Here is a 69577-nt window from a genome sequence, read left to right on the forward strand (position 1 = left end):
CACATTCTGGACATTCATGATCGCAGACTAGCTTTAGTGGTGGGATGCGTGTGAGAGAGACAGAGAGATGGTTAAGGTCTTACCTCCAGGATTGTCCACATGCATAAATATCATGTCCTCATCGCCATCCAATACAGAGTAGAACTGCAAACACACACACAAACACACACAAATACACAGATAAGAAAATGAAGCATTAAGACACAAGTCTGACAGTTTCAGATCTCTCGCTGCCATGTGTGTGAGTGTGTGTTACATTTCATGCTTCAGTTCGTCTACTCATTGTCAGTGTGTTTCTGCTCTGTCGGCAGAGTGATGGGCTGTGTTGAGATGGTGTGACAAATAACCAAGTAAAGGTTAGTGTGTGTGTGTGTGTGTGTGTGTTGGCTAGGCCCAACAATCTTCTCTTGAAGATCTTGTCTTGGGCCACAGATTGCTGTGAAAACCTCTATTTCACAGCAACTTTCTGTTCCTCTTCAAACAGACATGCAAGCTTTCAGCTGTTAGTCAACAAGACTGTTTAACTGACCCAGGGATGAGAGAGGAGTCTTAAAGGGAAGTTAAACTACATAACACAGTAAAAATGAGAAGCTAGATTAGAAAAGGGAAACTGGACCAGGTCGGACCCCTGTCCTGAAGGAGAAGAGGAGGGGGAGACAGGAAATGAAGAAGAAACAGGAAGTCAGAGGTGATGGAACCCCCTTGTTCAGGACGTTGACGTTATCATCTGGTCACAGATGTCATCTGCCAAGATACTGGACCTGCAGCTATTAACCATACGTTTTCTGTGTGTGACTTGTTTGTGTGTTGATCGGTGTTTTTCTGATGGCTTTGTTCATTGCTGGCTGTGCAACAAAATGCCCCTTTTGAGATTGTACAGATGTTACTGACATGGTGGAGGGCCCTAAGAATGGTGTTTCTGCTCAGGAGCAGATCAAATGGGCAGCGCAGCATCGGCACTCACCTGCTCGGGGGAGGCCGAGGGCAGCTGCGCTCGGTTGAAGCGCTCTCCCTGGTCGGACGACACATAAATGACACGGGGAGAGTTCTGGAAAAGAGTTACATTACTGAAGCGTGACTTCTTTAAACTGAAGATGTGTGTGTGCGTGTGTGTGTCTCTCACCAGTGTCTCAATAACTGAAGTGAAGAGGAAGCCTCCTACATAGCCAAAGGAGAAGATGTTGTGAGCGATGGTTGTGAAAGTCTTCCCAAGGTCTTCTGTTCTCATCAGGAACAGCTCTCCTCTCCTATCCGCCTCGACTGACAACACAACACAGCGCTTTAGGTAACTTAACAGTTTCCCGTACAATTAAACTATATCTAAAACCAACATGAAATTGCAGGCAGAAACTCATTTAAAACTTAATCTGTAAACATACAACTAACCACATTAACATAGATTACTCAGCGAGCCATCCTTTAATGCAATGTGCCGCTTTAACAACATAAAAGTATATCCAGCGCCGCACAATGTGCAGCTAGCTAGCTAGGCTAGTCACGTTCGTTTGGGATGAGAGCTGCTCCATGAATCCCCTCGCTCTACTGGTATTTGTTAACCCTTGTGTTCTCCTCGGGTCACCCATCAGTCATTGTGACCCACCTTTGTTTGCGACAACTTTACCGCATACAAAAACAAAGTGAAGCATTTTCTTTTAACTGTTGGGTTGTCTAAGACCCCCCACATTGCGAAGGTTAAAAGAAAATAATTTGTATTTGCTTTTGTATTGGGTAAAATTGGGTAAACACAACGATGGTTCGTTATGAACTTTTTGGTCATGTGACCCGAAGGCAGCACAAGGGTTAAGCAAGTCAAGTTATCGGTTTGAGATGTTGTCAGGCTTTTTTTACCTGTTCCTTTGGGACTGAAGCTGAAGAACAGAGTGGTCCCTGCGCCCCTACATGGACAGACAGACAGTCAGAGACCCCCTCATTAACCACGGAGGCACTGAGCCTACAGTTGACACCTTAGATCTTGGCTGACTCAGAATGGAAACACTTACTCAATCCTGATAATAAGAATCACGCCTATAACAGAAACAGGTCAGACTTTGCTGTTATTTTTCATTGTTCATTTAACAGTTTTAGCTTTTTAACCACTCATGAGATGGACCTGGAAAAACACTTGTGGTGTAAAATTGACACCTTGAAAATAGCCGTTATTGTAAGATGCGATGTTGGTTGGGTGTGATGGGTGTCTCACCACATCAAAGACTGCACTCCGTCGTGAAGTTTAGTCCAAGCTGCCCCAAAGTTCTGAGAAAGCCAAAGGCCACCCTGCAAGGGAGGGACGCAGCACAGGGAGCTGGTCAAGGGTGATGAAGCACAATAAACGTGTTTGTGTGTGCGTGATGGGGAGAGAGAGAGAGAAAGTGGGAGAGAGAGATAGATAATGGAAAGAGAGAGAAAGAAAGAGAGAGAGAAAGAGAGAGTCAAAGTCACAGGCCTAAACAAAAGCCTTCTCCTCACGTCAATGCTGATAGCCACCAGGTATTCTGGATTCTGGAAGTGGAAGGTGATTGGCTTGTCAGGGTGGAAAGGCAGCTGGACAGCCTTGAAGGACAGGCCAGCATCCGTGGAGGTGAAGATCACTCCTCCAGGACTGTCCAGTGCAGATGGGTCTGCTGTCAGAATCACCTGTCAATCAACATCAGCGCTGACAGCTTCAGTGTGTCTGTTTGAAATGACAAATCAATCATGGGGGAAAAAAACATCCTTTTCTGCTGCGACCAGCAGCGCTATCGCTCGCTCTGTCGGTCGGTCCACTAAAGTGTCACGCTTGTTATTTTTTGGGTAGTTCATGTGAAAACAGAAATGACCAGTCAACAGTCAAGACTGTGAAGCTTTAGTTTCTAGATGAATCCTCTTAAACCCACACTTTTCTATGTATTTCTGAGTAGACCACAGTTGGGTGTGTGTGCAAATGTGTGTGTAAAAAACAGAACTGTGATGGCTGAAGTTAATTTGTCAGGACAAAGGCTGTTACGGTTAGTCACCTCAGCTTGCAACCATAAACCACAAACCACAGCACAAGACACAACAGGCCAACGTGAGCAGATATGCCTGCATTCACTCTGCAGTATAGCTCATCTGAAGATTCCTGTTCACCTGTTTAGAGTTCCCAGGGCCCGCACTGATGCCAAACTCCGTCCGGATGAAAGTGTTGTTGATCAGATGAGTGATGTCATGGAAGGTCTTGCCATAATCCGCACTAAGGGGGCCGACAACACTCCAGTGTCAGTTTACATAGTGGTAGTGTCAGTCTACATAGAGGTAATGTCAGTCTACACAGTGGTAGTGTCAGTCTACATAGTGGTAATGTCGGTCTACACAGTGGTAATGTCAGTCTACATAGACGTAATGTCGGTCTACATAGTGGTAGTGTCGGTCTACATAGTGGTAATGTCGGTCTACATAGTGGTAATGTCAGTCTACATAGAGGTAAGGTCGGTCGACATAGAGGTAGTGTCAGTCTACATAGTGGTAATGTCGGTCTACACAGTGGTAATGTCAGTCTACATAGTGGTAATGTCGGTCTACACAGTGGTAATGTCAGTCTACATAGTGGTAATGTCGGTCTACACAGTGGTAATGTCAGTCTACATAGACGTAATGTCGGTCTACATAGTGGTAGTGTCGGTCTACATAGTGGTAATGTCGGTCTACATAGTGGTAATGTCAGTCTACATAGAGGTAATGTCGGTCTACATAGTGGTAATGTCGGTCTACACAGTGGTAATGTCAGTCTACATAGTGGTAATGTCAGTCTACATAGAGGTAATGTTGGTCTACATAGAGGTAATGTTGGTCTACATAGTGGTAATGTTGGTCTACACAGTGGTAATGTCAGTGTACATAGTGGTAATGTCAGTCTACATAGCAGTGCCAGGCTCTCACCTCCGGTAGAGCCGTGAGGAGCCTCCTGCATAGATGGTGTCTAAAGGAGAACTTATAGTGGACAACACCAGGATCACCTGGGAAACAAAGGAGGTGAGGTCTTATATGCGCGCAGTGATGCGCTTGGCATGTTAACAGAAAAGCAGACGAGTGAAAAGTTTGAAGACTTGAAATAAAACAAAAGCAGGAAAGTCAGAAAGATCCTGTTTAGGTATTCTGCATTAAAGTATTTGGCAGGGACAGAAAGAAGGTAAAGTTGGGTTGACAAAAGGCAGATGCATCTTGGTATTGTGTCTAAACAATGGAGCCAGAAAGTTTGATCACACATGATGAGGATGATGATTCTGTGAGTCGTACTTACCCCTGTTCCATCACCCACCCATGTGAGTGTAAAGCTAGAACCATCATCCCCATGAAACTGAGTCTAACGAGAAAGAGAGAGCGAGAGATGAGGTGTGAGCCCTTCATAAGCAAACAGTTACTTTTGAATTCAGTGTGTCTCAAAACATAAGTTGAACATATATAAGTTATAACGTGTGTATATAGCACTACAGCTGTGGTTGGATAAGATGGTTGTGTAGCTTACTGTATGTCATTGCGCACAAACTAACTAACTAACAAATACACAAAGCTCACCTCATGTGTAGTTTTATCCAACAGTTGATGCTCTGAGAGGGTCAGAGGATGTTTGCAAGATGTAAAAGTTGGACTTTTAAAAGTATCTCTTTTAGGTCGTGAGTAGACTTGGCGCGCCTTGACATCTTGCTGAGCCCGATGGAAAGTCACCGTTCTATGGTTTCGTTGTTCGGTACCCTGACCCCCCGTTGCCAGGAAAAGGACGGATGCCCCTACAAGGACCAAAAGTCTCCCGGTCATACTGGATATGGTAGGGGAGATGGAACGGTGGGGTTTCTCAAATCCAGGACAAACAGACAAAGTTGATAGAGTGAGTGAGGGCACAGCGTTGCTCCTCGCGCGAAGGTACAAGTGTCGCACTTGATAGACAAGGGGGCGGGATGTCGGTTTGACCGGCTCATTAACATACCGGAATTGACATGTGCTCATCCAACTGATAATGTCCATGTGATGCTCAAATAATAAGTGTCATCATCAGTGAGACGATTTAAAAGTCAGCCATCCACTTGCGTCTGATAACCGGTCCGTTAAAATTATAAATCAGCCGTTGTAAAAGTTGTGTTTAACGATCGCATGTTTTTGTTTGAGCTGTATGAATGGGCATACAAGTGTAACCATAGCCTTTAGTAGACTGCCATCATTTGGACTGGTGAAGTAGATGATGGGTGGGTTCGAACCAATTATTCATTTATAACAACGAAAGGACGAGGCCTTATCGACTCATGAGGTCGCTGTGACCTATATATTAAGTTAATATATAGCCTAACTTTGCTATGTTCTTGCAAATAGCACGTTAAGCGAAGGTGCATTAACGTTAGTCGTAATATATTTAGTTTATCTACTAACACGCTGCAATTTTACCAAAATCTTATGGGAGTTAAAGCACCAACCACATTTTACATTGTAGGAGATCATCGTGGTTCATAATTCAGACATGCATTGCACTTGAACGTCAGCAAATGGTAGTCCATGGGTAGGCATGATAGGAATAGTGGGCCTGGTAGCCTACAAAAGGAAATAATTGCAATAGGACAGAAGTTTCATACATTTATTGCAAGAATTGGAAAGGGTATTAACTTCTGATGTTAAACACCACCATCAATCACAGTTGTAGTTTATCACTGCAGCAATTCCCAACCAAAAAGTAGCCTATGAAAAAATGAATTAATATCCAAATATTGATATAGGCCTACTGTTGGTTAATGATTATTAACATTCTTATTAATTTTTTAATTACAGTCAGATGGCTGAGCGGAATTAGGTGTCACGGTGTGTGGAGGGGTAGGACCAAACGCAGGACAGTTGGCAGGAGTTGCAAACAAAAAGGGTTTAATTCTCAAAAACAGACAGGGTACACACAGGAACAAAGGGTAATGCCAAGACGAAGACTGGACAAAAACAGGAACCTAAATACACTGAAACAAACAAGACACAGGTGGACACAATGAAACTAACGAGAACTGAACGAGACACAGGTGACGACAATGAGACAGGGAACACTAGGACAGGGCAAAACCAAAAACAATAGGGGGGCACAGCTGTGGCCGTGACATCAGGCTACTAATCAGAAGATGCCGGTTCGATTTCCGGCCGTGCCGGAATGATGTTGATGTTGTGTCCTAGGGCAAGGTACTTCATCCTACTTGCCTTGGGGGAATGTCCCTGTACCTACTGTAAGTCGTTCTGGATAAGAGCTTCTGCTAAATGACTAAATGTAATGTAAATGTATAGCCTATACATATAGGCTATTTACATTATTAGAAACCCCTAGTTCTTCCATTCCATATGGTATAAACTGTTCAGGTGTATGATTTAATATGAAAAATGCAAACAAATATGAATATGCATGTTAATATCATGTTCTAACACCTGCATTTGCACAAGCCATGTCAACAACTTCCGGTAGAGCTATGCCTACTTCGTTTTCAAACACAATGCCATTTTGTAGAGGAGTTCGGATGGCCAACCATGATATAGGTTCCATGTGTCCCAAAATGACAATTAACGATGTACATAGGAGTATATGTTGCTGTCCTTCAAATTACGTTTCGAGCTACATTGACAATTACAAAGGTAGGCCTAAGGTATAGGTTAACTCACACATCCTAAAAGTAGCTAGGCTAGCTCTAGAGCTAGCTATCTAGCCTTGTTTGCTACATAATGTCAGCTTGCTTGCTAGTCGTTAATGTTAACTCACATAAATAGTCTAATTGGCCTGTCATATTTGTTCCCTATGGATAGTGCAATGTAACATGACTTTCTCAGTTTCTAACAAAAATCTGGAAACGGGAGAGATCTCAGTGAGGGCGCCCTGTTATCGGTTGATGAAAAAAAGCGAGAAGTTACACAATCTGAGAGTAGGGTTAAGAGAGTAATAGCTAAGGGTGACCTGTTCTGATTATTAAAAGTCAAGTTTCTAACTTCACCGGAAGTTCTAGACCTGGTCTGGCCGTGGTAGTTATATGGTTATAACCTGTAAGCCACATTGTAAACCTCTTTACAATGTGTTACTGTGGCGCTGATGGACACGGTCTTCTTCGGTCGCTTCAATAGCCTACATTTAGCTGTGAAAGCAAACTGTTTGGCTCCCGTGGTGTTGTTAAACGTGTGATAAGCGCGAATTAAGTGAACGGATGTATTGGGCCGCCGCAAAAATATTTGAACTATATGCAAGTACACTATGAAGTAGCCTACACATCTTACTTTCTAAATAAGGAAACCGCGTAGAAACAAATTGTTTATCATACGTCAATTTATGAAACAGGAGTAGCCTGCGATCCCAATTGCCTCAATGTACAAAACATGTGATCTACTATGAATGGTCCAAAACAGACGTATGGAGAACAAACCCCCATCTAAGAACACGTCAAAAAAAATCAACAAGGTCAACAACAAATATTCGAGCTAAACACAAGATAGTTATGATAGTTCATGGCAGCATAGTGGGTCCTCTCGACACTCTGCAGTTGTCACATTGACACGAGGAGGATAACTTCCCGTCAGTCGACAGTCTTCGTAGATGTAACCATGGTGATCTTGGACATACATGAGACCCCCAAACGAGTCCACCGCTCGAACGAACACAACGATGGCGGTCAACGCCGCGCAGACAGTCCTCAGGATTTCACTCGTCATGTTTTCGCTTTACAACACTGAACCACCTGGGAAAACAAAACCATTCTTTAATTCGCTGTTTGGCACTGCCCACTGGCAACATTGTCGTTGTTGATCACTTTACGATCCGCTTAAAAAGAACACAGTAGTCAACGCAAAAAAATAATAATAGGCAATACTTACAGTATTTGCTCCGTCAGTAGGCTAGTTCTGCGACATATAATGCCCAACCGATTATTACGAATTCCTTTCTATCGATTTTGTCTCTTAAGGATTGGGATATATCAACGTTTGAACAAATTGAACGCTTTCAGACATGTGGTTGTTACTTTGTAGTTGGTCTAGTTGTTCAAACAAGTCGGTTAATCCTTCCCCGTGGGAGACTTGATTCCTACTGGACAACTGATACAGCGACTTCTAATGACGACGCAGCTTATGACTCATCGAATCGTGGGAATTTCCACAACTACCCTGTCAAGGGCAGCCTATTGTAGCAGGATTTCACCCATAATTTTCTGCCTGTTTTCAATTTGTTTTTATCTAAAAGCACATAATGGATAGCCTACACCATTTATAATCAGTTTAAAAAGGGTATTTCATAGAACAGCTTGTAGGGTGAATTGGGTAATGTGGGACACCAAAACTACAAAACGTTTTCTTCCCTGCTATGACAATGTTTAGTCCACATAACTTTGATTCTAAGATTAGCATGGATGTTATGTGACTGAAATCACCAAACGTGATTGGTGTGGTGTCACAAAAAGGGTCAGGGCACTAGTTACAGTTTTCTCTATTGCTGAAACACTAAACCCATTGGCTGAACCAAGTTCTCAGTTGTCTGAACTCATGTAGCTAATTGTGCCTGTCTGTTGTCAATACTGTAAACCATGTCACATGGTAAAACACCATTAGCAGATCTCAACTGTGAGCTGTGAGTGCAGGGTGCAGTACTGTAGCCTGTAGGGGTACAAGGACAAGAAACAAAACAATTGAGCTACTATTATAGAACATGTTTTTGTTCATCAAAAGACAATGACGGATAAATATGTTTTTTTTTTATTTTTTTTTTAGATTTTGTAAAAATGTATATTTCATATTTTCATATTCATGTATATAATTTAGATCACTTTGTTTAGTATTTGATTAGTATTTGATTTTGAGCACAAGTAAATCTGTTTTGAGGCGAAAGTTTCATTTTGTAAGAGGATTCAGAGGTTTTGCAAATAGTGCTTGAAGATGAGGTTTTGTGTTTATAGTTTTGAGAAAGTGGGTGACTGTTTCAAGAAATGTGTTTTAGCAATTGTGAAAAACTGTAGGAAGCTCAGATGAGAATGCATACCAAAATGTCCATGACCGAATTCACCCCTATCAAGATAACATCTTAAATCCTCAACCAAGCTAAAACATTTGAGGCTTGAATAGGCTCCACCAAGGGCATAGGTTTGGTTTGAACATTGGTGGGGACAGTTTTACAAAATCCTTAACAAATCCTTTCACAAGTTTGCAGTTACAAGCATAGCTTCGACCGCTACTGCGAAATTTTCATTCAATTCCGTAGTTGTGTTCCAAAGTTAGCAAAGGCTCGTTAACGTTAGAAATACTATACATTTTCAACAATAATATACAGGAGTGTAATATAATTGTTATAATTGTTTATTATTCACTCAATGTTAAGGTATACCTTACAGGAGTAGCCTGCCAAAAAGCCAATCATAAAATCTCACAGTCCCGCTTCGACGCTCACCTGACCACTGTTAGCTGACAGGCTGGTTCACATTGTAATCAGCGCTCTCCTGCCAATCTCACACAGTTGTGTTAAAACATTTTCTTTTTCAGAAGATCTTTGTTTGATAAATGGTTATGATCTAATTTCAGACAGGAAATACAAATGATACACCCTCTATCGGTTACTACCACAGCCGTGACAATAGGACGCCCTACCCTGGTGACGTGTCATTCCAGCCAAATTAAGACTTGATGTTCCTGACATGTTGCTTCCTCACTAAGGAGCGGTCAGAGGGTCAAGTGAGATCAGTGTCATGACATTGTGTTTCTACATTTTACTGACATGAAGTGAAACATCTGGCCTGAAGAGATTGGGAAAGCAGCAAGTTGGAATGTTATGGGAAGGACGTCCTTCTCAACTGTTTTGGCGTCTTTCCATTCAGATGAGTGATAACTGAAAACACATGGAAATGTTTGTATTAGGCCAGATGTACTACTGTGATGCTTCCATGGTGTTTCTTTCTGGTTCTCAGACCTTTGAGAGTAAGACTTAGCCAGTCTATCATTACCACAAAAAAGCTGTGTTGCCTCAGCATGCCAGTTCTTTGAAAGGCACATTTCCCTTTCTGAAAATGCTTTAGGCCAGAGGTTTTACTTTATGGAGAGAGAAAGGAGGAAGAGCTACTCATTACTCAGACTGCTCATAAAACTCTCTCTCTCTCTCTCTCTCTCTCTCTCTCTCTCTCTCTCACACACACACACACACACACACACACAGTTAATGGATAATCAAACCTGCCTTTACATGCTCTCGTTCTTCAAAAGGACAATCACAGTATGATTCACTGGAGGATCCTTGAGGGGAGAACCAGTGAACCAGCAGCTGTTGGTTGAGTGCATCTCTGTATCACTTCCTCTTTAAGGACTTGGCAGCAGGTGGGCTGAGGAGAGTGACTAAGAGATTATTGCATATCATGGGATACTCACATCATTAATCATAACCAATCTGACAAGATGTCGGGCCCAAATTCTCTGGTTGGAACAAAGAGAGAACACTGAATGTATGACCTCACAATCCAGGGGTGTTCCTACGGTACCTAAGTATAAAAAAGGTGTATTGTGTATGAAAAAGGTTGATCTAAAACCACCTTAAAGAGAGCAGTGAAGACACGAGAGCCAGTTAGCTCAATCCGTCCTCCTGTGCTGTGTATTTTTGTAATTCGGAAAAATGTGGTACTTTCTCCCTGAAGACATACAATGAAGTTGTTCTCATCGATGTTGTCACCGCGCTTGTTTATATTCTCTCAGAAAAAAAAAAACGGAAACCACAGAGGTTTTGGCAGTAACAACTTGTGTCCACTTGTTACGCACGATGTTAAAGGTAACAATGTTTGACTGACAGTACTGGACCAGCGGAGGGTGTCAAGGGTGTAGCCGGGCACAAACGATGCAGCGGGGTCATGCGGATTATGTACATTTATTAATACAGCTGCAAAAAGGTATCGGCAAGCCGCAACAAGTGAACAAATAACAAGGACCAATAGACAAGGGACGTACCAGTACATAAAGACACGGAGAAGGGACTATGAGCGATTCCCGATGAGACAAAGTGCACCACGCTAAGGACCGGAACGGCCCTGTTGGAAAACCACTAACTAACCTAGTACTTCCTAACCTAACTACACTAAACTCTAAGTTACGAAAGGTGCAGGTGGAACCGCTCCTAAACTACTGTGCATAACATCGGTTATCTACGTGTTGAGGAGTACACCCATGGGTCTCTACACTAATTCCCTTCTCCTCTTACACATCTGGACAAAAAAAACAGCCGCTCAGCGCGACTCGCCCCTCTCCGTCATACGCAAACCAGGACACGCTTTATCGGTGACGACGGTGTCTAATTAGGCCCGATTAGACACAGCCGCCTCAGGTCCGGATCTTGACGTCGGGGCGCGCACTCCGACGTCATCATCAGCACCGTCACAGGAACACCTACAGACAGGACACAAACAAAACACACACACCCTACAGGCAGGAGTGGGAGCTGTAACACCACTAGATGGCGATAACCTTCAGATAATATCATGGATATTAGAAGTCAACTGTCATTCGAAGTCAACAGGGATCATGAGTTGAAAGCATCATAGTAACGTGGTGGTTCTCAAACTGTTGCTGTGACCCCTGGGATCAGTGGTCGGTGTTGTAGAGACTCACAATGTGGTCTCCGTGGACTTCTGGCAGGGACGTCGTTAGACCCTTTTTACTGGGGCGTGTGCCCCAATATAAATCTGCTGTGCCCCAGTATAAATCTGCTGTGCCCCAGTATACATCTAAAGTTTGAGTTTTAACAATTTACTAATTAGTCAATGCATTCATTTAGATAGATAATCCCGGAAAAAATAAACGCAGTATCCCAATGAACGATTGTAAAAGTGTTTAACCGGAAACACAAACCGATGCAAGCAGAATTCCATGTCAGGCCGCTCTTCTGAGCTTGTCAAACAGCCACCGCAGCACGCACACAGATGTCCAGGTGTCGGACTCTGCACACAAGTCAGAATTGAGGTAAGAAAACATTACAAAACTAAAGATAGTTTGAAAATGATAGGTCTACCGATCATCTTATTTTGACTAAAACATAAAAACAAGATTACATGGAGCTAAAAAAAAACAGTATTTGCTCTCAAATGAATGCCAAAAGAATGTGCGCACTCGCATGAACTGATTGGTGTCCCTGCAGTTGATATCAAACTTGCGTCCCTGAATTGTTTTGTGGGTTACGCAAGGGGAGTTTCTGTAGCTGTGCATTGTGGGCAGCAAGCTTGAAAAAAAGGGATATGAATAAGGGCCTGTGCCCCAGTTGAGTTTTATGTCTAACAACGCCTCTGACTTCTGGCCCTTACAGCACATATACAATAGTACACACTCACAGATACACACACACATACAAGCACAGTAGCACACACACACACACACACACACAAGGCTGTGACTGTAAGAAGGACATCCTGGTAGGAGTCTTGTGTGTCATGTTTGTGTCAATGAGTATCCACACTCTGCACATGAGAAACATTATCGTCATGGTAATCAAGTGAGAGGACGGAAGACATGCACACACACACACACACACTGTGACCTCAAGTGGTATAACAAGTGAAGGATTACAACAGGATGCTCCATGTTGCTGTGTGTGTGTGTGTGTTTCATTAATGTTAATGTCAAGGACTGCTTCCACTTGAACTCTTTGCAATTCCAACTTTTCAGCAGTCACCATGTGACTTTCCTACACAGATCTCCTCTAAATTAAAGTCACACTCATGTCACGTTTGAAATCCTCAAATTACGATTTGTTCTCCACGTTGGATACGGCTACTGACTCAAGACAGCGCTCAGGGGCTGAGAGGGGGGAGAGGGAAGGAGGGGGAGAGGGGGAAGAGGGGGAGAGGGAAGGAGGGGAAGAGGGGGGAGAGGGAAGAGGGGAAGAGGGGGAGAGGGAAGGAGGGGAAGAGGGGGGAGAGGGAAGGAGGGGGTGAGGGGGGAGAGGGAAGGAGGGGAAGAGGGGGGAGAGGGAAGGAGGGGGTGAGGGGGGAGAGGGAAGGAGGGGAAGAGGGGGAGAGGGAAGGAGGGGGTGAGGGGGGAGAGGGAAGGAGGGGGAGAGGGGGAAGAGGGGGGAGAGGGAAGGAGGGGGACAGGGGAAGAGGGGGAGAGGGAAGGAGGGGGTGAGGGGAGAGAGGGGGGAGAGGGAAGGAGGGGGAGAAGGCTAAGAGGGACGGAGGGGGAGAGAAGAGGGAGAAGGAGAGGAGTTTCCATGACCTCCATTGACTGCATAAGAGGATTTTTTGTCTGCAACTCTGTCACAAACATCATCTGCAGGTGATCCTTCTCAAGAGGGGGAAACTCCCCTGCGCACGCACACACTCATTCACACACACACACACACTTTGCACACAAGTGAGTCTATTTCCACCCTTCAAGGATGCAGGACTGAATGCCAAACCCAGCCCACATGTATTCTTAGTATGTGTTGCCAATGTGGGACTTGAACTCACAACCTTCTAGATGAAAAGCTTGTAAGCTCGCTGCAGTCAGGGGAATCAACCTTGACCTGAGACCGTGTTGGTATGTTTGCACATAGAACACCGTATAGGTGTTCTGGGAGAGGGCCTCAAAATGGCTTCTACTAATATCTGGTCACACGTCAGTCCGCGTGGGAACATCGATCCGAGGCCTGTTCAAGAAGGGTCGCAGGAGAAACCAGTTTAACAGCCTCTCTCTGTGTGCCAGGGTGTAGTTCCTGTGTGTTCTCCCTTGGCCTCTCGATGGTTAGACAAACATTCCTCTTAAGCACACCATGGCCTGCTGTCTTCAGGCGTCTGGGAGACACATACTTTACTTTGGTTTGTCTTATCCCACAGCCTTGAACCCCACTCTCCTGCTCACACACACACACACACACACACACCTTCACGCACACACACACACCTTCACACACACACCTTCACACACGCACACACACCTTCACACACACCTTCACACACACCTTCACACACACACACACACTAGTGACAGTGATAGTGTTGTGATGTGTTTAACTGTCCAGTGGCTCCATGGTCATCCCACTCCATCTAATTCTCCAATCCTTTAAGCCTTCAGGGTTAAGCCGTGCAACGATGGATACTGAGAGTGGAGAGAGAGAGAGAACGGCTGAGAGAGAGACATTCATAGAGCACTCAACTAGACAAAACCCCATCCCTCCACACATCCTGTTCATCCTCTCCACCAGCCTCTGGCTCGTGTCTGACCCATTATCTGTCCCTCTCCCTCCTTTCATCTGGACCTCTTTACTCCTTCCACGCAGCTTCCCGTTGCACCATGAACTCCCTCTGGGCCAGTTGCAACTGGTTCTCTTGAGAGGCGAGCGAAACAAGCGCCTCTACGCCGCGACAAGCATCTCTCTCCTGCTGGCATCATCTCCACAGCGACGCGGACCATCGCTAAGGCGACGCCCTCTTGTGACACGCCTCAAGCAGCTCTTGTGGTTTGTGGCCAGCAGGTGCGCCCTGGGGAGGGAGTCCCGGCGCTCCCTCCTCTCTGCCCTCTGCTGCTCACAGTGGGACTTCAGTCAACTCTGAAGACGAACCTGTGGGACCCCAGATAACAATGTGCTGACACGGTAGAAAGCTTCTGGTTGTGTTTGTCTGCGGCAGGGCTGCCTCTCGGCTCATTTGACTATTTGGTTCTCCGTGTACCAACACTGATCCAGGCTGTGACTGATCCAGGCTGTGACTGAGACAGGCTGTGACTGAGACAGGCTGTGCTCTACTTCAGAGGAACCAGCGTTCAGTCCAGGAGTGTACAGGGTCAGCCTTGACAGCAGGGGAGGACAGGCAGGTGTCTGAGGACGACCGTGTGTGACCACCAGTTGTTAACCAAGCTGAGCCGAGCACCCGGTCCGAGATGGAGGGTTATGGACACGAGCACTTCGGGGGGGACAGGGGCGGCAGCCATCTGGACTCCCAGAGGACCATGAGAAGCGAGGAGCCCCGCTCCACATGCACGTCTCCCTGGACAGGGGACCAGCGCGTCCGGCTGAGCCCCCACGGACAGGGCCACGAGACGGCCGCCCAGCGCTACAGCGCCACGCGCATCCAGGCCGGCCTTGGGCCTGAGAGGTGAGTTTGGCCCTGGGAGACCCGGGCCACTAAAGGCATCGAGCGGAACTGACATAGAAACTGTGAAGAGTCTTAGGCACAAACAAAAACTGTTCATTTAAAAAGTAAAGCAAAAATGCTTTGAAAAAATATTCAATGAAAAGACCCCCCCCCCCCAAAATCTTGACATTGCACTTCTACACTGCCGTACAAATATAGAAGATACAAAATTATATTTAAGACAATGTTCATGTAAAAACTCTTCATCTAAGACTTAAACACAGTACTGTATACATTTCGATATTTTTCCTGTTATCAATCGTGAGACAGAGGCCTAGTTAAAGTGAAATATGAAGGTTATTTACTAATGCATGCTACTGCTAAATGTAGGTGAATTGTTGGTGAAGTTGAATGACTGTTGCTGTACTTGGCATCTTCCTGACAGTATGTCAGTGTTTTGAGGATACAAGAAGCGTAGTCTCTCGCTGCAACATTGTGTGATTTTCATGGCTCTGCCTTCACAAGCACAAACATGTAAATAAAACTGGTGCAGAAGGATCAGCTTTCACTTTCCTCCCGGCTGTGTTTACACACACTGTGACTCACCCTTGAAGGTAAATCTCTCCTTGTTATACCTTAACCAACTGACAGATATATTTAACTTGTAAACATGCTTAGAAGAGGCCCCACTTAGAGAGAGGAAGATGAATCTCAAAGGCTCAAGTCTGGTTCAGCTGTGGATCAGGGTTGCTCTACCCTGTTCCTGGAGAGCTGGCACCCTAAAGGCTGTCATCACAACCCTAATCCAGGACACCTGATTTTAACAATTACCTGTTTGATAAGATGAATCATATTCGTTGCAGCTGGGGTTGTAGGGTAAACCTGCAGGAGGGTATCTCTCCAGGAGCAGGGTTGTAGGGTAAACCTACAGGAGGGTATCTCTCAAAGAGCAGGGTTGGACAGCATAAAACAGCTTCTCTCTTAAATCCTGCAGCTATTTTGAGAATTATATAACACCCTCTTCTGTAATGCTAGATCAGACAGAGAGAGTGTTTGTAGAGGGGGGTTCGGGATGAATTTGGTGCTCAAAATAGCCACAGAACACTTTGTGGAGGAATCTGTGACCCATATTTGCAATGACCCACATTTAATCTGACACTAACACACACACACACACACACACACACACACGCACACACTCTGTCACCCCGGAAGTACTAGGGAACCCTCACAGTAGCAGGAATAGGTTCTGAATTTAAATCAAGTAAGTCCATATAGCTCATGCACTACACAGGGGTTTCTTCATCAACACATCATTTCTCAGCTCTCCATTGTGATTTACAACCAAGAACAGAACAAACCCATCCTCTCAGGACAGCTCAACTGCAAACACATTTTTTTTTTTTACCTTTCTTGTCAACAGACTATAAGCCGACTATCCATTTTTGCTGCATTAGGAATAAATGACGACTTCTAAGTGGTACCATGATAGCTGTTATGTAAGCATGCTTGGAAATAACCAACATACAGTTCCAGCTGGAAGCTTTAAAAGCTCTTAGAAGGCACCAGCAACTCAGCTCCAGGGGATACTGTCTACTGACAGAGAGAGAGAGGATACTGTCTACTGACAGAGAGAGAGAGGATACTGTCTACTGACAGAGAGAGAGAGGATACTGTCTACTGACAGAGAGGGGGGATACTGTCTACTTCCAGAGAGAGAGAGGATACTGTCTACTGACAGAGAGAGAGGGGATACTGTCTACTGACAGAGAGAGAGAGGGGATACTGTCTACTTACAGAGAGAGAGGGGGGGGGAGGGGGGGGGAGGGAGAGAGAGAGGGGGGGAGGGAGAGAGAGGGGGGGGAGGAGAGAGGGAGGGGGGAGGGAGAGAGAGAGGGGAGGGAGAGAGAGGGAGGGAGAGAGGGAGGGGGAGGGAGAGAGAGGGGGGGGGGAGGGAGAGGGGGGGGGGAGGGAGAGAGAGGGAGGGGGGGGGAGGGAGAGAGAGAGAGGGGGGGGGAGGGAGAGAGAGGGGGGGGGAGGGAGAGAGAGAGGGGGGAGGGAGAGAGAGAGGGGGGGGAGGGAGAGAGATGACCAGAGAAGAAGTATGTTTCTATGTTTATCTGAGGTGAGGGATAAGACCGCACACACTTCTGCTTTAAACTATTCAGTGTGGCTTAGAACACTGACTACGTTACTGCCGTCAAATACACTGGGGAATTGCTTTTTTAACTGTACCTTCAAACTTAGGGGTGTGCTAAATGAAAAAGTTACCTTTGGTTTAGCGGGTTACCGAAAGTGAAAATTTAGCCTGTCGCAGAATGTGGTCTGAATTTGAGTGGCTCCTGTAGCAGCACATCCGGTGGAATTGAAAGGTTCGTGTCATGTGATGCTTAAATCAGATAGTGGTGCTGTCCAATTTCAGACCAAAATCCCCATATAATTGATCAACTGGACTTTTGAAACACAATATGCAATCAGATGTATTACTATCACTGACGGTGGAAGTTTATTGATTAACCAAACTCATAGGGTTAAGCACGCGCCTTGGTCCCACGTGCTGTTTCAGGAGAGAGGAGACCGGGGGGAGATGAGATGACTAGACTGACTGACACAAGATACATAACCAGCATAGTTTGCCAGCTAGGCAATCACTTTGGACTAGCTATTCAGCAGCATCACTTGTGATCTCAATTCCGACGGAAGCCTACATCTTATTGGAAGTCAGTTTGGGTTTGATTGTAATTTGCAAGCTATAGTCTTGCGTTTTCACTAATTTTCTCAACACGTTCCTGAGACTAGACTGAGCCAGTAAGCTAAGAGTTAGCTAGCATAGTACACAGCTGTGAAGTTCTTATCAGCTAGCAACTGAAAACGACCAACGTGTATTTCCAGAGAGTAGGAGAAGGTTTGGAATTTTATATGTACTAAATGTCTTATTTTTCTAGACATATGCTACCTAAATAGCAAACAATACGAGCATAACGCATCGCTAGCTAGCTGACACATGCGTTGTGAATTGCACACGTATGTTTTACCTCATGCGTGGCATGAAACTAGGTAGCAGGATATGATTATTCTCTTATTACTCCGCGTTTACAATGTAAGCTAGTTAGTTAACGGCGTATACTGGTGACACTATTGTTTTAACGTAACGTGCACTGTATGGTTCATAATTTCCTACCAACATGTTTGATAAGCTACAAGCTAACAAGCTAACGGTGTGCAAGCGTTGATACAGTAATTCTAGCATCGGAGTAATCTTGGTTTCAGATGTTGATAGATTAGCCATGGCTACCATCGTAAATTCCTTGTTTATTGCATGGGAGATTCATATAGCCCTGTATGCAAACGCTGCTGTGTGACCATGGCTAGTTGTAAAAAATGAATGACGAATGGACTGAAATTTGAGGTTTTGTAGCCGGTTGGTTGTTTTGTTTTCATGTCATGGGTGTGACAGTCTCATTGCTAGCTACAATCGATTGTGTGCTTTCCGTGGATGCGTCATTGTTTAACCTATGTAGGTCCGTAAGGTGAACAATGTTGTGCTAAAACGTGTCAAAGTGAACGTGAGTAATATCAACGTCCGTGTGGCCGTTTTAGATGTTTGTTTAGACGCGGATATTTTATTCATGCTCGAGTTATGTTTACACACTCCTGCACCGTCTACAAAAAATGTCTGCTAAATGTTAGTGGGTCACCCACTTCCCGATGCGTCGTCATGTCAGGCGCAGGGCATCCATGTGCCAGCAGCTAACTGTTTCTGTACATGTTGCCAGCCGTGAAATAATTATTTTAATCACTGTTACAGACATTGCGACACAGGCTAGAATTGGCTATGTCCCTAACGCTGAGCTAGTTCTGGTTTTGTTTATTTAAAGAGTGCATTGTCAGACCTGAACGTTATTCATCAAACAACTAATTATTTTGTTCCCTGACAGCATGGCAGATTACTTGATCAGCGGAGGAACTGGCTACGTCCCAGAAGATGGTCTTTCGGCTCAGCAGTTATTCTCTATCGGAGACGGTCTCACGTACAAGTAAGTTGGTCTACGACACCACCAGTGAAGTTAGTCATTGAGTTGTTAGGTAGATTTTCTGAGTAAGGTCAGGATCTGTCTGAAAGCCACTCGCGATGTTGGGCGGGATGCGGGCGGCGTAATGTAACGGGAAACGCATTTTGAACCGGCAGATCTGACCAACAGTGTGTTGACGCCGACGGTCTAACGGCAGAAGAGCTTTGCTCTAAAGGGGACGGGGTGACTTACAAGTGAGTAGAACGGTTAACTTCTAACCATTTTACACTGTCACAAAAAAAAAAAAAAAAAAAATTCAAGTCAGATGATGCGTTCATACAGGGGAAGCAAATCATGGTCCTTCGAACGCTAAACTGATGATCCACAATTTTGGTTCAAAGAAATGCCTTCTGACATCCTACTACTCCTAGTACCCTAGTTTCTTCTAAGCTTATTTAACTAAATTCACCGTTGGGAGTTGAGGGGAAGGGTATTATTGCTACGCTAACAATGCCACAGGGCGGCTATTTGCTTCCAGTGTTGATATGACTGCATCCATATCTGCCACTAAGAATCTGCATGAGCTGCTATCTGATTCTTTGTGACACTGAATTCCTCGTTGTCTTTCAATGCGGAGGTCTTGTTCGTCACTCCTTTTCTCCAGGCTCCTCTTCATCCACCCTCTGTCACCTTAAGCACTGTCTCTTAGGATTTTAATACTAATTTCACTTTCACTAATACTGCATCCTCAGTGATAATCCTTCTTGAACTCACTTGATTTCCAGATGCTGTGTTTGATCCCCAGACATGGTACCTTGACCTGAGGTCATCGGTGTAATCAGTATCTGTAGGTCTTCTATCATCTAACATCAAAGACTGTTTCCCAAACCTTTTGGAAATGTTTTGCTTCTCGAACGTAACTCTGGGTAAAGGTTGTGGTAGTCCAGGGTGTGGAGCTCCATTCTGTGAAGTAGTGATGCGGTTCAGGAAGGCCGTGAACGTGGGTCTGTGTGTACTTACATAGGATGGACTGCCTGGACTAGGGAGAGTGTACTGTTTCATGTTGACACACCTGAAATATTTGATAGGACAGGAACTTTGCATGCACAAGATGTGACCGTGACAGCCCAAGTCTGCTGGGTTAATTGGGTTGTGTGTGTGTGTTTGTGTGTGGGTGTGTGTGCAGATGGTCCCCCTGCACAGTAATGAAGTGTGTTGTGCTGAAAGGGAAGGCTGTGCACATGACCACCCTGAGGTACTGTCATGTGAGTCGTTCAAGAGGAGAAGGAGGGGAAGGGTTATGTCGGGAGAGGAGGGGGTTAGGCTATCCCAGGGTGCCTCTCTTGTTGGGGCTGGTCTCTGCTTCTAAAGCGGTAGCTCTGGGCGGGGTACTGAGGCCTGTTTTGGCTGGAGGTTAGGTGGTTAAGTGCTGGCAGATGTTTCGGTGGTCTGTTCCTGTTTGTGTCTGGAGTGAAGCACACACTCCTCCCTCTAGTCCCACGTGAGAAAGAGTGTGTGTGTGTGTGTGTGTGTGTGTGCGCGCTCTCACTGTCCTATCGTGTTCTGTGTTCCACTACCTCACGCTCAACTCCTACTCCATCCGTTGTGCCGCTCTTTCCAGCTCCGGGAGACGCTTGTGGTCTCTCTCCTTCTGTCTCTCTCCTCCTCCTCCTGTCTCTCTCCTCCCTTCCCTCTGGTCACAGACAAAGCCCTCCTTCTCCTCCTGCTGTCTGTGTTTTCACACCCTCTCGCCAAACCACCAAATATACACCCGTCTGCGAAAAACACTCCTCGCTGTTCCCTTTCTCTCTCCCTCCCTCTTCCCTTCTCAGTCCTGCTGTCTGGGTTGTGTTTGTGCAGTGGGAGTCAGTCCCAATCTGTTCCCTGCAACCCCCCCCAAAAGTTAATATTTTAAACCATATATTACTATATGAATGGATTGAGATATACAGATGCGCTGCAACAATATCCAGTGAGGTCATGTCAGAGGTTTAAAAATGTTGATAGATAAGCTTTTGTTAAACTGTGTGTCTGTTCTATTTACGTCACATGCTTACTAGAACTTAAATCAAATCGTCCTCCACACAGCCCCTGACTGGCCGAGCAGAGGTACCTTCACAGCTGTGTGTGTGTGTGTGTGTGTGTGTGTGTGTGTGTGTGTGTGTGTGTGTGTGTGTGTGTGTGTGTGTGTGTGTGTGTGTGTGTGTGTGTGTGTGTGTGTGTGTGTGTGTGTGTGTGTGTGTGTGTGTGTGGTGTCAGGGCCTGCTGGTTTCCTGCTGGTTCTCCCTGTTCAGCCTCCTGACCAGATGGGACAAATGTAAAAGTTTCCTGGTGTGTGCCAACTTCTCAACACCTCTGGGTTTGAAGCCTTTCAATAAGTCAGGCGGAGGAAGCCAGAGTTCTTAATTCAGCAGGAGAGAGCGTTAAACCTGACGCATGGGTCTGTTTGCCAAACAGCGTTGGGTACTGAGACTTCAGGGGGTGAGCAAGTGTGGTCAGCAGGCGTGGCTGGGCTCTGCAGGACTCTCAGTCTGAGTCAGCTGTGCCAGGTTGGCCTAGCGACCCGCCAGCACCTCGTCAACATCCAGACCCCCCTCCTCCATCTCTAACCCTAGAACTGGTCTGAACCGGCCGGATGGATGGTGGTGATGATCACAGGTCTTGGTGTGTCTGGACCGCCTGTCCTCGGTGCGGTGCTGAACATGACGGTGCGTTCTACACCTGACCCCTGACCTTTCATTCTGCCTCTTGTCTTTCAGTGATTTTCTGATCCTGCCTGGCTTCATCGACTTCAGCTCAGACGAAGTGGTGAGTCTCTCCTTTCATCTCCACACGCTCAGGAATAGGCACTGGAGCGGATGTGAGCAGTATGGTCTAGTCCCTGAAGTCTGTACCAACCAATCAAACAATCGATCAATCAATGTCCATTCTCCATTTCTCTTTAACTCATGTTTAAGAAGAAGTGAGCAGGGTTTACTAGGTGAGCGATACAATCAAGATTCGTCAATGTCAGTAGCAGTATGGCTGACTCTGTGAACAATCAACACTCATTCTCCATTTCTCCTGAACTCGCGTACACAGATTTAGGGAGACATGTTTGAGCAGTAGGGTGAAGATGTAGGACTGTATTCCAGGCAGCTGGAGGCAGACGGCCCCTCCCATCTGTGTTTGAGGTTTGTGACTGGGGGAAGGTTTTTACTAGGCCACAAGCCCAGTATTTAACTTGTAGTCAACAGACACTCCTACGATGACTCTTTCTAGACCGTGAATGTTATTACAGCACAGAGTTAGACACACGAACGTAAACCACATCTTTCTGTTAAGTGCATGTTTTTCTGAAGATGTTTGGGTGTTTCCCAGCCTCCGAGTCACTCCAACCCTGCTGTTCTATTTGAGCCAAAATGGCTGCTGGTCTGTGTTTATGGTTGTACCTTGAAGGCTTCTCTCTCTCGCTCTCTCGCGCTCTCTCTCTCTTTCTGTGTGTGTGTCTTTGTCCCGTCCCGTCCCCCCCCCCCACCTGTCGGGGGGGATGATGGGAGTGTTAATCTCAGGCTTTAGGTGAAATCCCTCATCTCTCTGCTGTCCATCTTTGGGCATTTTAGTCTAATTGATATCTAAACCCCCCCTCCTTTATTTGATTCAGTGTAGAGCAGAAGTGGAGTCTGTGCTGGATGCCGGCGTGGTTGAGGGTTGTCTAGTTTCCCTGCTCAGGAAGCAGACACACGCCTGAGTAACTTCCACTCCCCTGCGTTTGTCCTCCAACCCGAGGATGCAGGCCAGGTGACGAAACGCCCAAACAGTCGGACGTGCTTCCGTCCGCCTCGCACACAGGTGCTAAAACTCTGAAGCGTCTTTCTGTGGAAATGTACCACCTCTCGTCCAACCTGTGGCTAAGTCCTTCGCCCCTCGCAGGTTAGGGGCTTGTGGAATCTAGCGCTTGGGTGGAAGATGAGCGTTCAAAATGGCATCCTGAACCTTAGGACCCCTGCAGATGAACTCTCTACGTTCGGAAGGGCTGCAGTCTTTAGTGTATGTCTGGACATGGGAGGCCAGCTGGGGTGTCGTAAAACACATTCTGGTTTCCCAGGAACGAGGAATGCCTGCAGCATCTCTCTCAGCCGGGAAAAGTGAGGTGCTGTGTGGGGGAGCTGGGAAATAACAACCATGTCAAGGTAGCTGTCGCCTTATCAGAGAGACGACGTTCCCAGGCCTGTCCACATAGTTAAGAGTGAAGGTCACAGGCTGATTTCGGTTTCCCCTGATTCGGTTAGGGTTAACCATATCTTGCCCCAACCACTGCAGTTCCCACTGTCATGTGCACCTCATGAGACCCAGCCATGTTTTCGGGTCAGTATGTTCAACAGGCAGTTAAATCATTTGATGGTTTCTCTGAAGTCTGGTCACAGCTGGATGACCATGCTCTCTGGATGTACGCCCCCTAGTGGACTCACAGCTGGATGACCATGCTCTCTGGATGTACGCCCCCTAGTGGACTCACAGCTGGATGACCATGCTCTCTGCATGTACGCCCCCTAGTGGACTCACAGCTGGATGACCATGCTCTCTGGATGTACGCCCCCTAGTGGACACAGACATTCTGGTTGTCCTCTGCTCTTGCTGCCTCTGCTAAGTGGAACATGAGCTGTTCCAAACAATATTGTTCTGCTTTAGTTTTGTTGTTGTTATAATGACCAGGGGGAGAGTGGGGAAGCCATGCAGGAAATGTCCCGGGCTGGAATCCAACCCAAGCCGTTGAGTTAAGGTCTTAGCCTATGTGGTATGTGCTCTTACCTGTTGAGCCCTTGGACATCCATCCCAGGGTGTTTATGATGCGGAGAAACCTGTTGATGCTCTGCAGGGCTGGGATGTTAACAGTTGTCTCGTTCCCCCAGGACCTGACCTCTGCCCTGACCAGGAAGATCACCATCAAGACCCCCCTCATCTCCTCCCCCATGGACACGGTCACAGAGTCTGCCATGGCCATCGCCATGGCGGTAAGCTCCTGGGTTCACTGAGTGGGAGGGTGGTGGGGGGGGTTGGGTTTCTGATGTGGGAGGGTGTGGTTAGGTTGGTGTGTACGCCCAGGGGCCTGACTGACTGACTGACTGTTCTGTGTTGTAGCTGACCGACTGACTGACTGTTCTGTGTTGTAGCTGACTGACTGACTGACTGACTGACTGACTGACTGACTGACTGACTGTTCTGTGTTGTAGCTGACTGACTGACTGACTGACTGACTGTTCTGTGTTGTAGCTGACCGACCGACTGTCTGACTGACTGACTGTTCTGTGTTGTAGCTGACTGACTGACTGTTCTGTGTTGTAGCTGACTGACTGACTGTTCTGTGTTGTAGCTGACTGACTGACTGACTGACTGACTGTTCTATGTTGTAGCTGACTGACTGACTGACTGACTGACTGACTGTTCTATGTTGTAGCTGACTGACTGACTGACTGACTGACTGTTCTATGTTGTAGCTGACTGACTGACTGTTCTGTGTTGTAGCTGACTGACTGACTGACTGTTCTGTGTTGTAGCTGACTGACTGACTGACTGACTGACTGACTGACTGTTCTATGTTGTAGCTGACTGACTGACTGTTCTGTGTTGTAGCTGACTGACTGACTGTTCTATGTTGTAGCTGACTGACTGACTGACTGACTGACTGTTCTATGTTGTAGCTGACTGACTGACTGTTCTGTGTTGTAGCTGACTGACTGACTGACTGTTCTGTGTTGTAGCTGACTGTCTGACTGACTGACTGTTCTATGTTGTAGCTGACTGACTGACTGTTCTGTGTTGTAGCTGACTGACTGACTGACTGTTCTGTGTTGTAGCTGACTGACTGACTGACTGACTGACTGTTCTATGTTGTAGCTGACTGACTGACTGACTGACTGACTGACTGTTCTGTGTTGTAGCTGACTGACTGACTGACTGACTGACTGTTCTATGTTGTAGCTGACTGACTGACTGTTCTGTGTTGTAGCTGACTGACTGACTGACTGTTCTGTGTTGTAGCTGACTGACTGACTGACTGACTGACTGTTCTATGTTGTAGCTGACTGACTGACTGTTCTGTGTTGTAGCTGACTGACTGACTGACTGTTCTGTGTTGTAGCTGACTGACTGACTGACTGACTGACTGTTCTGTGTTGTAGCTGACTGACTGACTGACTGACTGACTGTTCTATGTTGTAGCTGACTGACTGACTGACTGTTCTGTGTTGTAGCTGACTGACTGACTGACTGACTGTTCTGTGTTGTAGCTGACTGACTGACTGACTGACTGTTCTGTGTTGTAGCTGACTGACTGACTGACTGACTGTTCTGTGTTGTAGCTGACTGTCTGACTGACTGTTCTGTGTTGTAGCTGACTGACTGACTGTTCTGTGTTGTAGCTGACTGTCTGACTGACTGTTCTGTGTTGTAGCTGACTGACTGACTGACTGACTGTTCTGTGTTGTAGCTGACTGACTGACTGACTGACTGTTCTGTGTTGTAGCTGACTGACTGACTGACTGACTGTTCTGTGTTGTAGCTGACTGACTGACTGTTCTGTGTTGTAGCTGACTGACTGACTGTTCTGTGTTGTAGCTGACTGACTGACTGTTCTGTGTTGTAGCTGACTGACTGACTGTTCTGTGTTGTAGCTGACTGACTGACTGACTGACTGTTCTGTGTTGTAGCTGACTGACTGACTGACTGACTGACTGTTCTGTGTTGTAGCTGACTGACTGACTGACTGTTCTGTGTTGTAGCTGACTGTCTGACTGACTGTTCTGTGTTGTAGCTGACTGACTGACTGACTGACTGTTCTGTGTTGTAGCTGACTGACTGACTGACTGACTGACTGTTCTGTGTTGTAGCTGACTGACTGACTGACTGTTCTGTGTTGTAGCTGACTGACTGACTGACTGACTGACTGTTCTGTGTTGTAGCTGACTGACTGACTGACTGACTGTTCTGTGTTGTAGCTGACTGACTGACTGTTCTGTGTTGTAGCTGACTGACTGACTGTTCTGTGTTGTAGCTGACTGACTGACTGACTGACTGTTCTGTGTTGTAGCTGACTGACTGACTGTTCTGTGTTGTAGCTGACTGACTGACTGTTCTGTGTTGTAGCTGACTGACTGACTGACTGACTGTTCTGTGTTGTAGCTGACTGACTGACTGTTCTGTGTTGTAGCTGACTGACTGACTGACTGACTGACTGTTCTGTGTTGTAGCTGACTGACTGACTGACTGTTCTGTGTTGTAGCTGACTGACTGACTGACTGTTCTGTGTTGTAGCTGACTGACTGACTGACTGTTCTGTGTTGTAGCTGACTGACTGACTGACTGTTCTGTGTTGTAGCTGACTGACTGACTGACTGACTGTTCTGTGTTGTAGCTGACTGACTGACTGTTCTGTGTTGTAGCTGACTGACTGACTGACTGACTGACTGTTCTGTGTTGTAGCTGACTGACTGACTGACTGACTGTTCTATGTTGTAGCTGACTGACTGACTGTTCTGTGTTGTAGCTGACTGACTGACTGACTGACTGACTGTTCTGTGTTGTAGCTGACTGACTGACTGACTGTTCTGTGTTGTAGCTGACTGACTGACTGACTGCTCTGTGTTGTAGCTGATGGGAGGCATAGGGATGATCCATCACAACTGCACCCCAGAGTTCCAGGCCAACGAAGTCCGCAAAGTCAAGGTAAGAAGTTTAACAAGTTTAAGTCCAATTCTTACTGCACTGGCAGCTACATTTACTTGTTTTAAGCATAAACACGTTCCTAAACAATATTTTTGTCCTTAAATGTAACGTGGCATTTTTTCAGTCAAACATGGCTTTCTCAATGAAAAGCGGGTCGGACAGATTTGCCGTTTTCAAAAAGTGATGACATACAATGTTATATCTATAACATCATGTTTAATATCATACACCCCTGGACTGGATCACTTGGTGGACCCTGTGGTTGTTGTGGTCGTAAGCGCGTGTGTGTGTGTGTGTGTTGTTCCTGCAGCGGTTTGAGCAGGGTTTCATCACAGACCCCCTGGTGTTGAGCCCGCGCCACACGGTGGGAGACGTGATCGAGGCCAAGCAGCGACACGGCTTCTCTGGGATCCCCGTGACCGAGACGGGCAAGATGGGCGGGAAGCTGGTGGGCATCGTCACCTCCAGAGACATCGACTTCCTGTCAGAGAAGGACCACAGCCGGCCGCTGGAGGAGGTGTGTGGTGTTCAAGTTTGAAGTTTGTTTTCCATTTGTAACACGTTCAGGTACATTGGTTTTCTTTGATCCTGCTCTTGACGATCCCTAGCGTACAATCTAAACCTCTAAGAAGTCATATAAACCTGTAGTAAGAATTCCTATTGTGTGTTTGCACTCATGTTGGAGAATGAGATGAAATCTTGAACTTTTCTCTGACTGGTTCTGGTTTCCCAGGCAATGACCAAGAGGGAGGAGCTAGTGGTGGCTCCTGCTGGGGTCACCTTGAAGGAGGCCAACGACATCCTGCAGAGGAGCAAAAAAGGTCAGCCATTTTGATCTCAAGTCTTGTCAGTTTATTCGCACGATGAAAGAATGTTGTATTTGTGTCGATGGTTGTGTTACCTTCTACGTAGTAGACAGTCCTGTCATCTGTAGATCTGTTTCAACGTAATACAAAACATTCTACAAACTTAAAACGTTTTCATCAAGACGTGACCTGCGGTCTTTAGTAGGCCACAAACATGGCTGCTGTTTCTTGATGTGTGTGTGTGTGTGTGTGTGTGTGTGTGTGTGTGCAGGGAAGCTCCCCATCGTGAACGACAGTGACGAGCTGGTGGCCATCATCGCCCGGACTGACTTGAAGAAGAACCGGGACTACCCCCTGGCCTCCAAGGACTCTCGCAAGCAGCTGCTCTGCGGCGCTGCCATCGGCACGCGGGAGGACGACAAGTACCGACTGGACGTGCTGGTGCAGGCAGGAGTGGACGTGGTGGTGCTGGTGGGTACAGGGGAAGCCCCTTCACCTTCACAAGCCACTTCTCAAGCAGCATTGTGGGTAATGCTTGTGTCTCTCTGCAGGACTCGTCCCAGGGGAACTCTGTGTATCAGATCAACATGATCAACTACATCAAGCAGAAACACCCGGAACTGCAGGTGGTGGGAGGCAACGGTCAGTCACATGACATGTTTCGGCATCCAATCATGAAGCCCCAAGCGTATGTCACATGGCAGAGTGTGTGTGTGGTCTCTTGTGTAGCTTCCCTTGTATGAAACACATGACCGTGTGTGTGTTGCAGTGGTGACTGCAGCCCAGGCTAAGAACCTGATCGACGCGGGTGTGGACGCGCTCAGGGTGGGCATGGGGTGTGGCTCCATCTGCATCACCCAGGAAGGTAAGAACCTCTGTGATCTCTGTGCTCTGTGATTTCTGTGCTCTCTTTGGTCTCTGTGCTCATTAGTCAGTCAGTATTTGAAGATGCAGTTAAACTGACACCCAGTCAGTTACGAAAGAAAGCACATAAATAGGCAGATGGTGTTGTCATGGTGATCTGGGTTGCCATGGGGACATGCCTCTTGTTCAAACAAGGTCATGTTGAAAGATAACAGAAAAGAAGGACACAAAAAATACAGTATCAATAAAAATATATTTAAGTAATGAAAATACATGAAAATAAAAGATGTGGTTGTGATGACAGCATGTTCCTGTTAGAGGGCACTGAGGGCAGGACTTCTGATTCAGCGTTTTTATAGGGCCACATCTACACATCAGTTGTATTCAGAAAAGGCTTCAAGGCATTTGAACACACTAATCACCATCCCCCGCGATGCGTTGCCATGGTGACATCTCCTGATGCGCTTCCTGTTTCCTGTGTTGCAGTCATGGCGTGTGGGCGACCTCAGGGCACCTCCGTCTACAAGGTGGCTGAGTACGCCAGGCGGTTCGGGGTGCCAGTGATCGCGGACGGGGGGATTCAGACCGTGGGCCACGTGGTGAAGGCCCTGTCTCTGGGGGCATCCACAGGTAGGCCCCTCACACACGCACACACGACTGTCTTAATGACCTGGTTATCTCCCTGGCTATCTGCCTTAATGACCTGGTTATCTCCCTGGCTATCTGCCTTAATGACCTGGTTATCGACCCGGTTCTCTCCATCCCCCCCCCCCCCCCCCCCCCCCCCCCAGTTATGATGGGCTCGTTGCTAGCGGCGACCACAGAGGCTCCTGGAGAGTACTTCTTCTCTGACGGCGTGCGACTGAAGAAGTACCGCGGTATGGGCTCCCTGGACGCCATGGAGACCAGCACCAGCAGCCAGAAACGCTACTTCAGGTACCAGGAGGGGTTGCCATGGAGACGAGATCACACTAGATACTGGTTACCAAAGATCACACTGTAGATACCAGAGTGACTTGGGTACCTGTCCTCTGGTCCACAGTGAGGGGGACAACGTGAAGGTGGCCCAGGGGGTGTCCGGCTCGGTGCAGGACAAGGGATCCATCCACAAGTTTGTCCCCTACCTGATCGCAGGGATCCAGCATGGCTGCCAGGACATCGGAGCCAAGAGCCTGTCTGTGCTGCGGTGAGTGGACCAGCTGCAGCTCCCGCACAACACAGCACAACACACAGCACAACACACAGCACAACACACAGCACAACACACAGCACAACACACAGCACAACACACAGCACAACACACAGCACAACACACAGCACAACACACAGCACAGCACAACACAGCACAACACACAGCACAACACACAGCACAACACACAGCACAACACACAGCACAACGCACAGCACAACGCACTGCACAACGCACTGCACAGCGCACAGCGCACAGCACAACACACTGCACAGCACACAGCACACAGCACACAGTACACAGCACACAGCACACTGCACAGCACAGCGCACAGCACAGCACAACACACAGCACAACACACAGCACAACACACAGCACAACACACAGCACAACACACAGCACAACACAGCACAACGCACAGCACAACACAGCACACAGCACAGCGCAACACACAGCACAGCACAGCACAACACACAGCACAACACACAGCACAACACACAGCACAGCACAACACACAGCACAGCACACTGCACAGCACAACACACAGCACAGCACACTGCACAACACACAACACACAGCACAGCACACTGCACAACACACAGCACAGCACACTGCACAGCACACTGCACAGCACACTGCACAGCACACTGCACAGCACACTGCACAACACACAGCACACTGCACAGCACAGCACACTGCACAACACACAGCACAGCACAGCACACTGCACAACACACAGCACAGCACACTGCACAGCACAACACACAACACAGCACACTGCACAGCACAACACACAGCACAGCACACTGCACAGCACACAGCACAACACACAGCACAACACACAGCACAGCACTGCACACAACACAGCACACTGCACACAACACAGCACACTGCACACAACACAGCACAGCACAGCACAGCACAACACACAGCACAAAACGCACAGCACACAGCACAACACAGCACAGCACAGCACAACACACAGCACAAAACGCACAGCACACAGCACAACACAGCACAGCACAGCACAACACACAGCACAGCACAAAACGCACAGCACACAGCACAACACGCACAGCACAGCGCACAGCACAACACGCAGCACAGAGCACAGCACAGCACAAAGCAGTTCAGTCTTTGTTGTTTAAACACACAACTGTGCTTGAGAGGAAGTACATGTGCATTGTGGGTGAAGGTTACGCGACCTCTTGACCCTGTGGGTGTGTGTGTGTCGACCTCCTGACCCTGAGGGTGTGTGTGTGTGTGTGTGTGTGTCCTTCAGCTCCATGATGTACTCTGGAGAGCTCAAGTTTGAGAAGAGGACCATGTCTGCTCAGGTGGAAGGAGGAGTCCACGGGCTGCACTCGTAAGTACACACACTCACACACACTCACACACACACACACACACTCACACACACACTCACTCACTCACACACACACACACACACACACACACACCGTAGTTTACAGTAAAACTGGCACGTGGAATCTCCAGAAGACATCAAAAGTGTCCCTTTGTTTCTCTCTCTTGCACCATAGATATGCTTTTGTCCCATGTAAGTGTGCACATGGAGGAGTTTTTAAATATGCAGATGTTTTAATACACAGAACCAGAAGTTGGGTACACATAGCAGGCTGTGCTTGATGTTCCCCGTCTGGTTCTTCTGGTTCTCCTCTCCCAGTCCTGCAGAACCCAGCTGTCTTCTCCCTTGTGGGCCCAGATGCGTAGATTCACAGTTGTGGGGAACACACACAATAGACAGACACTTGTAGGACAACACAAACTTCTTTGTACAATACGTTTTTCAAGTGTTTAATTAAGCAATAAGGTACGAGAGGCAGTACTTTATCGTCAATAAAGTAACGTGTTCCAGGGTTTACCGGCCGTCCGCTGCTTGTTGGGCTTAAAAACACCCTGGAAGTTCCAGTGTTCCAGTGGAACACGTACTTTATTGACGCTTCGCGTCGTGCCTAACAACTCCCCTTACCTGTTCTAAAATCAGCGTAAACCACGGCCTCTTGGGGCTTATTGCTTAATAAAGTACTGCCTCTTGTAACTTATTGCTTTTATAACACGGTTACCAGAGAATAGTAGCCAAGAGAAAATAGTCCCGTACGTGTGGCTGTTGCTATGCAAAGGACAAACAGCATTGTGCACTGCACGTTTGTTAGCCTAGCTAGATCTCGCACCATCTCATTCATTCACATTGCTCATTTTATAAAAGTTGCCTTTTAAAATAACAACAATGACAATGGGACACTTTCAATGAAATAATATGTAATTTAAACATTAGGCCTAAACATTCTAAATCAATCATAAATGTTTCGAAGGCACTGGGTATATGCTAGCTAGCTACATATGCTGTAAACTAGTTACGAGGGACTTGGGACTCGATAGACTAACATTAGGCTGTTGTTAAGGTTAGCTTATGTTGATTTGGATATATATATATATATATATATATATATCCATTAATTCCGCATCTGTGGAAAACGTCATTTTAAGAAGCCAAGACCAGGTCATGTAATTGTCTGGCTACGAAGCTAAAATTAAATAAGTGGATAGCTATCTAATCAGCAAAATGGCTACGAGTAGCAGATGTGAACTCGTAACTTGCTAGGTAACTTGACCTTAGCTTCCATGCAACGTTTCAGTAGCTAGACCAGCTAGTTAGCACTGATAGCACGGGACAGTGCAATATTATTGCTCATAAATTAACCGAATGTTGCTAGTCAATAAACTGCTGAACACAAGTACTTGTAGACAGTCTTTTTCTTTGGCAAGCTTTTAGTTATTTTGAGTGCACACTAACATGGAACTCTCCCCTTTAAGGTAAATGTAAAAAGACGTACAGTACTTCATCGCTCAATACTGCACACCCCGGAACTCGTATTATAATTACTCTTAAACTGGATTTTTAAAAATGTTCTTCCAAGATATTGACAGTTTTACTGGAGTAATCTGTTTAATGTTAGTGTGGGGGTGTAGGTACTTCCTGGTTGCAGTGTGGGTGGTGTAGATGCCTGGTTGCTGTGCGGTGCTGGTGACGTTTTCCTACGCTCTGTCCACAGTTATGAGAAGCGGCTCTACTAGAAGACGAGGCAGGACCAGGAGTACCCCCGACGTCCCCTCCCCCGCCGTGACCAAACGCAGCCGCCACATCTGATCACACACACACCTCACACACACCTCACACACAGCTCCTTGGACAGCCCCTCCTCCCCCCTCTCCACCCAGGGTGTCTGGGGAGGGAGGGAGGGAGGATGGGAGGGAGGGAGGATGGGAGGGAGGAAGGATGGGAGTGAGGGAGGATAGTCACATAGGGTTCTGCTCTCCAGAAGAGGAGAACCAGGGTTCTGATTAGACTGCATGTGGGTCTGTTGTGTGTGTGTGTGGAGGCCAAAATGTGATGAGCCAGGCTTTTCTGAAGAAGGCCTGTCATGATGGAAGTGTAGCCATGCTGGTCTCCTCCACGTCCTGGTGCACTCCCTCACCAGCAAGCTGCCCCTGCGGCCCCCCTGTGTCCCCCCTCCCTCGCTCACGCAGACCACAAGTCCCTCGTCTTGCCATGTGCATCGTGGCAGATCCTTCCTTATCTATGTCCTCAGCTTACACACTCTGAGCGTTCCAGATGTTATTATTGTTTTGGCAAACATTTTTCCGTGAGACTCCTTGCTTGAGGTACGACGAGTCTTGGGCCATTATGAAGGTGTCTTGGTAGTTTGGTACTGTGGTGGAACCAGCCCCCGACTAGCGCGTCTGGGACCCAGAGCTTGAATATTGTGTGTGTGTTTTCCTCCCTGTGACCTTCCCCCTCTCCCCTCCCCCTCCCTGCATTAGATGATGTGAACCAAATAAACCCAGGGGGTTAAGCTGAGAGCTATCTGGGGACCTTGAGTGTTTTAGACCAAGAGCTAGACTCATCTGTAGATCAGGGATGTTTTTAAACCGCAGGTGGTTAATTCGAGGACCGCAAGTGCATCAAGAACCTCCTCTGCTGAGAAGCGTTTTAGAGAAACGAACGTGACAGAATGTGAGCATGAAGGTTTTTTGTTTTATACGCATGCTTTTTTTTTCTCCGTTCTTTTCGACAGGCCTCGATGTAGGGATGTTTCTACTCTTCCTTTTTATACTCAGTTATGTACTGCCAAGTGTGACATGGTCTGACACGCTCTTTTTGTTATATCAAAGCCAAACTCAGCACCCTCTTCCTCTGATCCACCCGTCCTGGGAAAGATGTGGCACCGCTTGTCTGATTGTTGTAGAGTTGAAACCTGCTCTCACCAGAGAGATGCCTTGAGACAGGGGCAGGATTATGGCTGCACACGACCCAGGAACAGATTTCCATCTGAAGGCGTTGATGTGCATGACACTACACGCCCTCGCTCCTCCTTTTGTGTCATTTTTGAAATATTGTAAAGTATTCCTGTAAGTCGGCAGATGTAGGAAAATGCGTTTTCTAATGTCGTGATCAGTGTCCTTTCGCCAGATCTTTTCTAGGATGTGTTAGCGGCCGCTGTGCTGATGTACGTTTTCCTCTCACAGGTCAGAAGGACCAATGAGGCTTTTGCAGTTTGTAGGATTTGTAGGTAAATGTACCTAAAGATGGAGAATTATAAACCTCTGTCCATTTGGAATTGATGGCTGTTTGCAGTCTGCCATGTGTGTTAAAATCCTGACCTTGTTTACAACCGGACACGCAACAGATTTAGATTATGCTTTTTCTGTTAAATATTGTAAAATAAATAAGTCAAATGAACTGTGAGTGTTGTCTCTTGTCATGGAAACAGAATCATGCAGAACCAGTTTCCCAGACGTGGATTAAGCCTCATCCTAAAAATCTCTATTTGAAAAGTTGATTCTAGGACGAGGCTTAATCTATGTCTGGGGAAACTGGGCCATCAAATTTATTTGTATAGCCCTTTTTACACGCAAGCATGTCACAGAGGGCTTCACATACGCCCATAGAACTGCCCCTCAACCAACCTAAAGCCATCATGTTTGACAGGTGAAACTAAGATGTCTAATGAAGGAAAACAAGCAAAATCTTTTTTGTATGTTTATTCAAGAGTATCTCGAACACGGGTAATAATTATATTTTTAACACATGAATAAATTAGTGAAGCTGGTTTTGGACAGTGTACAGTATACTGCAGTTTTGCAGTTGTCGCAGTAAAGACATCCTGCCTGGAGAGGGCACTGCAGTTCTGCTACGATGCAGCTGGAAAACCCAGCTGGTACACAGGAAACTGCATGGAGGGCAACTAGAGGCTTACATACAGAGTACTATGATATTAACTGCATTAAAAGCAACTTGGCATTGAATGACAATATTATTCTATTAGACTTGAAAATGTATATACTTGTCTAGTGTCTTCAGTAGTCATGTAATAAGTGCTTATTATAATCACAGTAGTATCTAATTGCAAAATAGGGTTTGTACAAATGTATTACCGTCCCCTATATCCAAATGTACAAGGACATCCATACGTTGTATAGGAGTATCAAACTGCAACATCCAATATCAAACATGAAAAAGTCATTTACAAATTACCCATGTCATGGCTTTCTGTGGCACTTAAAGGTCCCTCAGAAACATTAGCAAACAAACATTTCGGTGTTTCATTTCAAACAATCTTAATCAACAAACCCTAAAGCATTTGGCACAATCGAACTTTTCCTCAACCAGGAAAGAACTCAGAAGGGAACTGATAAGCACCTTCGAAGACGACCATCCTGTTTACTTCAACAAGAACACCCGCCAACATTGGCCTCGACCCCCTTCACAGCTCCCCCTACAGGTCAATCGTCTCACTACAGACGCTCAGAGCATCAATCTGCCGACACGCGCTCATGAACTCTTCCTGGACGGACCGGTCTGCCTCGGAGGAGACATCCAGGTCCAGACTCTCCTGAGAGGCCGACCCCAGGGTGAGGTACCGTCCCTGGGGTTGAGCTCCCTGGCTCCCCGTGGGCGCTTCACGGCCGGAAGTCTCAGGACCGAGCCCTTCGGGGCTGGAGCAGAGGACCAGCGACGAGTCCCCGAGGGAGGGTCTGTACAGGGAACAGGAGGAGGAGGTTCCCCTCCAGCGGTCTGGCGAGGAGCTGGCGGAGGAAGAGAGGGACTGGGGGGACGAGGCGTCCCCTGGACGAGGAGCTGAGGGCTGGGGCACCACGTCCACGCAGGACGAGGTCCGGTACAGCCCCGGGTCGGCAGAGAGGGTCTCCCGGAGAGCCTGGCCTCCGTTGGGGGGCCCCAGGGGACCGTTGAGGGAGAGATCGCTGCAGCGGAAAGGTCTGGAAGGCCCAAAGAGGCTCATGGGAAACAGGGCGTCGCTGAAGAGCGCCTCGTCGATGCTGCGCCGCAGGTTGATGGGCGAGGGAGGCCTCAGGTCGGCCGTGGAGTCGCTGGTGAAGGACGAGCCCACGGACGTGGCTCCTCCCACCGGCTCCCCCTGCGGGCCGGCCCCCGGCAGGTCCAGGTCCCGGTAGGCCAAGCCCTGGTTGCTGTGGTAGAGGAGGTCCAAGCCGTTCAGGCTGCTGCCTAGCCTCTCGTCCACCAGCGTGTAAAGAGGCAGGCACTCGGTCTCTCCGTGGCCCACCGGGTCGCAGATGGCCAGCTTCTCCTGGTGGCTCAGAGTCCACTGGTAGCTCCCGGGGATGATGGGGGACTTGGCGGCCAGAAGCTCTGTCCAGCAGCTAGCGGCCTGCGGGAGGTGATCGGAGCAGTACACCGGCTGGGCCACCACCAAGGCCAGGGTGAGGCAGACCCCCGCCTCGCAGACCCTGCAGCTCAACTGGAAGGCCCACCACGGCCAGGGGCGGAAGACTTGGGCCCCGCCGGCCAGGCCGAGGGCGTGGAGCATGGCGTAGAGCTGCAGCCCGGCACAGGCCAGAGAGAACAGCGCCGACAGGCACACCGTGGCCGCCGCTCGGTCCCAGGCCCGGCTCTCGGCGAACGGGCAGCGGTTGTAGCGCTCGGCCGGCGTGGGCGACGTGTTGTTGAGGTGGTAGATGTGCTTGGAGTCCGCCCGCACGTAGCAGTAGAACACGAAATACGCCGCCGACAGGAACGAGGCCAAAGCCACGAACGCCCCGCGTGAGACCAGCGAGAGGAAGAGGCCGAAGGTCGCCCTCTGGTGGTAGAACTTCAGCAGCGCGGCCGGCCCGAAGGCTGCCAGGAAATGCAGCAGCACCAGGCAGGCCAGGAAGCAGGGTCTCTGGAAGGCAGAGTAGGACAGCTGCATCCTGGAGCGCATGGAGAGCAGGAGGAACACCAGGCCGAAGGCCGCCGTGAGGCAGGGGAACGGGGCCTCGCACAGCAGGAGGGAGGCCTCTGCCGAGGCCAGGCGGTCTAGGTGGCCGTAGGCGTCGTAGAGGAGGGAGAACGCCCGTGTGCTGCCTGCCGCCAGGAGGAACAGGCTGACCAGAGCGAAGTAGCCGCACCCGGAGGGGCAGCGCAGGGGCAGGCACAGCAGGTTGAGGGCCGACACCAGGGTCACCATGGCGAACACGGACCCCAGGCCGTAGACGTGGGCCTCCCACGCCAGCCCCCAGGCCGCCAGGGCACTGTTCCAGTCAGAGTGGAGAGGGACAAACATGGGCGGGGCCACGATCAGGGAGGGGTTGTTGGTGGTGTTGCTGGAGGTGGCGTTGGCGGTTGGCGTAACAGTGGAGACGGTGGAGACGGTGGGGAACACCCAGGTGTCGGAGGAGTTGCAGATTCCGGAACGTTCCTGGTTGCAGTCCGGGAGGAAGGTGAAGTCGCTGGCCGTCGAGTCGGTAAGCCAGTCTTCAGCGTGAGGGGGGGAGCCTGGGAAGGGGGGGGAGAGAGACACGGTTTCAATTTCAGTTCCATCAAATTTTCAGCTCTTCCCAGAAGCAATTTCTCACTGGCGTGTTAACATGTCAGTGCCATGACAGTGAGATGAAGGGATGAATCATTAATGAACATGTCATATGTAAGCTGTGTCTCCCAGCGCAGGGCAACATGTTCCTTCACACCTACAGTCACCAAAACAGATGTTTTTTCAAACTGGAAGTATCAGCAATTCACCACCAGAGGGCATCACTCAGGTAGGCAAAACAGGGACGCACCAAGACACTCTGGCTCAGTGCCAAAGCTTTCTCTCCTTCTAATGCCTTCATCTTCTGGAGAGACAGGAGCGGGGTGAGACAGGCAGGGCAGGAGGGGGGTGAGACAGGCAGGGCTCGCCAGGAGCCCTGGTGAACCACGCTGCCTTCCTCAGATTTCATAAGCTCAGAGTCGACATCTGTTGTTGTGATACAAACACAGCTAATTATGATTGTACTGTACGTAGTTTACAGCAGGGAGGGAGTAACTGATGGTTTGGCTCAACCAACGAGGGAGTGGCTCTTGAAGTTGTAAATAGGTGCTTGTACAAACACTGTCGAGATGTCTGTTACACTCATTAACGCTCTCAACAGCCCTTGTTTAAAGATGCTGTTTGTAAGTGAAATAAGAAGGAGATGACTGGGATTTGTGGGTTTGGCTTCTCTGCTTCTATCAAACGTGATCTTTAGACCCATGGCAGGATCAGCCCAGCAGGCTGACCTCTCACCCCGGGGTTGTCTGTAGAGTCTTAAAGAACAACACTCAGTCAAGGGGTAAATATTCCTAGTTTGCTTCTCCTCCTGATAGAGGCTCATGGTAGAGGAGCAGTACTGCCTGCATCTCCTGCAGATCCACTCACAGACTCATCAGTCATTCTGCAGATGGCCTGTCAGAGACCTTCAGCCCATCATTAAGAGCCAGGCTCCTTAATGGACTACCGAGACAGAGAGGAACGAGCAGAAGGTTTCTTCAAAGGGGAAACACACACACACACACACACACTACAAAACAGAAACAGGACTGGATGCATGGCTAGATGCTGGGTGTCATGGTGACCTGTGATGTATCATCAAAATAAGATTATTTACAAATGATCTTTATAGTAAGTATGATTTGATTGTGTGATGCATTAGGATGATATCACTGTCCGTCCGTGATCGTACCATGCTGTAGTGCTGGGCTGGATGGCAGCATATTTGAGTGGTGTCATGTTTTTACTTCCATCTCAAATGGAAAATACATCCTGTCTAGTGGTGTTATATATGTTATACATCATGTCTAGTGGTGTTATATATATATATATGTCATATAGCATGTCTAGTGGTATTATAGCATGTGGATACAAGTCTCAGATTCACCCACCTCAAAACCCACAAGTCATTAAACTAAAACGTTTTCCTCGGCAAATAGAGAAAAAAAGAAAAACCTTGCTTGGATGTTATTTTTGGATTAGAAGTGCAATTCTTGTCTGTTCTGCCCCGCCCCGCCCTGCCTCAGTCCTTTAATGCTGCCCCGCCCTGCCCCAGTCCTGTAATGCTCAGTATTGTTCATGACATCAGAACAGACCGGCAGAGAGGGTGACACCCAGAGGTGGGGTTGGTCTTTAGAAACCAGTTTCCTCTTGGAGGAAACAAGCAACGTCTGGTGGGTCTGGGATATTTTGTCTCTTTCTTTCATGTACAGTTTTTACCTCTCGCTGTCATTCTTCTTCTTGCTTGTCATTTATCCTCCCTCCCTCCCTGTCTCCCTGTCTCCCTCCCTCCCTGTCACTGTTCCTCGATGCTAGCTTGCTCTTGCTGGCTCCATTAAGCTCTAACCTGTTTAGCTGTGGGGGGGGCGTGGTGGTGGTGGTGGTGGTGGGGGGGGTGACGGTGTGGGTGCCATGTGACTTGGTGTCATAGTAACCCTGCAGCTAGTGCAAAACAGAAATACAAGAAGTCCAATGATCTTAGTCTTTGATTCATGTGAAATTTCTGCAACAATATACATATTATTTTCACAAAGAAAGCATGTGTCTGAGTGTGTGTGTGTGTGTGTATGAGTGTGTGTGTCCAGACCTTATTTGGCCCTCATCAGTAGACCAGAGTACTTCTCCGCTGCTGTAATGAGGAAGCTGGAGCACTAACATGCCTCCTTCCCACTGCTTATCAAAGACAGAGTGTCTGGTGCTTCAGAACAGGGGCTTAAACACAAACCTCAGAGCTTTCCTGCTGAGAGCTGCTGCTGTCTGCTGCTGGCACACAGCCTGTCACCAGGTCTGTCACCAGGCCTGTCTCTGAAGCCTGTCACCAGGTCTGTCACCAGGCCTCCTAAGCTGAATCACTGCACCGGATCGGGATGAAAACGCCAAGCTCAGAAAAAATCCACCACGAGTGATCTGTCTAGAGACATCGCATTTTATATTTTTGTATTTATTACGCTTGACAGTTGCGTCGTGAGCTTAATCGCAGGTCTGACTGAGAAATACTGACTGACGGTGGTTTAAAGATGCTTCTGTTTTGGGGTTGATGCAGCGTTCTCTAATTAGGCCTGCTGAAGCGTTAATAGCTGGAAATGAAACAGGAGAGGAATGGCTCCCCTGTGCTGCCTCTGTGCTGTCTCCCCTGTGATGCCTCTGTGCTGTCTCCCCTGTGCTGCCTCTGTGCTGTCTCCCCTGTGCTGCCTCTGTGCTGTCTCCCCTGTGCTGCCTCTGTGCTGTCTCCCCTGTGCTGCCTCTGTGCTGTCTCCCCTGTGCTGCCTCTGTGCTGTCTCCCCTGTGATGCCTCTGTGCTGTCTCCCCTGTGCTGCCTCTGTGCTGTCTCCCCTGTGCTGCCTCTGTGCTGTCTCCCCTGTGCTGCCTCTGTGCTGTCTCCCCTGTGCTGCCTCTGTGCTGTCTCCCCTGTGCTGCCTCTGTGCTGTCTCCCCTGTGATGCCTCTGTGCTGTCTCCCCTGTGATGCCTCTGTGCTGTCTCCCCTGTGCTGCCTCTGTGCTGTCTCCCCTGTGCTGCCTCTGTGCTGTCTCCCCTGTGCTGCCTCTGTGCTGTCTCCCCTGTGATGCCTCTGTGCTGTCTCCCCTGTGCTGCCTCTGTGCTGTCTCCCCTGTGCTGCCTCTGTGCTGTCTCCCCTGTGCTGCCTCTGTGCTGTCTCCCCTGTGATGCCTCTGTGCTGTCTCCCCTGTGCTGCCTCTGTGCTGTCTCCCCTGTGCTGTCTCCCCTGTGCTGCCTCTGTGCTGTCTCCCCTGTGCTGCCTCTGTGCTGTCTCCCCTGTGCTGCCTCTGTGCTGTCTCCCCTGTGCTGCCTCTGTGCTGTCTCCCCTGTGCTGCCTCTGTGCTGTCTCCCCTGTGCTGCCTCTGTGCTGTCTCCCCTGTGATGCCTCTGTGCTGTCTCCCCTGTGCTGCCTCTGTGCTGTCTCCCCTGTGCTGCCTCTGTGCTGTCTCCCCTGTGCTGCCTCTGTGCTGTCTCCCCTGTGCTGCCTCTGTGCTGTCTCCCCTGTGCTGCCTCTGTGCTGTCTCCCCTGTGAGGGAGACACAGAGCAGCACCTGCATGATGCCTGTGAGGGACCCGGTGAACATGTCCTCCCTGCAGCACCTTATGTTTTATTGGACAGTTCAAGGAAGACCAGAAAGGCAGCGGGAGAGAGAGGGGGGGGGGGGTGGAGGAATGCAGGCAAGTGCCCGGGCCGGATTCGGACGTAGGTCGCATGTGTTAGTCACGTCTTTGTTAATGGAAGGAGCTGTAACAAGAACTGGTGCCTGCACATTAATGATGTCATCCTGTAATAACAGTCACCCTCCTCATGTGTGGGCGGAGTTTGAGACAAACAGGAAGTGTGAGTGACAGGCCCGCCCTCTGATAAGGGTGTGTTGTGTTGTGGCAGGCGCGCTGCGTGTTCGTCCTGATTGTTTACCTTCCCGGGCGACGCCCTGGCAGCCGGCCAGCACGGGATCTGGCCCCTCACCAGACTGTCCTGCCAGGAAGCTGAGGTCAATCAATCTACCAATTGGAGCGTCCGACCGGCATGCCAGTGGCCTGATTGGTGCGTTTGAATGTGAGTGAGTGACCGAGATAGCGTGGTCAGGTCAACTGCATTGTGGGATGTTCGGTGACCTGTCAGATTCTCAGATAAACTTTGACTATGATCAACCTACGTGGATGTCGTTTGTGTGTCTGTGGGTTCTGTTTGCTGGTAAACATGGAACACAGCAGAATTAGGTAAGTCAGAAGGGCATTCGTTGAGGCCATGCCCCATATCACTGCTGAAGACTTTATCCAACCCTGGATCTCATTTCTCCTGTCCACATCTTACTGAAAATCTGCCCTCGACCGCTATCATAAATCATCTGCAGTCCGTGAGAAAACAGGACAACGGTATTTTAAATGGGTTTCAAAAGAGAATCCCAAAGCGACAGGACTTTGGAACCGGACTTGTCTTTTGTGTCTGCCTCCATCTTGAGTGATGTCAGCTTGGGAGAAAACCAAGGCTTCGTTTCAATGTTCCTTCTTTTCAGAGAAAGTAATCTAAGGGGAGTCTCATCCTGCATGTTGAGGAGCAGGGCAGACCGGGCCGGAGGGAGGGAGAGATTAGATCTGATCACAAACAAGATTGACTTATCACACAAACTGGATCAAATCATCCAAACTTCTTACAGCCTCATTAAGTCAACTGAATGTTGTGATTCTATTATTAATGGTCACTGGGGCCTTGAAGGAAATCCTCCTGTCCATGCAGATACTGCGCGTTAGAGACCAGCACCATTCATCCTGCGTTTGAACTGCAGCACATGTAACTGCTCTATTTTGGAAAATCAGGTGACTTCAATTAGCTATTTCAGGGCCAGTTAATGTGGGTTACATCCGCCACAGAGAATATAGTGGCAAAAAAAAAGAAGAAATCTTTATAAGATTTTCATAATTCATTAAATTTAATAATGACAGGGACCACCAGAGGTGTAGTTATTTTTTGAGCGTGTGATGGAGACAGAGGGTGTGAGGGGAGCAGAGAGAGAGAGCAGAGAGAGAGAGCAGAGAGAGAGAGCAGAGAGAGAGAGCAGAGAGAGAGAGCAGAGAGAGAGCAGAGAGAGAGAGCAGAGAGAGAGAGCAGAGAGAGAGAGCAGAGAGAGCAGAGAGAGAGAGCAGAGAGAGAGAGCAGAGAGAGCAGAGAGAGAGAGCAGAGAGAGAGAGCAGAGAGAGAGAGCAGAGAGAGAGAGCAGAGAGAGAGAGCAGAGAGAGAGAGCAGAGAGAGCAGAGAGAGAGAGAGCAGAGAGAGAGAGCAGAGAGAGCAGAGAGAGAGAGAGCAGAGAGAGCAGAGAGAGAGAGAGAGAGAGCAGAGAGAGAGAGCAGAGAGGCCCTTATCCAGTGAACTGCTGGGGGATTGTTCAAAAACACAGCTTGAACGAACAGTTTGTTTCTCCCTTTGGAAGCAATTAGTGTCTCCAGGCCAGGGATGCAGAGCCATGCTGCCCTGCCTCACAGCAGAACCATGCTGCCCTGCCTCACAGCAGAACTCTGCTGCCCTGCCTCACAGCAGAACTCTGCTGCCCTGCCTCTGAGCAGAGCCATGCTGCCCTGCCTCACAGCAGAACCCTGCTGCCCTGCCTCACAGCAGAGCCATGCTGCCCTGCCTCACAGCAGAACCCTGCTGCCCTGCCTCACAGCAGAACCCTGCTGCCCTGCCTCACAGCAGAGCCATGCTGCCCTTCCTCATAGCAGAACCATGCTGCCCTGCCTCACAGCAGAACCATGCTGCCCTGCCTCACAGCAGACCTCTGCTGCCCTGCCTCACAGCAGACCTCTGCTGCCCTGCCTCACAGCAGAACCCTGCTGCCCTGCCTCACAGCAGAGCCATGCTGCCCTGCCTCACAGCAGAACCCTGCTGCCCTGCCTCACAGCAGAGCCATGCTGCCCTGCCTCACAGCAGACCTCTGCTGCCCTGCCTCACAGCAGACCTCTGCTGCCCTGCCTCACAGCAGAACCCTGCTGCCCAGCCTCACAGCAGAGCCATGCTGCCCTGCCTCACAGCAGAACCCTGCTGCCCTGCCTCACAGCAGAGCCATGCTGCCCTGCCTCACAGCAGAACCATGCTGCCCTGCCTCACAGCAGAACCCTGCTGCCCTGCCTCACAGCAGAGCCATGCTGCCCTGCCTCACAGCAGAACCATGCTGCCCTGCCTCACAGCAGAACCATGCTGCCCTGCCTCACAGCAGACCTCTGCTGCCCTGCCTCACAGCAGACCTCTGCTGCCCTGCCTCACAGCAGAACTCTGCTGCCCTGCCTCACAGCAGAACCCTGCTGCCCTGCCTCACAGCAGAGCCATGCTGCCCTGCCTCACAGCAGAACCATGCTGCCCTGCCTCACAGCAGAACTCTGCTGCCCTGCCTCACAGCAGAACCCTGCTGCCCTGCCTCACAGCAGAACCCTGCTGCCCTGCCTCACAGCAGAGCCATGCTGCCCTGCCTCACAGCAGAACCATGCTGCCCTGCCTCACAGCAGAACCCTGCTGCCCTGCCTCAGAGTAGACTGACTGCAGCAGTAAACGACCTAACGAGCTATAGTGTGTGGGTAAACAATGTGTGTGTGTGTATGAGCGTGAATGTGTATGAATGTGTGTGTGTATGTGTGTGGAATAGACCTGTAGTCAAGGACGTTTTGGTGGTGGATCCTCCTGTTGTCGTCACATCCCAGGCGCTCTCCAGGAGAGCCCCTGCGGTCAGGTCCTCATCCACAGGCTCTGCTGTAACAGACACACAGGGCACACTACTACACTTCCCTTTTACAGCAATCCAACCAAAACAGTGCTCTTCCCAGCCCAAGTCAAATAATGAGTTAGTGAATCAGAGATGACTGTAATGAGGCGGTAATCTTGAGCTTGCAGAGGAGGGACTTAGCTTCAGTGGGCTCTGCTTGAGTGTGAGACTGTGTGGTAGAATAGAAGGAATATTTTTCTTAACCCAGTTATGTCAAACGGATCGGTCTCTCATCCACTTAGCTTTGCTCATCCATCCGAAACACTGTAGTCTGGACCGTGCAGTCTCATTGCATTGACCTCCCTCCCTCCCTCCCTCCCTCCCTCCCTCCCTCCCTCCCTCCCTCCCTCCTTCCCTCCCTCCCTCCCTCCCTCCCTCCCTCCCTCCCTCCCTCCCTCCCTACCTACCTACCTACCTCCCTCCCTCCCTCCCTGTGTACACAGTACAGTAAATTTAGCCTGGTCTGTTACGAACCAAAACAACATCATCCACTTTACAGACATAACAAGATGAAAACAAAGCTAAACCCTCAGTTCTAAGGGGGGGGGGGGGGTGTTGATTTAACACAGTCTGTGTTCTTTCCTTCAGTGATTTGACTGGACGGTGTTTGACGGTGTTTGACTGGAACCAGAGAGCAAGTCAGAAATACAGTCAAGTGTAACTTGTTGAATGGTGATATATGTATATATATGGTTATATAAGGAGTGCAATTAGTGGAACAAAAGTTAGAAAAAATACCTTTTAAAAAGTTATTTTCTTTTTTTATTACCATAAAATTTAAAATAACGTTTTGAAAGGTAGATTTTTTTATTTTTGAAAAAACTGTAAAAAAAAAAAAAACTTTACAAAGGTTTAAAAAATATTTTTCGAAAGGTTTAAAAAATATTTTCAAAAAATATTTTAAAAACTAAGTTTGCATCATTGATGAGGACTCTACTATACTCGATAGTACTTCATTGTACCTCTCCTCTGCTTAAATCTACTAGTGTATAAACAGTATATGGTATATGGTGCTGTATAATATGGTTATATGCTGTGTGTGGTAGCTGACTAGATGAGGAGAAGCTAGCTGGCGTGGAGCCATGGGGAGGCAGAGCTGTGCAGCCGGGAGGCTAGCTGGCGTGGCTCTGTGTTAGTGTTCACTAGCAAGAGGAAGGAGCTTTGCGCCAAAGCACAGGAAGAGGGACAGTGAACAAGGGAGTGGTACTGTATCCTCTCTCCTCTCTCACTGCTGTCTCTCTCTCTCCTCTCTCACTGCTGTCTCTCTCTCTCTCTCCTCTCTCTCTCTCTCTCTCTCCCTCTCTCTCTCTTTCTCTTCTCTCACTGCTGTCTCTTACTGCTGTCTCTCTCCTCTCTCACTGCTGTCTCTCTCTCTCTCTCTCTCTCTCTCTCTCTCTCTCTCTCTCTCTCTCTCTCTCCACTCTCACTGCTGTCTCTCATACTGCTGTCTCTCTTACTGCTGTCTCTCTCCTCTCTCACTGCAGTCTCTATCCTCTCTCTCTCTCTCTCTCTCTCTCTCTCTCTCTCTCTCTCTCTCTCTCTCTCTCTCTCTGTCTCTCTCTCTCTCTCTCTCTCTCTGTCTCTCTCTCTCCTCTCTCTCTCTCCTCTCTCTCACTGCTGTCTTTGTCTCTCTCCTGTCTCACTGTCTCTCTCTCTCCCTCTCTCTCTCCCTGTCTCTTTCTCTCCATGTCTCTCCATGCTCTACTGTCATGTGCCAGCCTCCTGCAGCAGCCTGCAGCTGTAATGTCTGCTCATCACAAAGTTACGCAAGTCAGTGCTCTGATACAGCTGATCAGGCTGAACCGGGTACAACCAAGACTTGTGTGTGTGTGTGTGTGTGTGTCTGACTCTTGTGTTGGTGTGTGTTTGGTTTGTGTGTGTGTGTGGTTGGTGCATGTGTGTGTCTGTACTGCTGTGGTGAGGAGGTTCATCTGGGATAGAGATCATGTTCTCTAGCTTGTAAGTGTTCTGTGTTTGGGAGAGAGCATGATTCTGAGGAGGGTTTCTCTCTGCTCTATGTAGGTCTCTCGCCCGGCCTCCTGCTGTAAATGGATCTGGAATGGATACGCATGGTTGGATGCCACACGCACACACACACACACACACACACACTGCATGATTGGACGACACACAGACACAGAGAGAAAGCAGTATCTCAAACGATCCACTCTCTAGATCTGATGAAGAGCTTTAACTGTCACAGTCTGTCAACGTGCTGTGTCTCACAGCATAGCACCATAGCATCTGCCTGGCCGCTACCTGTCATGCAACGTTAAGTCTGTCTCAAGCAGGTCGTTACTTGATTGTGTTTCACTGTTCCAGACAGAGAGGAATGAACTTGGCTCTGTTGACCATGAACATCCCCTCAAAAACAGGATGTCTGTTTTGTCTCCTAGCACCAGAAGATGTTGGCCAACCAGAAATGTTCCATTTAGTTTCACGGGCCAGTTCATTAGGTCTGCTGTACTGTAGCGTAGTGAGATACACTGCCAAATGCTTCTCTCATCAGTCCTTCACCCACTGATTAATGAAGAGATGATTAGATATGATGCTGCATAATGCTGCTCCCACTTCCACTAGCACACTCCTGAATCTCCCTGTGTCTCCCTCTCCCCCTCTCTCCCCCTTTCTCTCCCCCTTTTCTCTCCCCCTCTCTCTCTCTCCCTCTCTCTCTTATCTCTCTCACACACACACCATCTTATATCACTCATGTCTCTCTCTCTCTGCGTCTCCATCTCTCTCTCTCTCTCTCTCTCTCTCACACACACACACACACACACACACACACACACACACACACACACACACACACACACACACACACCATCCGACTAGGTAATAAGAGAAAAAAGGTAAATCCAATAGGAAAGTAGACAGCCAGATATTCATAATCTATCTCGTGTCATTGAAAGTGGGTTTAATAGCTAAAATATCTCATCCGGCAATTTCCTCTCTGTTCTGGTTGCACATTCCAATGAGAACATTGCATCACAAAGCAGCAGTTTGTCTAGACATAGCAGTGGAATTGCATTTGCATTCTGTGACTACTCTTAATTAATATTTCAATGGGAGACTGTGTAGGTAGTAATGAGAGGTGATTAACGTGTTCTTGTTAACGTCGGAGGCAAGTGTATGTGCCTGACCGACGATGGTTTTGCGACCTGACCGCTCAGGATCCGCACACGTCAGCAAAATAATCATGGTTGCTACGGTAACGTAGTGGCACTTTACTGTAGCCGGTCTTGATAACCGCTAAGTGGTGGTTTGTATCCGATCTTCTCTTAGCGTCAAAGCCCAAGATTAAAGACGCTACACCAACCATTTTATTAAAACGCATCAGCCTTAATCACTTTGGGATTGGCGTCTGTTGTGTTCAGTCAAAGACTAAGCTTTTATCACAATGTTAATGCCATTCAAAACGGATGTGCCGATTACTATCATCACGACACTAGGCTACAGAAGCGTCTAATGACATAAGGTATCCATGCCGTCACATGACTGGTGTGCGGAATGCAGATGTGTGCTTGTAACGCTTTTACTAATCAATTCAGTCTTTCATAATTCATTGGTTCTGCTGAATAGGGAATCTGTATACCATGCAGTCGAGATAGTGAATGTTTTGAATCATGGTAGGCCTATGTATAATGGGTGTAGTCTTGTATCACCAACCCCCATTAGTGCACCATATGCTAATGCAGGTGCTGAGAGAGGGGGAAGGGATGGGGGGGAGAAAAACCTATTTGGGAGAGAACGAGAGGAGATGGGTATCAAGGAGTGCAGTGGGCTTAAAGGACCTCATTTCTCATCCCCCTCGCCTCACCCCCTCTCTCAGTCACCCCCTCCTCTCCTCACTGCTTCGTCTCATCTCTCATAATTGACCTTGGTATCGACTACCTTGGTGTTGTGTCTTGAGAGACGGCCATGCCTTTCCTTCTGTCTTACCCTCTTCAAGGACAGCGAGGAGACTAAACAACCCCCACCCCCCGGGTGTTTGGACCTCCACATCTCATGCAGACAGAAGCCCTCCCTGTTAAACACTGCACAGCCTTCCCTGGCAGGATCATGTATGGTAATACATTGACGTACAGTGTTCTTGTCCTTAAAGGATTATTATTTTTCCCAACATTTGACTCTCCTCTGGTGCCCTTTGGTGATCGTTCAAGCCTCAGTCGCCTCAGGGAGGAGGGGAGAGGAGAGGGAGGGAGGAGGAGGGGGGAGGAACATGGGGGTAGACAGAGGGACTAAATGGCCATGGAACATGTTCAGCATCCATGAACAGCGACTGGCGAAGAGATGGTCCCATAGGAACAGCGGTCGTTTTGCTGAGCATGCTTCTGGAATACTGATAGATGCCACAAAGACAGTCCAGCCTGTGGTGAACACACTGCTGCGCACTGACGCACTGACACACATGCTACTGTGCTAGCACTGCGCTAGCACCAACATAACAAACATACATGACTGATCTCACACATCGCTAATCTAAAACCACAATGTCACACCACACATATCACAAACAATCTCATAATTAATACATCTAATTTCACGTTTTAGAATGACTTCTCAAATTATATTAGACTGTTACCTCGGTTATGGGCTGTGCCAGTGCCATGCTAATTGTACAAGACCACACCGGTCCACTGTATCACCCAGGTGTTATTAGAATGATCGAGCTAACAGATCCATCATGGCATCGTCCCACCAGCTTCTGGCTGGTAATGATCATGTCATTATTGTTCGACCTGCCCTTTCACCTCCTCTATGATGGATGTTTCTGTGAAAGGGGAGGGTCTCCCAGGAAGCTTATTGTACATCCAGGTCGCAGACAGACGCGGGCAGCGACGGTAGCCATGGCGAGGGGGGATGGTGGGTAGCCATGGCGAGGGGGGGATGTGCGAAGGAGACCGAGAGAATCCCTCAATGTCATGGGAAAGTGATTCAATGAAACGACCTCTGTACAGCAGACCTACCTATCTACACTCTCCCTAGTCCTGCTTCCCCCATGAGCAGAGAGAAGCATTATAATGTCTGTCACCTTTCCATTCCCTTAGGAAGAATGTGAATCATTCACACGTACACATTCAGTCCTTTCACTCTGGATGTTGTGAAAAGACATTCAGTTTGGTCTCTGACTCACATTACTAAACCTCCAGGACAGGTTCCTCTGCTTAGCACACACCTGCATAGCAAATCCTCTCATTTAAGATCAGAGACAATCTCAAGAAAGAAAATACATTTTAGAGGAGTATTGATGAGAACGGGAGTCAGGCTGCTGGTCCCCGGATAGCATAGGACACAGAGATACCATCAATCACTCTGATCAACCACCAACTGGCAGCTTTCTATTTCGTGAAAAGACGAACAATCTCCCAATGGAGGCTGTAATTGATCATGTTCACCAAGTCGATATGACTTCCACTGATCTGTTTGGCTCCAGCCTTACCTCCTGGTGTCGGGGAGTTAACCCATGGCTGTTGAGAAGGGCTGGATGGGTCGTTCTCCTCTACTCGTCCTCGCGCCTGCGTGGTAGTGTTGATCCGGGGTTGCTCTTCCACAGGCCCAGCCTTGGCCTCTGACCCACCCAGGTCAGGTGGGCTTTGCCATGGCTGACTCTCTGTGCTTGTGGATACGTTAGCGTTGAAGCTAACGCTAACGGGTGACTCCAACCGTTTTGTTGTCGCCCTGCTCTGTGGCGTTGAATGCGGGTCGGCCGGCCTCAAAGGGTGTCTGGGTAATGTAGTCTCCACCTGCGCTGGGTTTCTGGTAGCCTTTGGTTGTGTCCACATCATCATAGAAGTGGGGACAGTGGTTTCTGGTGCGATAGTTGATGGCGTTAAAGTCCCCAGTGGGTCATGGTGAGGGGTCGGATCCTTGTCATAGTCCCGTGTCGTGGTGCTCCCATCGTAGCCTGGGGTCTTGGCAGTGTTGGCTGGTGGGTAAGTGTGTGTTGGAGTTGGGGTTGGTGTGTTTGTGGCGGCAGTGGTGAGGGAGGACGGGTCATCCCTGCTGGACACAGTCAGGGGCGGGTAGGAGGTAGGACCCTGCGCTGTGCGTGTGTTTATGTGTGCTGCATCTGTCGGTGGGCGTGTCCCCCACAGATCAGCTGGTGTCCCTGCAGAGCTGGCCAGGGGCCCCAGACGAGTGTGGCTGGATGTCTGAGGCGTGGCTGGACCCTCCTCTCCAAACCCAGACTGTTCTTCTTTGAGGGCCTCTGCGGTCCCGGTCTGGGCGGCTGGCGGCACCGCGCTTGTGCCTACGGGGACCCCAGTCTCCTTCTTGGAGCTCCCTCCCCACAGATAGATGGACGGGACTCTAAACGGAACTGAGGGAACTTTAAACGGAACTGAGGGAACTTTAAATGGAAATGAGGGAACTTTAAATGGAGATGAGGGGATGGAAGGAAGTTTCACCGGGAACCATGAGGAGGGCGGATCCCCCCGGACCCCCCGGTCGTTCGGGGCGTTCCCAGGTGGGCCTCTTCGTCAGCGGACGCCGGGGTGTGGAGAGAGGCGAGCAGAGAGCACCAGAAACACAGAGCCAGCGTCCAGCGTAGACCAAGCATGCTGCCGACAGTGGAGCGGGGGCCCTGGTCACATGCTGTCCTCCATTCTCCCGCCCCCGGGGCGCACGTGACTGGCTGCTGGCTGAGGTGACCTGACAGACAGAAACACGGAGCACTGAGTGACACACTTTCTGGATCGTTTGACAGAGAGCTTGACTAAAGCACACAAGCAGAGAACTCTGAGAATGTGTGTGAGTGAGATCCTGTTCAGTCCATGTTGTCTGTGTGTGAGTGTTTCTTCAGTGGATGACCTGTTTCTCTTTCTCGGACATACACACCATCACACTGCTGAAACGGTGTCACCCACTGTAAAGTATACCAGCCATTAAAAGGCACTGCTGAAGTTTGCAGCGATGAAATATATGTTTCCAACCAGTGCTAGTCACAAGAAGAATGTATGTATTACTGGAGTCATGTAATGAGTGGGCCAGTGAGCTGGTCTGTAGGCCAGTGAGCTGGTCAGTGATCTGGTCAGTGGGCCAGTGAGCTGGTCAGTGGGCCAGTGAGCTGGTCTGTAGGCCAGTGAGCTGGTCAGTGATCTGGTCAGTGGGCCAGTGAGCTGGTCAGTGATCTGGTCAGTGGGCCAGTGAGCTGGTCAGTGATCTGGTCAGTGGGCCAGTGAGCTGGTCAGTGGGCCAGTGAGCTGGTCAGTGAGCTGGTCAGTGGGCCAGTGATCTGGTCAGTGGGCCAGTGAGCTGGTCAGTGAGCTGGTCAGTGGGCCAGTGAGCTGGTCAGTGATCTGGTCAGTGGGCCAGTGAGCTGGTCAGTGGGCCAGTGAGCTGGTCAGTGATCTGGTCAGTGGGCCAGTGAGCTGGTCAGTGAGCTGGTCTGTAGGCCAGTGAGCTGGTCAGTGATCTGGTCAGTGGGCCAGTGAGCTGGTCAGTGATCTGGTCAGTGAGCCAGTGAGCTGGTCAGTGATCTGGTCAGTGAGCTGGTCAGTGTGTAATGCACACGTTTGCAGGCAAGGAAGCTGCTGTCCTTTGTGAGCACTGACCAGGAAATAACGAGGTTTGCATGTGTGTGTGTGTGTGTGTGTGTGCTAAGGAGGCATGTGGGGCCTCAATCCCCATTATCACCCCCCCCCCCCCCTTCTGTCTGGGGAGTAGAAAGGGGGGGTTCAAAGTCACTAGCCAGTTGCCTCAGTGAAAAGGCTGGAGCAGCAGTGGAATTTCCTCTGCGAGAGCAACCTGTGTGCTCTCCCTGTTCTCTACCCCCTCCCCCAAACACATTAGTTCTTTAAAACAGAGGGAGACACCGTCGGAGAGTGGGGGTTTTCTTCTTTTCTCTCTTTGACTCTTTTCTTTTTTTTCTCAGTTGTGTTTTTCATCTACTTCTCTGCTCTGTCCTTTTCACAACCAAAACAGAATCCATCTTTTTTATGAACCAGTGTTGTTCCTGGGGCTTCCTGCTCTTCTCATACAGTACGCACTGGGATGAAAGGATGCATGCAAGCAGTCATCTTGTGTTTTGAGACACTCTCTCACCCTCTCACCCTCTCACCCTCTCACCCTCTCCCTCTCTCCCCCTCTCCCCCTCTCCTTCTCTCACCCTATCCCTCTCTCCCTCTCTCCCTCTCTCCCTCTCTCCCTCTCTCCCTCTCTCCCTCTCTCCCTCTCTCCCCATCTCCCTCTCTCACCCTCTCCCTCTCTCTCCCTCTGCTCCTCCTCCCTCCCACTGTCTCCCTCATCGTTCAACCCACTTCTTCTAAGTTCTCTATCTCCGCCTGATCTTCCTTCAGGAGCCCTGAGCCATCCTCTCTATAGCTTGGTTCTCGTATCTCTCTGCCCTGGGGCCTCCCTGCCCTGGGGCCTCCCTGCCCTGGGGCCTCCCTGCCCTGGGGCCTCCCTGCCCTGGGGGCCTCCCTGGGGAGACACGAGGAGCACGCACACGGGGTCTCACACACACACACGCAGTACACACACGTATACACAGGAAACACACACACAATACCCTCGCACAAACAGACACAGTGCACACACACACATACACACTGGTAGGGCTGCCCACACATTGTGCTAGCTCCATAGTGAACACCCTGAAATCAATTTCCATTGAGTTAGGACTGTTTTTAGACTTGTGTTCACGCTCCACCCCACACCCTCCTTCACAGAAATAGAATGAGACACAATGTACACACACCCACAGATTCTGAAGAGATACACCAAACTGAAACACACACACACATTACACACACATTACACTCACAGTGGAAACAGCCCAGACACCAATGGTGGGTGAATGGTTTGTGAAGTGTTGCATGGGGGCAAGTCAAATGTTTGGTTCTGTTAAAATATTTGTTGTGAAATTGGTTATTTTCACTTTCACAGTCAAGCCATTTTAATGAGCTAAACGGAAGCTTTGGGGAAAATTACCCAACAGCATTGAAAATGTGACACAGCAAGAATCAATTATTAACGCACATGGTATTATGTATAATTTATTTGGGCTAATTCTCTCAATTTTCACTTTCCTTCAGTATCAATTTACCATGGTTGGCACCTGGTGTTAAATGTCTGAGAGGTAAACTACCATCTTATTACAGACCAGAAATGTGACCTATACTCTTACTTTATATCACATTAATATATGGGACAGGATTGGAATGGTTCCAAATATTTAACGTTACGTGAACAGGACAGGATATTTTTTATTTTATTTTTTTATTATTTTTTATTTACGGCTCTCACATGGTAGAGGAGAGAATCAGTTTCATACAGTTTGGAAGAGCTATGAGGTAACAAGATGATAAAACGTGTCTTTCAAGTGTTCTGTTCTATAATGAATGAGACCATGAGAGCATACTGCAGTATTCTGAATGTGGTCGCCGTCAAACCGACATGATAATGTGATGATATAATGACGTTCAGCACATGAACCTGCAACCTCTAGATTTGTAGTCAAATGTTCTACCCACTAAGCTGCACCCTCCGTTAAAGATCCAAAGATGAACTCGTTACTCTACTGGGTTCTAGGAAACAGCAACATCAGTAAAGCTCCAGACTGTTCTACTTTCATCCTCAATCAGCAATCAGCTCTGTCTTAGAGCACTTATCATCAAATAAAAAGGAGATCTACACGTTGGCTGTCTGGCCTGATGGGTAGCAGACCAAACAGAGAGAAAAGAGTTTGAAAAGAGGATACAAACGTCTGTGGGGACATTTACGAGTGCCCCCCCCCCCTTCCCACACCCTCTCTTGGGAGTTTCGTCTTGTTGCTCCTCACAAAGGCAGCGCCCAGTCTGTGCTCACCGGAGCAGAGAGAGGATGACAGAGAAAGATAAAGAGGGGAAGAGAGAAAGAGAGAGATGGAGAGGTAAAAAAAAGAAAAGAATGCAGTCCTGAAAGGGAAACGGATGCAGAGAGAGAGGGGCCGAGCAAGGCTGAGCCGAGAGAGCGAGAGAGGGCTGAGCAAGGCTGAGCCGAGAGAGAGAGAGAGGGCCGAGCAAGGCTGAGCCGAGAGAGAGAGGATGGAGGAGGAGGCATTTTAGACAGTGTAATTGTGGTATTTAGATTTGAGGAATCAGCCTTTCTCTGGTCTCTCTGAGGCAAATCCCTCTACTCTGCCAAAGCCCTGTTTATTAACTCAGACAACACACAGTATGGATAGTCTGTGTGTGTGCGTGCTTGTGAGCGTGCGTGCGCTTTCCCAACATATGAGAACCTCTGCCCATTTAGACGTCAATTTAAAACCCAACTCTATCAGCGGTGGTATCGAGTCCCATCATTACTCTATCTGTGTTGTTGCAGAACAGAGTTCACGTCTGTTCACGTCTGTTCACGTCTATGACTCCATGTGTGCAGGGGCTGAACACTGATCAATGGGATTGGAAGTCTGGGCTTTCAGCATCAATTTTGCTTTGTGAATTGCCCTTATTGTAGAATTTTGATTATGTTTATTGAGAGAGAGAGAGAGAGAGAGAGAGAGAGAGAGAGAGAGAGAGAGAGAGAGAGGGAGAGGGAGAGGGAGAGGGAGAGGGAGAGGGAGAGGGAGAGGGAGAGGGAGAGGGAGAGGGAGAGGGAGAGGGAGAGGGAGAGGGAGAGGGAGAGAGGGAGAGAGGGAGAGAGGGAGGGAGAGAGGGAGAGAGGGAGAGAGAGAGAAAGGGGAGAAACAGTCCACTGAATTAGAGGAGTAGCCAGCCACTTCTTTTGGAGATATTAAATGGATTTCTCCTGGACTGAGGACTCACAAATGGAGATAAAGCGACTCTGGGGCGACTCAACTTATATTAAACAGGTCGACCATAACCACAGTCTGGGATCGATGTCACATGCTCCTTGATAACAGACTGAACTACGTCTCAGAGAGGGTCTGGGTTACGAATGTGAGAGTCTGTATGTGTGTGTGAGTGTGTGCATGTGTGAGAGAGTGTGTGAGTGTGTGTGTGAGAGTGTTTGACGGTATGAAAGGGGGAGAGAGGGGTGAGTGTCACTAAACTGATGTATTTTAGTCTCTAATGTACCATCCAGGATCCTGAAAATACCCCAGCCTACGGCAAGTTGTTTGCGAAATGACGAGCAGTTACAGGCAATCCTGTGTGAAACCAGGACAGTAGATAGCACCACTGGCTTCACCACTAACCTAGTCCCTAATGTGACAAAAACAGGTCACAAATTAAGTCACTCGCTCATGGGTACAGTACAGTCACAGTTTCACATCAGAAGTCAAATCTTTCTTTTCAAATCCCCTGAACTGAAGATTATTGCAGAATGTACTGTATTCAAATCAGTTGAATCAATCAGTGTATTCATGTGTGAAATGATTTCTTTTGGAGGCATGTTTTTATAATGAAACCAAGAAGGTGTGTGTGTGTGTGTGTATGGAGATATGCTGAAGTATGCCTCACCACATGTTGTTGATTCAGTAAGATACTACTACAGGCCACTTTGACACGTCATTGGGCATCACCCTGGAACAAGCCTCTGTTGACCCACCTATACGAAATATGTATGTCATTTTAAATGTTTTGTACAGTAAGTGATTCCAGTTCTGGATAAGGTTAATTTTGTCAACTAACAAACTGTCAGGAATATTTATCAATTAATCTATATTATTCTATTTTTAAATTATATATTTTTTTACGAATCACGGTCCAAATAATCTTCATTCGGAAGTGATACTATGATTTGTAAATTGTGATTTAAATCCTCTGAAGCAAGTTAAGTTCTGTAGCCTGCTATAGCTTATTTCTCTGAAAATGGCATCTGATTTTTCCATTTATACACAGAGAATCATCCGTGCTCCTTATTGCCCTAACGGCCCTCCAAGTTGAGTCAACTCAACAGTCGACAGAGCAGTGAACTTCACCCAGCTCTGTATAAAGTCGTAGGCTTATGTGAGGGGAGATTGTCCCCAACACAAAGAGTTGGCATGAGCGGTCACGGGCACATCGTCCTCCCGGGGATATCGAGCGTGACCGCTTCCGTGTCCTGGTTTACCTTGTTGTCACAGAGAGCATTCGAAGCTATACTCTCAATAGCCAACAAAGGCTCGGTCCCTGCAGATTATGTGTTAGCCTATTATGACTAACCATGGTGAGTTAACTAACATTTTCTTCCGTTGGCCAATGTGATCCACTTCGAGCTTATAACCGTAGCTACTACTGGTTAGTTCACACACCACCACACTCAGTTAGCACTGGCTACAAACAAGCAACCCATAGGCTACCTCGTCATAAATAAATTAAATATACGGTATGCTGCTGTATCAAATAATTTAAGGTTGATACACAGATTTGATAACGGTCTTCGGTGCTACAGTATGTAGGCCTAATTTGCACCGTAACAACCTGTTGCTACCCACAGGAAAGCATCCGCATACATGACGGGCGGGCTATTCTAAACCATCGCATCGATTCCCTGTATAAACACGGTGTTCTTTCTGCCTCTCCGTTGCCCTATTTTCACCTGCTCTCTCTCTCAGTCTGAGTGTGAACTATCGAGTAGGCTACTGAAAACGTCTACCGACTGTGATGCGTGGTGGTGGTAAATCTAGATGAGACTAACGGAACACTCAAACGCAGGTTTTCCACCAGCTGTCTTTGCCATGGTTACGGACGAAGCCAAAGACGTGTCTAATCCTAGCGATTTGAGCTGCTTTTTAGGGAACGCTGTGCCGCTTTTAGGAGATCGCTGCTCCATACACACACACACACACACACACACACACACACACACACACACACACACACACACACACACACACACACACACACACACACACACACAAATATCCTTTGGTTGCTCAAGTAGCCTGTCATGTCGGCATCTTTATTGAACAATTACTGCTCTCTCAACACAAACATTCAAACCGCCACATAATATAGAAGTGTTCTGTGGGATGCAGTAAACACATGCTTGCTGACCGTACTTGTGCTATAACAAACATGCCAAATGAAGACAGGAAGCCTGGTGAAACATCAGCTGGCATCATAGCCCACACACACACACACACACACACACACACACACACACACGCACACACACTCCTGCTCGCATGTAGCAGAGTGTAAACTGCAGATGTATCTCTGCATGATTCCTCCTGGTCTCTCCAGCTCTTATGCTGCAGCTAGCGGCTAGCAGCCACAACTAACACACTCACTGCTCACAGAATTGTGTGTGTGTGTGTGTGTACCAAGGTTGATCCGCTGAATCCCCTCCTATCATTCCCCGGTGAAGCGTGTGTGGGGGTTGTAAGGGTGTTGACGTCGTAGTGCTACCATGGTTACAGAGTCTTACTGACATGATCCTTCTCCACTGCTGCTGTGCTCACCCATGGTCTAGATGTGTGAATTATGGAAAAAACACACATACAAATCCACACATACCTACGCACACCTGCTCTTCAATCTCCCTTCACACACAGACTACACACACACACACACACACACTAGACCGCATGTTCAATGTGAATAAGAATTACTCACCCCCTTAAACGCTGTAGAGATGCTGCATCTACCAAAGCCAGTGGTTAGCTGCTGGACTGTTCCGTCTCCCTGCTTCGTCTGTGTGTCTGTGTGTGTGTGTGAGTTCCAGTCTCCCTCCCACTCTCTCTGTCCCTCTCTCGCTCGCTCACTTTCCCTCACAGCTTCGGCTTACTCTCTTGCTGTCCAACCTCTGTTTCCTCTCTCTCTCTCCCTCTCTCTCTCCCCTTGCCCTCTCTCCTCTCCTCTCTTTCCCTCTCTCTCCCTCTCTCTCCCTCTCTCTCCTCTCTTCCTTTCTCTCCTCTCTCTCTCCCTCTCTCTCTCCTCTCTCTCCTCTCTCTCTCTCTTCCTCTCTCTCCTCTCTCTATCTCCTCTCTCTCTCTCCTCTCTCTCTCTCTCCTCTCTCTTTCCCTCTCTCTCCTCTCTCTCTCCCTCTCTCTCCTCTCTCTCTCCCTCTCTCCTCTCTCTCCCTCTCTCCTTTCTCTCTCTCTCCCTCTCTCCTCTCTCTCCTCTCTCTCTCTCTCTCTCCTCTCTCTCTACTCCCTCTCTCTCTCCCTCCTTCTCCTCTCTCTCTCCCTCTCCTCTCTCTCTCCTCTCTCTCCCTCTCTCTCCTCTCTCTCTCCCCTCACCCCCTGCATCAGTAGTCCAGGGTTAGGCTCTACCACAATGACGATGGTCACACCTCACTGAGCAAATTGTTCATTAGCAGAGTCGCTTGGCTCTATGGACACTGGGTGTCGGAGTTACGCAAACAAGAATGGCTCACACACACACTCACTCACACACACTCACTCACACACACATTCGTGTAGTAAGCTGGTTTATCAGATCAAGTAAATATCTGACACCACACAGGTCAATACACCAAGTGCAGAATATGAAACATTCTCTGGATCCTCTGTCTGGATGTGTCATTTCACATACTCCAAACCCAAGCAAAGACCAGCGAAGTCCTGTGTTGCGTAAAAAAGGCAGTTGACCTTTAACATGTTTCTGAACGGTTCGTTTCTCAATCGCTTATCAGCGATGCCAATCTGAGATGTCCGATTGGAGAATGTCACGGTGCACCCCATCCCCAGGAACAACGCCAAATATAGAAAACAATCATGGAGGGTCCTTGCGCAGGGAAAACATCATTTCCTGAACGGAGAGGAGCGCTCTTTTGTCTGAGATGAATTTGTCCGAATCTGGTCCCCTCGGCAGTAGCCGGTACGATCTCAATAACAAGACTGACCTTGGCCCTTCTTTCTAATCCTGACTCTTGCTTTTGCCCCGGAGAGACAAAGGACATTAGATTCCTTCCTGATGGTTCTGTGGGAGCCAGGCCTGAGCCTGCTACCTCGTTTTAAACGCTGTGAGTCTGGGTTTGCTGTATCTTGAAACTGCTTAGAACAGCATAAAACTGATGCCTTTAAACCAGCCTATATGGGCCTTTAGGTTTACCTGTTGTTGGGTAATGTGATCTATGCCAGACACAACAAGGAAGAGAAGAGGAATGAGGTTGATAACCTTTTCCTCACAGACTGATCTGCTACTGTGGAAATGAGAGAGGGTGAGCTGACCTGAGAACTGTTGTGGAAGGAAACCATAACAGCAGTTTGATTGAAAAACAGGTTCCAGATCCCATACACTTTCACTTATAAACACCATCCTGTTTTCTCCAACATCGAGAACAACACCATACAGACAGCCCCAAAACTAATCTCCTTTTTTTATATTTCAGTCATGAAAACATAGAAGTTTGCCATGGAACTTCAAAGAGGTTTAATTTCAATCCTCTTGAAATTAATTATTCTTTAGGCAGACCTCCTGCATAGATCAATATTGTTGTCGGTCACCGGGGACACAGCCAATGGGCTGATGGATGATTACAATATTTCCCATGGGGCCTTGTTGACTGTTGTGGGTCTCAGTTTCTTTCAGATATGATTCAGTCAAACACTATTGATCTCTAGTGAATGCCCTACTTGTGTGTTGTGTGTTATTAGTGTTCATCAGACAGCGTGTGTGTGTGTGTGTCATTGCCTCAGCGTCACATTTTCCACAGTACATCAGTGTTCAGTTAGTCCCTCGAATCAAACACACTGACAGTGTATATCTCTTAGTTTATTAGTAAACACGTCAGTCCACCTGTGTACGACACGCTGGACTCATGTTTCTCATTCAGCAGCCCATTCAACTTAGCTGCAAACAAACTCAACAACAGTTGGAGACAAGTTAGCGTTGACATCTCCACATGTGTGTGTGCGTGTGTTTATATGTGGGTGTGTGCATGTGTGTGTGTGTGTGTACATGTATGTGTGTGTACATGTGTGTGTGTGTGAGTGTACATGTGTGTCTGTGTGTGTACATGTGTGTGTGTGTGTGTTCTTACGTCTCTGCAAACTGGCTCTGCCAGCTCCTACAATCCGGAAAGGGTGAAACAATGAAACAATGTGGCACCTTGTGATGTTGATGAAGTTTCTTTGTTCATAGGGAACAATGGACTGCAGCAGTCATTATTAGCTGTGGCATCTATACACACCCTGCCCTGTCTCTGTTTGGCTTTTTATAGAGAGAACATCAAATCACAACATGTGTTTTCTACTGTTACAGGATTAGTTGCTGTTGTGGTGTATGTGTGTGTATGTGTGTGTATGTATGTGTGTGTGTGTATATGTGTGTGTGTGTGTTCATGCCTCTACACTACGTGTCAGCCATCATCAATATGTTCTGTTCTGTGGGCACTGTAATGGGATCCTTTTCATTATGTAAATAGCCTATGCATATTTATGTGTTGAACACACGCGCGCGCACACTCACACACACACACACACACACACACACACACAGGAAAAGCAGGTGTTTTCAGAAAATGTGCGTTCAAGCATTCCTCTGGTCCTTGTGTACTCAGTTGTGTGTGTGCTTGTTGTCATTCATGAAAATGTCAACGCGGGCGTGCGAGGCTTGGGCGTGCGAGGGGCGGGCGAGGGGCGGGCGTGCGAGGCGCGGGCGTGCGAGGCGCGGGCGTGCGAGGCGCGAAGGCCACAGAAGCAGAACTTGCAGTCACAGCACCAACGGAACCTTTGAGGGAAATCTATAAGGACAATGTAGGGGGGAAGATTCAACACACGCGCGTGTGTGGTCTCTGTGTTTCTCCATGCGCTGTGTGTGTATCCGTGTGGGAGGGATCAGCCACACTGGGAACAGCAGTCCCATCCTGGCAGAAGAGGGCGAGAGAGAGAGAGAGAGAGAGAGAGAGAGAGAACATCAGAATCTCCATGACTGATGGGAGGTCTCTCCTTCCTCCCCCCATGCCTCGCTCCTCTCTCCCCCTCTCCCTCTCCTTCCCCCTCTCCCCTTCTTCCCTCTCCCTGGACAATAGGGGCCATGGAGAAACAATGACCGAGGGAGAGGCTGCATGGCTGAATCTGTGACAGCAACAGGGGGGTCTGGGATGAGGAGGGGGGCAGGGCAGGGGAGGGCAGGGCAGGGCAGGGCAGGGGAGGGCAGGGCAGGGGAGGGGAGGGGAGGGGAGGGCAGGGCAGGGCAGGGCAGGGCAGGGCAGGGCAGGGCAGGGCAGGGCAGGGCAGGGCAGGGGAGGGCAGGGCAGGGCAGGGCAGGGCAGGGCAGGGCAGGGCAGGGCAGGGCAGGGCAGGGCAGGGCAGGGCAGGGCAGGGCAGGGTGAGCTGGTTGTATTTTAGAGGTTGAGAGTGTGAGGGATGTGTTTTTAAGAGAGCCTTAAAGAATTACATGAGTGAAGGGGTATGTTTTATTAATGTGTGTGAGCGTGAGAGAAAGAATGAGTGTGTGAAAGAGATAGAGTAAGTGTGTGTTTGAGAGAGAGAGAGAAAGTGAGAGAGAGAGAGACGTCTATCTGCCTCACTACCTCTTAGACATCCTAAAGCAGGCAGAGGAAATATCACAAACTTCAACCTGACACCACTATCAACGACAACAGCAGCCAAACTGAAAACAGACACCAAGACACACCAACACCACCCCTGTAGCATGAGCCCTACTCACGAGAGGGGTGAGTTGGCGGGGAGAGTGAGAAGCAGACACAGAGGAAATATGTTTTATAAAAGATGGAATGAAGAAGGGTTGATGTCGCAGTACAACCGAGGACATTTGGAGGATGAACTGAAACTGCCTCTAATTCATGTGCTGAGAAAGACTTGGAGGCACTGATAACACACACACACACACACAACTCAACACATCGTCACATACTGTGGTCACACAGCCAGCTTCTAATAATATCACAAGGGCCCCATTGAGCGTGTTTCATCCATGACAATCTGTACTTTTGGATATACTGATATGACTTGTTCTTGTTATGTCCAAGTCCATGGAGGTTCCATGATATAAGATATTGTGTTATTTAGTGTGGGTTTCATCCAGCCAAATGTCCTTACAATCTAGAGCCTAACCAAAGACAGCATGACCATCAGAAGATGAAATTCCATGAATATGGATATGGTTTACTTATCTTTGACCTTTCAAATAAACACTGGTCGGATTTGTTTGTGTTTTCTGTAGGGAGAACATTAATCAAAAATCGAATGATTAATCACTAATTAAAAATACAGTAACGTGTTACGCCATGACCATACAATACTCAAACTAAAACATGCATACAAATCTGTTTAGTTTCAGTAAATTTACAAGTGAGCTATAGCAGAATTCCAGTATTTTACAAGAGAAGCATGTTTCGAAAATAGACGAGCCTAACCGTCATCCACTCTGCCCTTACTCAGGTAACACTTAGTAGCCTATCTGACGGACTGGGTGAGAGATCGGAGGGTTGTTCAGTAGCTAACCCACGGAAAGTTAAAAAAAAATATATATATAGAAAGATCATTAAATTTCTTGGACAAAACATATTACAAAGATATATCAACAATCGTAAACTAGGGGGTGCTTGATGTTGAATTAAATACACATTTTGAAAAGTTCACACGTCTTCAAACCCATGGAAACAGTCGTTCGAGAAAAAGCGAGCATGGGAACCGTCATTTTCGCTAGTCCAAACTAGTGAATCGAGGCAAGATATTTCAATTGGTGTGTGGCGCCACCGCGTGGAAGTCAGTTGGGTAACGTCATCACAATTTCTTGCAACCAACTCAGTGCAACAGCGCCACGTCCTACAGCATGTCGTGTTATTTGAAACCTATACTAAAATGAAACTCAAGGGGTCGACGTGACACCTTGCAGCACAGTTCTCAGAGAAAAAAAGCAATGAAAAGCAAGAATAATTATGCTTGAATTCAATTGCCAAGTGATTTATTTTCTTCTGGAGTGCAGTATTTAAAAACATCTGTAGATTTGTAGAGCTTTCAGGATCAGGGTGTACCTCGGGTGGATTGAAAACTGTTAAGGTGTGTCAAACTAGGTGGAGAAGGATACAAGGTTAAATGCCAGACCAAGTTCTTTGTAGTTTATTAATAATAAATTATGCAATCAACAATGAATACAACACACAAGGATGTTCTCAGTATAATACAGTGAATCAGTCAATGAAGCAAATGCAGCTTCACAGAAAGAGAGTCATCGAATAGATCAAACGAAGGCCTCCGTTGAGAAAGTATCCTTGACAGAGATCAGAGAGAGTTCGGCCAGGTCCAAATGTTGTCTACCTGTCCTCAGGAGACAGGTGTGGTTATCCAGTCAGGTGATTGGTCAGAAGACCGTGGAGAGGGGATGTGGTTATCCAGTTAGGTGATTGGTCAGAAGACCGTGGGGAGGGGATGTGGTTATCCAGTTAGGTGATTGGTCAGAAGATCGTGGGGAGGGGATGTGGTTATCCAGTTAGGTGATTGGTCAGAAGACCGTGGGGAGGGGATGTGGTTATCCAGTTAAGTGATTGGTCAGAAGACCGTGGGGAGGGGATGTGGTTATCCAGTTAGGTGATTGGTCAGAAGACCGTGGGGAGGGGATGTGGTTATCCAATTAGGTGATTGGTCAGCAGACCATGGGGAGGGAATGTGGTTATCCAGGGGTGTCCAGGGTGTTTGTGGTGGCACATGGTGGGCAGTCCAAGGATCTGATGATGTCATAGAGGGAGGGGGCAGACCTAACCCAAAGGTCAGATATTGTTCAGGGAGGGGGGCAGAATCAAGGGGGGGGGGGGGGTCTCCAAGGTAGGGAGTGGGTCATCACAAGGTCCTGAAGATGTAAGGGGTGGGGGGGCAGGGACTCCAGGGCTGATGATGTAAGGGGTGGGGGGGCAGGGACTCCAGGGCTGATGATGTAAGGGGTGGGGGGGCAGGGACTCCAGGGCTGATGATGTAAGGGGTGGGGGGGCAGGGACTCCAAGGGGAAAGGGGCATCCAGAGAGAAGGGGTGTATGGCGTCCAAGAGAAATGGGGCTTTAGAACAGATCCCCAGGGGTTAACCCTAACCCTAACAGGGGTTAACCCTAACCCTAACAGGGGTTAACCCTAACCCTAACAGGGGTTAACCCTAACCCTAACAGGGGTTAACCCTAACCCTAACAGGGGTTAACCCTAACCCTAACAGGGGTTAACCCTAACCCTAACAGGGGTTAACGGTTGTAGATCCAAAGGTGGTCAGACCGGCTGGCCTAACTCGTCCTGCAGGAGCAAAGAGTTACATCTCTCGCGGCCCAAGCATCACCTCATCTCTCACGGCCCAAGCATCACCTCATCTCTCACGGCCCAAGCATCACCTCATCTCTCATGGCCCAAGCATCACCTCATCTCTCACGGCCCAAGCATCACCTCATCTCTCACGGCCCAAGCATCACCTCATCTCTCACGGCCCAAGCATCACTTCATCTCTCACGGCCCAAGCATCACCTCATCTCTCACGGCCCAAGCATCACCTCATCTCTCACGGCCCAAGCATCACCTCATCTCTCACGGCCCAAGCATCACCTCATCTCTTACGGCCCAAGCATCACCTCATCTCTCACGGCCCAAGCATCACCTCATCTCTCACGGCCCAAGCATCACCTCATCTCTCACGGCCCAAGCATCACCTCATCTCTCACGGCCCAAGCATCACCTCATCTCTCACGGCCCAAGCATCACCTCATCTCTCACGGCCCAAGCATCACCTCATCTCTCACGGCCCAAGCATCACCTCATCTCTCAAGTTGACCCTTTACTCCCATGAGCTGAGAGGCCCTATTGTGCTCACAGCAGTCCTGGGCATCAGCAGCAGCCTCCTAAGACAGCGTGCTGACCTTCAACATTCCTACACACACACACACATTCATACACACACACACACACACACACACCAGACTTACATTTCAGCATGACTTCACTATACAGACCCAGAATCATCTTGTTGCATAAACCCACTGCTAAATTAATAAAAGCATTTGATCACTTTAAGATATATGTTTAATCACATTAAGATATATTTAATATTAAGCATTACACATTTTATATAAATGAGGTATTGATTATTATAGCAGCATTGGATTACCAGTATAGATATCATTACTTCACATAACACAATGTTAACAACTGAAACTCCCTATTTTTACTAGCCTACAGCAATAAAACATCCAACTTTGTCATATCTACTCGACGGGGCCGCGCTACCGATAACGCAGTTTACTGTGCTGAGCACGTTGAGTTCTACGTTGATGGAAACTGTGGTCACGCGCAGCTGAGCGATACGGAGGCGGAGCTCTCGGAGGCGGAGTTAAGACTCTTGGCTTTGAGCACTCACCACCGTACCTTATCGACCCAAGTGGGGTGACGGACGTTCATTCTGCGAACGGAGCCTCAAATTGTGTTAATATTTGATGGGTTATCTGTTACGGGGTTAACTCCCAACACCGACTTCAAGCTGCAATGCGGATTTTCGATTTCTTGTGGGGGTAAAGTTAAACATGAGCACTGCATGTGTTTAACGTTGATTGCTCTACCATACGAGAACTTGCATGGAAATAGGTAGGATTGTGTTACTGACCGCGATGCTGGGTTTGTGCCGACTTCTATATTTAATAGTTTTTCGAGAGCAGGAAAAATAAAAAAAAGTGTGTTTTTTGTGTTTGTAATAGTGTCCCAGCACTTATTCTGGTTAATTATGCAGCCTAATGTTCACGGAAGGACAACGTGTTTTATGGAAATACAAAGGGTTACTCTTTCGTAGTAGTAACCGATATCACTGCAAAACCACCAAACGTGATAGAGTATGTCTACTTCTGTTACCACATTTATACTTTAAGCACAATCTCTCACGAGCAGCAACCATGTCTTAAGTAGCAACAGGCTTAGTCCGTAACATTTAAACCTGTAGTCTACAAACTACTAGAACACAATTGAACCACTGTAACCTATTTTTGTTGATGCGATTAGCAGTGTGTATGTGCTTATGTTTGAGCGTGTGATAAGCTGTGAATCATTTCCTTGCTGGAATCATTGACAGTTTGAATGTGTTCCCTGCAGCTCCCACTCCAGCTCCAAGATGTCTGTGATGGTATGTGAGGACAGGATCATCGCTCAAAGGATCAGCAAAAACATCATCTACTACTCCACCAGCCTTACCCAGGCAGACATGGGCCCACATCCCACCAACACTTCCTCCTCCTCTCCCTTCACCTCCCTGTCCTCGACCCAGTCGCCTTCCAAATCCTCTCCTCCCTTCCTCCCTGAAACAGCCTCCTCTCCCCCAGAGCCCCCTCCCTCCTCTCCCCCAGAGCCCCCTCCCTCCTCTCCCGCAGACCCCCCTCCCTCCTCCCCCTCAGACCCCCCTCCCTCCTCCCCCTCAGACCCCCCTCCCTCCTCTACCCTAGAGCCCTCCATTCCCTCCACGTCCTCAGACTCCCCCTACATCCTTGCACCCCTCTCCCCCTCAGACCCACCCGTCCTCCCTTCCTCCCCCCTCCTCCCCCTCTCCTCCTCCTCCCCCGCACGTCCGCTCCTCCTCCTCTTCCCCTGGCTGGGTGCAAGGCCGGCCGGCATCTCAAAGTACCGGGACCTCTACCTGGGCCGCGGCCTGGACGTGCTGGTGGTGGAGAGCAGCGTGTGGCTCTTCCTGTGGCCCCGCTGGGCGCTGGAGTACGGGGCCGAGGTCCTCCAGGTCCTGGGAGACCCGCGCTTCACCCAGCGCCCCCTGCTGGTACACGCCTGCTCCATCGGCGGCTTCACCTTCACCCAGCTGCTCGTGCACATGGCCCGGCGGCCCGGGGAGTTCTCCGACCTGGCTTGCAGGGTCAGAGGTCAGGTATACGACAGCATGGTGGCGGGGTCCCTGGAGCAGATGGCGACAGGTGAGGCAGACAGGGAAGACCGTAGCGCGCTGAAGTATGTTGTTAAGGCGCTGGTTGTGTGCAGGTCGGGTTGTCCAACTTACTGAGGTCAACTTAATGAGCATTAGTCAGCCCTCTTATCAAATAACTGCTATTATACTGCTATTAATCCTATGTCGAAGAAGAAATATGAATCTAGTTTGTAACGCTTGTAGGAGCCAAGAACGATGATTCCTCAAGTGAAATGATATTAAGCTGATGTCAGCTTTCAATCCAACTTGCAACTGTGAAGTAAGCTGTCTAGCTGCAGTGAGGCTTGTTGCAATCGCATAGTCTGAATAACTATTTTGTGTGTGTGTGTGTGTCTCTGTGTGTCTCTCTGTGTGTGTGTGTGTGTCTCTCTGTGTGTCTCTCTCTGTGTGTGTGTGTGTGTGTCTCTCTGTGTGTCTCTCTGTGTGTGTGTGTGTCTCTCTGTATGTCTCTCTCTGTGTGTGTGTGTGTGTCTCTCTGTGTGTCTCTGTGTGTGTGTGTGTGTCTCTGTGTGTCTCTCTCTGTGTGTGTGTGTGTGTCTCTCTGTGTGTCTCTCTGTGTGTCTCTCTCTGTGTGTGTGTGTGTGTCTCTCTGTGTGTGTGTGTGTGTGTGTGTCTCTCTGTGTGTCTCTCTGTGTGTCTCTCTGTGTGTCTCTCTGTGTGTCTCTCTGTGTGTGTGTGTGTGTGTGTGTGTGTCCTTCAGGTTTAGGAAAGACTCTGTTTCCTCAGATGGAGAATCTGGTGAGGAGACTGGCCTTAGGATACTTCTGGCTCTTTAAGACCCACACAGCAGACATTTACCTGGACTGCATCCAGGTGTTCTACAACAGCCCCGTGACCTCACCCGCTCTCTTCTTCTTCTGCGAAAATGACCGTCTGTGCAACCCCGTTGCTATGGAGGCGGTCATCGACCACTGGAGGAAGAGGGGCGTCGTTGTGGAAACCAGGAAGTGGAAAGAGTCTATACACGCGGGTCATCTGCGCTGTCACCCGCAGGAATATCTCTCCACGTTGGAGACGTTTGTGAACTCTCTCCCCCTCGTCCCTCTCAAGGCCAAGCTGTGACGGCTACACTGCGGGAGGTCAAAGGTCAAACTGTCTGAGTATGTTCCATCTGATCCTCACTTAACTGGAAAAGGCAGTGCTATTGATTACTGATTAGCTTTGAGAAATTAGTACTTTTACTAGTCGGCACACATTGAAGATATACCTTCTGTCTGAAAGAAGTGACATGCGCACTATAGAAATGTAATGTATAACACTTTTTTCCCCCAGAAGAGTCTTTAGGTTTCACTAACAAAAATACATATTGAACTTATTTATTGATCTGATTTGACTTATTGTACTCAAATATTCATCTGTTTATAAAGTGTTGTTGTTTGTAAATCAGTAAGTTGTCCATATATACCAGTTTGTTTTGTATTTATCTTTAGTGTTTACAGTATTGTCTTGTGGGGCAAGATGTACAGTACTATGCAGCAATATTTGATCCAATCTGATCTTGTAGTAGTGCTTTAAACAACTTGAGTGACACAGTTACATACAATAGATTACACAGGTGATTTAGGTCAAACCCAAAGCCATGTGAGTTCAATTCTGTTTAGTTTGTAAACTCAGAGTTCGGGGTTAGGGTTACACGATAACAGTGAGTTGAAAAACATGTTTGTTTTTATGAAACGCAAGGAATCTGTTGAGCTAACAGACAAAATGTTTTCTTTACCTGAACTTTTAAAATAAGTCAAACTGATACTGACAATGTGTGGTGAACATCTGATTGATTCATTGACAGTGAAGATGTATGAGATAATACCCAATGGCTCTGGAAGTGCCAAGTCAATGAAAGGAATAGTTAAGATGAGTTTAAGACCAAATCAATGTATTCATTACACATGAGAGGTGCAGGTGTCTGTTACACTCCAGTTGAGTATCACAGAAGACTGGACAATAAAAACAGGAAATCAAGGGAGTTAAATTGTATCACAATATGGGAGGATACAAGATGATTAGCATAGCCTTCGCAGGCACTGAAAAAAGACACTGTTTGCTAGATAGCTTTTGTTTGGGTCTTTAGATAGGGCTCCTAGAAATGGCCTTGTCATTCCTTCTATTTTCCTCATTCAAAGTTGCATGGAATTATAGACTTTGGTAATATTGTAACCTCTGACTTTTATCAGCAACACAGGCCTTTCATGGTCACACCTTACATTGACCCAACTTATGGCTATGCAGGCATAATAAAACATAAGCATAACAGCATAATAACAGTTTATCAATGATACAAGAAACATAATATAAATTGGCATATTTCTCTCCTATAAGCAAGGGTTATGTGCTCATGAGATTAATATTGCAAGGTATAAATCAAACATTGTTTATTATATTCAGAACATTTCAAACAGTACAAAATCACTATCTTTAATTTGTGTTAACTGATCAGTGGTTTAAAGACAGATCTCTTCAACAGTAAGCTGACCTCGGCACTTAAATAATTTCTGTTTGTCAACCTTTGTTCTTCCTAGGATCCAATCTATTGAGGTCAAAGTTACTGTGACTGATCCCTAAGCACTTCTATTTCCAAACTCTTTCTTGAACCAATCCTGACTTGCTGCACACTGTTGGTGAAAGGCTGCTTTGATCATATTAATAATGTCTTAGTTAAAACAAGATGCTGGCCTGGAGGA

General features: G+C 48.2%; 4 protein-coding genes and 2 long non-coding RNA genes across 15 annotated transcripts in view; 3 read left to right on the forward strand and 3 right to left on the reverse strand.

Moving 5' to 3' along the window:
- The window catches only part of LOC146276280 (uncharacterized), a 6706-nt gene extending 5383 nt beyond the window's left edge, over nt 1-1323 (forward strand). Inside the window, exon 4 of the long non-coding RNA XR_014762464.1 lies at nt 1127-1323. This is a non-coding gene — a long non-coding RNA (uncharacterized LOC146276280). The remainder of the gene's footprint in view (nt 1-1126) is intronic.
- Nucleotides 1-4839, reverse strand: part of LOC146276281 (sortilin) — a 10196-nt gene extending 5357 nt beyond the window's left edge. The window contains exons 1-10 of the mRNA XM_084701613.1: nt 4531-4839; nt 4256-4318; nt 3895-3971; nt 3106-3208; nt 2467-2634; nt 2201-2274; nt 1849-1895; nt 1124-1260; nt 965-1048; nt 84-144 (exon numbers count right to left, since the gene is read on the reverse strand). Coding sequence (XP_084557739.1) covers nt 84-144; nt 965-1048; nt 1124-1260; nt 1849-1895; nt 2201-2274; nt 2467-2634; nt 3106-3208; nt 3895-3971; nt 4256-4318; nt 4531-4770 — 1054 coding nt within the window. The 5' untranslated portion in view covers nt 4771-4839. The remainder of the gene's footprint in view (nt 1-83; nt 145-964; nt 1049-1123; nt 1261-1848; nt 1896-2200; nt 2275-2466; nt 2635-3105; nt 3209-3894; nt 3972-4255; nt 4319-4530) is intronic.
- A 2425-nt stretch (nt 4840-7264) lies between these two features.
- LOC146276282 (uncharacterized) lies at nt 7265-8037 on the reverse strand. The gene is made up of 2 exons (XR_014762463.1): nt 7828-8037; nt 7265-7691 (listed from the first exon to the last, which is right to left on the reverse strand). It is a non-coding gene; the product is annotated as an uncharacterized LOC146276282 (long non-coding RNA).
- A 6539-nt stretch (nt 8038-14576) lies between these two features.
- On the forward strand, nt 14577-34358 carry impdh1b (IMP (inosine 5'-monophosphate) dehydrogenase 1b). Of its 10 annotated transcripts, XM_084701413.1 has the most exons (17): nt 14577-15041; nt 18959-19057; nt 19210-19287; nt 21793-21841; nt 23926-24027; nt 26663-26737; nt 27048-27254; nt 27471-27558; nt 27815-28014; nt 28095-28185; nt 28313-28408; nt 28894-29037; nt 29199-29343; nt 29450-29593; nt 30879-30962; nt 31138-31154; nt 32671-34358. In XM_084701413.1, exons 1-17 carry the CDS (start codon nt 14827-14829, stop codon nt 32763-32765), a joined length of 1929 nt encoding a protein of 642 aa, XP_084557539.1. In that variant the 5' UTR covers nt 14577-14826; the 3' UTR covers nt 32766-34358. The 10 variants fall into 10 exon arrangements, with proteins under 10 accessions (XP_084557539.1, XP_084557540.1, XP_084557531.1 ...); XM_084701414.1 differs by lacking the exon at nt 19210-19287 and having other exon boundaries at nt 14581-15041; XM_084701405.1 differs by lacking the exon at nt 31138-31154 and having other exon boundaries at nt 14586-15041.
- A 287-nt stretch (nt 34359-34645) lies between these two features.
- Nucleotides 34646-57730, reverse strand: prrt4b (proline rich transmembrane protein 4b). The gene is made up of 4 exons (XM_084700953.1): nt 57660-57730; nt 49619-50829; nt 44061-44162; nt 34646-37412 (listed from the first exon to the last, which is right to left on the reverse strand). The coding sequence occupies exons 2-4, from the start codon at nt 49965-49967 to the stop codon at nt 35395-35397; spliced, it is 2469 nt and encodes an 822-aa protein (XP_084557079.1). The 5' UTR covers nt 49968-50829; nt 57660-57730; the 3' UTR covers nt 34646-35394.
- A 7603-nt stretch (nt 57731-65333) lies between these two features.
- Nucleotides 65334-69577, forward strand: part of LOC146276285 (transmembrane protein 53-like) — a 4475-nt gene continuing 231 nt past the window's right edge. Inside the window, exons 1-4 of the mRNA XM_084701561.1 lie at nt 65334-65566; nt 66065-66313; nt 66410-66888; nt 67600-69577. The exon at nt 67600-69577 is cut by the window's right edge and continues 231 nt beyond it. Coding sequence (XP_084557687.1) covers nt 65517-65566; nt 66065-66313; nt 66410-66888; nt 67600-67961 — 1140 coding nt within the window. The 5' untranslated portion in view covers nt 65334-65516 and the 3' untranslated portion in view covers nt 67962-69577. The remainder of the gene's footprint in view (nt 65567-66064; nt 66314-66409; nt 66889-67599) is intronic.

The sequence above is a fragment of the Hypomesus nipponensis genome, chromosome 7 (genome assembly GCF_054491055.1).
Source record: "Hypomesus nipponensis isolate SF chromosome 7, ASM5449105v1, whole genome shotgun sequence".
Lineage (NCBI taxonomy): Eukaryota > Metazoa > Chordata > Actinopteri > Osmeriformes > Osmeridae > Hypomesus > Hypomesus nipponensis.

What these genes read in the sequence shown, in the direction of transcription:
- impdh1b (XM_084701413.1), top strand. Translation starts at nt 14,827, where the DNA reads ATGGAGGGTTATGGACACGAGCACTTCGGGGGGGACAGGGGCGGCAGC. An exon ending in CCTGCAGAGGAGCAAAAAAG is followed by an intron (nt 27,559 to 27,814) that starts GTCAGCCATTTT and finishes GTGTGTGTGCAG; the next exon opens with GGAAGCTCCCCATCGTGAAC. An exon ending in GCAGGTGGTGGGAGGCAACG is followed by an intron (nt 28,186 to 28,312) that starts GTCAGTCACATG and finishes TGTGTGTTGCAG; the next exon opens with TGGTGACTGCAGCCCAGGCT.
- prrt4b (XM_084700953.1), bottom strand. Translation starts at nt 49,967, where the DNA reads ATGATGATGTGGACACAACCAAAGGCTACCAGAAACCCAGCGCAGGTG. An exon ending in TAACTCCCCGACACCAGGAG is followed by an intron (nt 44,163 to 49,618) that starts GTAAGGCTGGAG and finishes TGTCTGTTACAG; the next exon opens with CAGAGCCTGTGGATGAGGAC. An exon ending in CAAAACGTCCTTGACTACAG is followed by an intron (nt 37,413 to 44,060) that starts GTCTATTCCACA and finishes CCCCCTTCCCAG; the next exon opens with GCTCCCCCCCTCACGCTGAA.